Source organism: Helianthus annuus, chromosome 9, assembly GCF_002127325.2.
Source record: "Helianthus annuus cultivar XRQ/B chromosome 9, HanXRQr2.0-SUNRISE, whole genome shotgun sequence".
NCBI lineage: Eukaryota > Viridiplantae > Streptophyta > Magnoliopsida > Asterales > Asteraceae > Helianthus > Helianthus annuus.
The window spans coordinates 13,731,270-13,796,546 of record NC_035441.2 but is presented as its reverse complement, the minus strand read 5'-3'; the positions used below and the strand labels follow the sequence as shown (position 1 = coordinate 13,796,546).

The 65,277-nt window shown below is 38.4% G+C and overlaps 2 protein-coding genes and 1 pseudogene across 2 annotated transcripts; all 3 read left to right on the top strand.

The window, feature by feature from the left end:
* The first annotated feature begins 22,413 nt into the window (after positions 1–22,413).
* On the top strand, positions 22,414–24,309 carry LOC110880337 (L10-interacting MYB domain-containing protein-like). The gene is made up of 3 exons (XM_035977335.1): positions 22,414–22,861; positions 23,148–23,504; positions 23,872–24,309. Exons 2-3 carry the CDS (start codon positions 23,151–23,153, stop codon positions 23,884–23,886), a joined length of 369 nt encoding a protein of 122 aa, XP_035833228.1. The 5' UTR covers positions 22,414–22,861; positions 23,148–23,150; the 3' UTR covers positions 23,887–24,309.
* A 10,927-nt stretch (positions 24,310–35,236) lies between these two features.
* On the top strand, positions 35,237–39,452 carry LOC118481658 (annotated as a pseudogene).
* Positions 39,453–59,507: 20,055 nt separating this feature from the next.
* On the top strand, positions 59,508–61,947 carry LOC110877008 (TMV resistance protein N). The gene is made up of 4 exons (XM_035977334.1): positions 59,508–59,558; positions 59,683–60,781; positions 60,876–61,166; positions 61,259–61,947. Exons 1-4 carry the CDS (start codon positions 59,539–59,541, stop codon positions 61,922–61,924), a joined length of 2,076 nt encoding a protein of 691 aa, XP_035833227.1. The 5' UTR covers positions 59,508–59,538; the 3' UTR covers positions 61,925–61,947.
* Positions 61,948–65,277: the final 3,330 nt, after the last annotated feature.

Here is a 65,277-nt window from a genome sequence, read left to right as displayed (position 1 = left end):
AATCCAAAACTCTGACTAATAAGTATGCGTGAATTCCAATCATTGCACGGAATCAAAAGGATCAGAACAGTTACGTTTCTACAAGGTTACGTTTCAATGATCATTCCAAACCCTAGTTCATGATTTTCACAGTGCAAGATCATATCAATCAACCGATACTTAACAACAACAATCATCATAAGAACAATCTATCAAACATACAACTAATCATCATCATCAATAATTCAGAATCAAATCAAAATCACAGAAGTATCATATGAGAGCTAGGGTTTACAAGTGTTCTAATAATCATGAATTGATACAATCAAACAATCAATAAACAATAATCATTTACCTTGTGTTGATTCTAGAGAAAATGTGGAAATCGAAAGTGATGAATAGCTTGTCAATGATGATGTGATGATTGCCAGAGAAAACCAAAGAATGAAAGTACGTGCCTTGTTTCTTATGTGAGGTTTAGTGAATGATTTAGGGTTAAGTATTATTTATGTTTCACTAATGACTCTTTACACCCTCTATTGTTATATTTTACACAAGTACACCATCTCACAACAATTTCACAATTCCACCACCAAGTTCACATATTTGACAAGTCTTTCACAATTAACACATAACCATGCATAACCACACAATACACTTCATTGTATCAAAACGTTACAGTTCTATAGCCAATTACTTGTGCAATTAAACAACTAAACAATACATGAACGTGCAATAAATGCAAAATAGGAATCTTGAAAATTCGAGTTGTCACACCACAAGGTGCATTACCTAGCAATACCGAAACAAACCCAAAAGCGCAAGTTCATCTCATCACGCTACGAAACCGCACCGTGAGGCCTGCAGAAGCGCCACCGTCGACAGAAGAACCGGTACCCCCGCCTCTGCAGGAGAAGAACTCCCCTCCGTCACCAGAGCCTACCAAGGCTCCTCGAGTTCCGTACCCCGGTAGGTTAATTCTTCAAAAGACCAATGAGCAATTCGCAAAGTTCGAAAGTCTATTAAAACAATTGCATGTCAATATTCCTTTTTTTTATGTCCTAACCCAAATGCCCAAATACTCTAAATTCATGAGGGACTTCCTCACTCATAGAAAGAAAATTGAAACTTTGCAATTAGTTAACTTAGGCGAAGAATGCTCTGCCCTCGTACTCAATAAACTTCCCCAAAAGAAAATCGATCCCGGAAGCTTCACAATTCCGTGCTCAATCGGGGAGTCCCCCGTTCGTAATGCACTAGCCGACCTTGGGGCTAGCATTAACCTCATGCCCTCGTCAATGTTTAAAAGACTCGGCCTAGGAACAACGAGTCCTACAAAAATGAGCATACAACTTGCTGATCGATCCGTCAAATTCCCGCAAGGTGTCATCGAAAATGTCTTGGTAAAGGTAAGCAAATTCGTCTATCCAGCCGACTTTGTCATACTCGATATGGAGGAAGACACCGAGGTCCCCTTCATACTAGGGAGACCATTTCTTGCCACCGCACAAGCACTGGTAGATATGAATGACGGAACACTCACCTTGAGGTACGGGGATGATGAAGTAAAATTCGGAGTTGGGAAGAGAATAAAAGACGACGACCCGGTCAACTACATGAAGGTTATTGATTCAAGTTTGGATGCTGCTCTCCGACGGTGTAACATGGGACGCCAAGCATCCCACTCAGAAAACATATAACCTCACATTGGGTCTAGCCAAGGACCCTTATAAACGTGGCGCACCACGGAGGCATTCCGCGGAACTATCCTTAGTTTAGTTTAATATTTTAGTTTTAATTTGCAGGAATAAAACACACTCACGGTGGTAAAGGATGACAAAGGGAACGAGAAAAATGGCCCCATGTAGAAGAACAAGGCAACCCGACACAAAATTCTCCACTACAGAAGGCTCAACACGGGCCGTGTCCAACCAACACGGCCCCGTGCTGAACCCCCTGCAGAAAAATGCCCAGTTCAGGTAACTGGACACGGGCCGTGTTCACTAGACACGCCCCCGTGTCCAGGCTTCTGTCTCATTTCTTTAATTTATGTTACTGGCACCTGAACACGGGGCCGTGTCCGGTCCCCACGGGGCGTGTCCAGACTGCCAGTAACATAAATCTTTGCTTTTTAACACCACATTACACATCCAAACAACCTAAAAATATATTTTTGGGACACATTGAGGACAATGTGTAATTTAAGTGTGCGGGGGAAGCTAACACCTCGAAATTTTGCAAGTCCTAACAACAAGCCTTACACAAAACTCTATTGGAACCGCTAAACACCCCAAATTTTTTTTCAAAATTTTTCATTTTTACTTGTCTAAAGTTTAAGTTAGGAATCCTAAGATTAATAAGGTTATATTTTTATAAATTTTACAACCAAGAGCGTCGTGATAACAAGAACCAACATAAGAAAATTATGAAACGGCATAACAAGCTTAGTTAAAATTTGATTATATATGCTCGATCACATAAAAAACCATTCCCACAAAAGTGAGTTTTGAGCCTTTATTGAGCATACAAATTCACATCTTTAGACTAAATGCTCATTTTTCGTTTCTTGTGTGAATAGCCGCTTAGTTCTTACAACTCTAGAACTTGCCACGACGATTCATTCCCGGTCCTTACCAACTTAAACCCAAGTAAGTAAATGATGGAGGCATTAGGACTAACCATTTTTCTTTCTACACCATTATTTTTCAATTTTTTTACCACCTACCCAAAATCCCCCTAGTTAACCCCTTTGAGCCTAAACCTTTCATTTCTTTACCCTAAAACCCTTTTTACCCACCAAAAACCCTTTTTATTTTCACCCTTTATTTAGTAACAAGCTCGGTTTTTCGTAAGCTCGGTTTTTGTGTGACCAACAAAAAAAATAAAAAATTTGAATGATGAAGTTAAAAACAAACAAAGCTATGAAAACAAAAGCTTGTTGGGAGAAATACTTCAAAATTAAAAGTCACTAAAAACAAAGTGTTTTAAGAAAACCGACGCTTTTTACGCTTTTCGCCCTTTTACTAACCACTAACCCAACCACCCACCTTTAGCCCAAGCCTAACCCTTCACCCAAAAAGTCCTCTTGATATTTACAAAGGTATATAGTTAAAAAGGAGGAGGATTGATTGCTTGGCAAGCTTATGGTAGGAATAAGTTCCATGCCGCTCTCGAGTGATTCACTAAAAAAATACACCTTTGGCCGAGTGTTGAGTGATTTCTCCCGTGAGGTATGTGAACTTGTATATAAATGAAATTTTAAAAAGGCATGCTAAGCCTAAATAAGTAATTTCTCTTATGAAACGTTCTAAATAAATCATAACGAATAGGATTGTAAATAAATAAAAATAAAACCCAAAAAGATCTTGGATTCCCGACACTCTATGACAAGCCAAAAACCTTCTCTTCTACCCATTCCATTTGGGAGTGTAAGCCACATATTTAAAGAGTTTTGCTTGAGGACAAGCAAAAGTTCAAGTGTGGGGGTATTTGATGTGTGTAAAATGCAACATATAAATTACATCAAATGAGGCATAAAACTAACCCTTTTTAAGTACTAATGTTGGAAAAAGAGTGTTTTTGTCTTCCTTTTGTATTTTCAGGATGAAATGAGCTCAAATTCACAAAAGAAGCAAAAAGACAGCTAATTCTAACATAAATACAAGAAAAGGAACAAACGTGGATTGCCGGACCCCTCAACGGCATCCTCCCAAGCAGAGAAGAGAAGTCAGAAGACTGAACACGCCCCGTGCTCAGCCAGCACGGGGCCGTGCCCAAGAAGCAGCAGAAAAGACAAACCTATAGAAGCTTCTATTGCCCACCACGGGGCCGTGTCCAGTGAGCACGGGGGCGTGGCGAAAGTACAGCAGGCGCATTAATTGTAACTGCGAATTACAATTAATGAAGAGAGAGAGTGTCAGACGGGCACGGGGGCGTGTCCAGTGGACACGGGGCCGTGCCCAGCTTTCTGTTCAGCCTATAAATACGAGTGCTTGGTTTCATTTCAACTCATACCTTGGCACACCACCTCTCTCACACTTCATCCACCACCCACCACCACCATAACACCATCATCCACGACCATCATCCATTGTCCATCATAGAGTGTGTGAGTCATCTCGGGATCCAAGATTGATCGTAAGAGTTCTTGACAATCAAGGCCATGTTTGCCTAAGTCTCTTACATCACTTGGTGAAGACAAGTGTTTAGTATAATACTTTTTATTTTTAATCTTTTTCACTTTTATTTGGTTTTGTATTAATGACTTTAATAACTAGTTGCTTATGTTGAAGGTGATCTTTCCTTATCGTTTGTCCGTGGTGTCTTGGCATTATTTTTCTGTCTATATAAAATAAAAGATTTTCACCATTCATATCTTCACGGTCTATATGGAGGTATGTTGGCTACCTGGTCGGGGGTTAAGGGAACGGTTTGGTAAAGGTCTTGCCTTTGTTCAGCGTTTAGAGGTCCTGCAAGGGACCTGGGTCAAATTTAGTAGGATCTCCTTCAATACCCATAGGTATTGGATGGCGGGGATCCAAACTCTTTGACCCCCTCATAAGCTAACTACTATTAATATTATAACCCGGCTATTTAGGACTGTATCCCTGCTGACTCAGACTACTTAGCCGAGGGGTAACGTCACCGCCAAAAGCGGGGCCTACCACAATTTGCATTAATAACTTAATTCATTATCTTCCAATAATCCAACCCTTTAGGATTGTATCCTTGCTGACTCAAACTACTGGGTTGAGGGTAACGTCGCCTTCAAAAGAGGGGCCTACTACAATAACTAAGATAATCTCTTAAACAAGTGCAAAAGTGCGAAAATAATCAAAGGTTATACTAATACACGAGTCGGATCCAAGTGATTCATCTTGTCTATCTGTTTTTATTTTATTTTATTTTTCAGCATTTAGTTAGTTTTTGTTTTCTTAGTTTAAAAACCTTTTCTAACCTTTTTGATTTGATTAGACGTTGAGGATAAACCGGTACTAAAAGCTCTTGTGTCCTTGGACGACCTCGGTATCTTACCAACACTATACTACGTCCACAATGGGTGCACTTGCCCATATGTGTGTTTAGTGTTAGTAAATATCGTGTTTTATAAATTTAAAACTTGGCTAAAAGTGTAAAAAGGGCTTAAAATATACATCAAAAATATAACACACTTCACGCACATCAGCCCAGCCGATCGGACAAGCCAGCCGATCGACCAGGCCAGCCGATCGGCTAGCATATGGCCCCACACTTTAGCAATTTCATGAAGTCTAGTATTGAACGAAATGTTGTTTGATCGGACTACTGTCTGATTGAATTACTCTTCGGATCATGAGATACTATGCTTCAACACTTAATCGATTTTCAACCTGTTCGATGCATTGGAGTGCCGCCCGATCGAACATACCGTCCGATCAGGTGACACCCTGCTAAGGACTTGCTTACTGAAATACCTAACCAATCGGTTAAGCCGGCCGATCGAACGGTCCGTTTGATCGATCGACCTGAAAGATAAGGATACTTCAATGTTTTCAAATACTGCAACAAAAACCTCAAAAGGTCAAACCATAATACACAAACACATCCTACTCATAGGAAGAAACAATCCACTCGAACAGCCCATCCGATCAGACCTACTGACCGACCGGACAGGCTGTCCGAATGGACTAATAATCGAACGGACAAGCCGTCCGATCGGACCTACCGTCCGATCGACCAGACCGTCTGGCCTTCCACACTTGTTTCCATTTTACACGTTACTCATCGTTATACTATCGAACTATTCAGGCTAACCCTACTCTCAAGCGCTCCCTTCAATCCATCAACCGCTGTGAGTATACTCGAACCCTTTTTGCTTTAGCACTTTTGGGTGTTACATATGTTACTTATCTAAATCACAAACGAACACACTACTCAGTTACTTTAAACGCTAACCGTTCTGCATGTATTACATGACTAAATGAATGCTTGTTGTTATGTTTACACGTTGAATGTTGTCTACCTGCCTTAACGACGATAATACTATAGTTTGGACTCACCACCCGTTCACACGGGGGTTGTCAAGGACAATTACTTGCATGGATTACGGTGGTAATCATGTATTTCGAACTGTCTCGGACAGTCAACCCGCAGTCATTGCTATCGATAGATCCATGTCGATAATTAACATGCTTCGTTTTCCTCTGTGTACGTGCTGGTTATGCGTAAACTATTTCGAACTCTATATGCTATATCAAACTTTTATGCTTACCTTTACATTATAGGTATTGACTTTATTTTAACGTATGTGACAGGTGTTTAAGATGCTTAGCTGCTAGGAAGGCGAAGCTAGAATAAGAGTCTAGAGCATAGTTGTCTGTAGATCTTGCAGGACGAGTCTCTAGACAAAGATAAACAATATTTATATTTAAATCTGAGTTGTCGGAACAGAATATTTGACTAGTTGTTATCTGTAATAATTTGTTTTACTATTTAAGGTACGGTATGAGACGTATTATATAAATTGAATAGTAATGATAGTTGTTGTGGAGACTTCTGGACAATCTGTTTTGCTCAGTGCCATGCCCCGATGATTCCGCCATCGGTTGGGGTGTGACAGATTGGTATCAGAGCCATAACTATAGGGAATTAGGCTAGACACGACCTAGTCCGGGTCGCTGTCTTAGAGACCTAGACTATAGTTAGGAACCTACAGACCAAGTTTGCATGCTATGTTCTACTATTATTCGCTTATTCTACACTATCACTGCACTCAAATTTCCAACCAAAGACAAGTGACTAAGTCGGGATTAGGTGTGATAACCGCAAACTCTCGACTAAGTTGCTTGGTCAATACTGTTTTTATCAACTTATCAATTATTCCTTTATTATTTTCAATAACGAACGCTTGTTTAACAAGGAGAATTATACCAAATCAGGAGTGAAATCCATATTTTGTTGAATAATCTCCTCTATTTTAATAAAAACAAGGAAGAAGTTGCTAAGCTAGGGGTGAAACCCTAACCTTGACAACTTGTTCCGACCCTTATTTATCTCACCAAAAGTCGAATTGCTTTGGGTAGTCGAGGCAGAAACACGACCCCGAAAGTCGAAATGTGACGAAAAGTCTTTGAGAATAGTCGAATTGCTTTGGGTAGTCGATGTCTAATTGTCGCAGACAATCTATTTCTCGATTGTGTGTGTTTCGATTCTGAGCCTGCATCTACCGACTCTTGTAACTCGCTGATTTTATGTGGTTTATGTGTATTTATCTGCTTATGTGTTAAATTTTTGAAAAATTTTTCGATTTTGCTATCACTTCGATCGACACATCCGACTCGCATTGCTATTCTATCTCAAGACGATAACAAGTCGCTGCAAATCTAGACGATATTATGCTATGATATACGCTTATGCTACTCGATATGCTATTTGCGATCGCTATATTCGAACGACACGCGAACTTGGAAGGATAGGTTTCTGTATTCTGACTGCCTCTGTGATTAAATGCATATGTGTTTAAGTGCTTCTGTGATTCTGTGCCCTTCGTGCTTATGTGCTTCTGTAATTATGTGAGTTTTGTGCCTATGTGTTATGTGGTTTGTGCTTTATTATGTTCCTGAGCTTTAGTAAGTAGTAGACGTGTGAAGTGAGATTCGATTTGTTGTGTCTGAGACCTACGACGATGTCTATTGCAGACCATGTCATCATCTGGACACCGAACCCCTCTTACTCGCCAAGAAAAGAGAGACCGACGTCTTGCTGCTATCATCGCCAAACAAGTAGCAAAAGTTGTAAGCGACGTTTACGAAATGTTAGTAAGTCATATGAGGAGTCGGGAACCGCAGGTCCTCAAGATGCCACCAAGACTGTTTTCAGCTTCAAGCAGTTCAAGGCTTGTGGACCAAAAGAATTTACCGGGGTAGATGGCCCTATCGCTATGTTCCAATGGTTTGATTCGGTCGAAGTCACTCTGCGCCAAAGCGGCTGCCCTGAAAATCTCCGACCCTAAATGCGACCGGCGTCTTCCAGTCCTGAGCTCTAGACTGGTGAACGGCCGAACGAAACAAACGCGGGAATGATCCAACTTATGAGCTGACTTGGGAAGAGCTGAAAGCCATCATGATGGACGAATTCTGCCCTCCCCATGAACGCCAAAAGGAACATCAAGTAGAAGGATGAAGACAACGATGCCTTGACTGCTCGCTTTAAGCAGCTCAGCATTATCTGCCCCGACCAAGTCAAGACGCCAGACATGGCCATCAAGAAGTACTTTCGAGCTCTACCCAACTGTGATGCCAACTTTGTTCACGCCGCTAAGACATCATCAATTGAGGAGACTTACTTGCTTGCCATCGAGATCAACGACAAGCGGGTGAAATCTGGTGTCTGGGATAAGCCCTCCAAGTCTCTGCATCAAGCTACTACTGCACCAACCGCCGACACCACCACTGCTCAACCATTTAAGTCATCACGCTGAAAGAAGAAGCACAACAACAACAGCTACAGCAACAAGAACTGTGTTTTCACTACCACTGCTGCCCTTCTGCAAGCCGTACCGGCTCAGCAGCAGTCGTATCATCGCCCAGCACCAGTTACTCAAGCACCGCCAGCAAAGCGTGCGTACACAGGTCCCCACCTGCTCTGCCCGACATGCTCGTATCATCATCCGGTGGGTTTCGCCTGTCGTTTCTGCGCTCATTGCAATCTGTACGGTCATTTCACTGCGAACTGTCGCTATGGTCCCCGTAACACCGCAGCTCCTGCCACTACTCATCAAGCTCTACTCCGAGCCCCGCAAGGCCAACACGCAGCTCAAGCGCCCGCGATCAATGCTCGAGTATGCTTTGCATGTGGTGATCCTAACCACTTTGCAAACATGTGCCCAAACAGGGTTGTGAAGCAAGAGCCCCAGCAGCAGCAACAGCCTCAGTAGCAGCAACAAGCATCACGCGGCAGAACCTTCAACTTCAACGCTCGTCAAGTCCAGGCTGACAACGACGTGGTTAATGATACGTTCCTTGTGAATGGTATTTATGCATCGTGTTTGTTTGATACTGGAGCCGATAATTGCTTTGTGTCATTTGAATTCGAGAAGCTCCTTAGTCGTAAGCGCTCTTATCTCCCCTCGTCATTCGAAGTCGAAGTCGCTACTGGAAGAACTGTCGTTGTTAACTCTGTACTCCGTGATTGTACTCTCGAGCTCAACAATCACATCTTCCCAATCAACCTTATTCCGATGCAACTCGGAAGTTTTGACGTCATAGTAGGCATTGACTTTCTTCGCGAAAACCATGTTGAAGTTGTGTGCTTCAATAAAATGATTCGACTCTCGCTCGCAAATGGTGATCTACTATGTGTGTACGGTGAAACAGCTTCGAAAGGTCTCAAGCTCATGTCATGTGTCCAAGCTAGCAAGTATCTCCGCAAGGAATACAGCGCTTTCTTGGCCAACATTGTAGTAGCGGAGAAAGAAAAGAAAAAGAAGGCCGAAGTCAAAGACGTTCCAGTGGCTCGTGAATTTCCCCAGGTGTTCCCTGATGATCTTCCTGGACTACCGCCAAGTCGTGATATCGACTTTCGTATCGACCTCATTCCTGGAGCTAACCCTGTTGCCAAAGCCCCTTATCGACTCGCTCCATCCGAAATGCGGGAACTCTCAAACCAACTCCAGGAATTACTTGAAAAAGGTTTTATTTGCCCGAGAACCTCTCCTTGGGGCGTGCCAGTCCTTTTCGTTAAAAAGAAGGATGGGTCGTTTAGGATGTGCATCGATTATCGGGAGTTGAATAAGCTAACCATCAAGAACCGTTATCCCCTGCCTCGAATCGATGACTTGTTTGACCAACTGCAAGGTGCTATGCGTTTCTCGAAGATCGATCTACGTTCAGGCTATCATCAATTGCACATTCAGGAAGAAGAAATCCCCAAAACCGCTTTCCGTACTCGATACGGCCGCTATGAGTTCGTTGTTATGCCTTTTGGTTTAACTAACGCACCCGCGGTTTTCATGGGTCTGATGAATCGCGTGTGCAAGCCATTTCTAGACCGTTTCATCATCGTATTCATCGACGATGTCTTGATCTATTCCAGGTCGAAAGCCGAACACGCGTAACATCTACGTTTGGTTCTCGAGTTACTCCAGGGGAATCAACTCTATGCCAAGTTCTCCAAGTGCGAATTCTGGCTGGAGGAGGTTCAGTTTCTGGGTCACATCGTTAATAGTCAAGGTATACATGTCGATCCCGCGAAGATTGAAGCAGTTAAGAGTTGGATTACGCCTAAGAACCCGTCTGAAGTTCGTTCTTTTCTCGGACTAGCGGGCTATTATCGACGATTTATCGAAGGATTCTCTAAGATCGTTGTGCCGCTTACCGCTCTTACTCATAAAGACAAGCCTTTTGTTTAGGGAACCGAACAAGAGTCTGCCTTTCAAACCCTCAAGCATAGGCTTTGCAATGCTCATGTTCTCACATTGCCCGACGGAAACAACGACTTCATTGTCTATTGTGATGCTTCCAACCTTGGCCTTGGTTGTGTTCTCATGCAACGAGACAAGGTTATAGCTTACGTATCTCGTCAGCTCAAAATCCATGAGAAGAACTATATAACCCATGATCTCGAGCTAGGCGCGATTGTCTTTGCATTGAAGATTTGGCGACACTACCTGTATGGTACCAAGTGTACGATCTTCACCGATCACAGGAGTTTACCACACATCTTTAATCATAGAGAACTTAACATGCGTCAATGCTGATGGGTGGAACTTCTTAACGATTACGACTATGAGATTCGTTATCACCCAGGCAAGGCAAATGTCGTTGCTGACGCGCTCAGTAGACGGAGTTATATGCTCAGTATTCACAATACTCAAGCCCAGCACGACCTTGAAACCCTAATCCGCGAAGCCCACCATGCTTGCTTTAATGAACGAACCTTGAAGAAGGAGAGAATCTATCACGATGGAGCTCATCTTGTAAGCAAATCGAATGGGATCTTCTATTATCTGGATCGAATCTGGATCCCTAAGCGGACCGATTTTTTAAAGATTCTAATGGACGAAGCCCACAAATCCTGATATTCTATTCATCCCGGTGCTGATAAAATGAACCAGGACCTTCGCTACAAGTACTGGTGGCCGGGCATGAATAGGGATATCGCTCTCTATGTTAGAAGTTGTCTGACTTGTGCAAGAGTTAACGCTGAACACCAAAGACCTTCTGGCTTACTCGAACAACCACCAATCCCTATATGGAAGTGAGAGTATAGCTATGGATTTCATAGCCAAACTTCCGCCCACGCCATCAGGTCACGACAGTGTAGAACAATTAGCCTGAATCTAAACTGACGAGATCATTTGTAATCATCGTACGCCTTGTGACATCATCTCTGACCGTGATGCTAAGTTTACCTCGTGATTGTGGGAAACGTTTCAAGCAGATCTTGGTACGTCGCTTAACCTAAGTACCGCATTCCATCCTCAAACCGACGGACAGACTGAAAGAACGATCCGTAATTGGAATAAATACCTGTCGTTAGTCGAATTATCGTACAACAACAGTTATCATGCCAACATCCAAATGGCACCATTCGAGGCCTTATATGGAAGAAGATGTCGATCGCCTTCTATGGCACGAGATCGGTCATTCGCAACTAACCGGTCCCAAGTTACTACAAGAAACGACTGACAAAGTTCTCCAAATCCGAGACAACTTGTTGAAAGCTCGAAGTAGACAGAAAAGTTACGCCGATAGAAAACGCAAGCCCCTTGAATTTGACGTTGGCGATTGCGTACTCCTAAAGGTATCACCTTGGAAGGGTGTGGTCAGATTCGACAAGAAAGGGAAACTAGGGCCTCGATATGTTGGACCTTTTAAGATTCTGGAAAGGATCGGAAAAGTTGCCTACAAACTCGAACTACCGGAGGAACTTAGTAACGTCCACCCGACTTTCCATGTGTCAAACCTCCGAAAATACCTAGTTGATCATGATCTAATTGTACCTCTCGACGACCTTCAAATAAACGAAATGCTACACTTCTTAGAGAAGCCTGTCGAAATCATGGATCGCCAAACCAAGCAACTCAGACGCTCACGCATTCGTATCGTGCAAGTGCAATGGGAAGGCAAACGTGGTGCAAAGTTCACTTGGGAACTCAAAAGCAACATGAAGGCGAAGTACCCGCAGTTGTTCAAGTGAAAGTCTAGAGAGAGAAAGTTCTCGAACGTGATTCACGGTGTTGTGCAGTTTCCAGCCTAATTTCGGGACGAAATTCCCTAAACAAGGGGAGGATGTAACACCCCGTGTTTTCAAAAGTCAAAGTCAAAGTCAAGATTGACTTCTTTGACTGTAATTAGTCTAATTTGTGTTTTCTTTAGTTGTATTATGTGGAGTAAGTGTTATATAATCAAGTAATCGAATGCTCATCAATGCGAAACGCGATGCGACTCTGAATAGTAGGAAGTAACAATGCGATAAAGTCAATTAATCAATAATCAAGCTAATCAAATAATCATCGAACTCGAAACTCGAATTATGCGACTTTGGTGTTATTATACGTGAGTGTGCCCTATGTGTTACTTGTGCGTGTTTACTTTATGTTATGTGTGTGGTGATCAATCGAATCGAATCAAAACCGAAACTCAATCGAACTCAATCGAAATTGAATTATGATAATTGGTGGAGAAAAGATAGTGCGAGTTATAGACGCTTGTATGTTAGATATAGTAGTTGGGATTAAAAGTAATTTGAATAGGAAACTCTATCGTATTCGTAACGTCTTCAATCGAAATCGAAATATCAGAAATCGTCGCACCAAACACTCGAAACAGGCAGCTGAACGATTAGGCTCCCAGCCGATCGAATAGCCCAGCCGATCGGATAGGCTGTCCGATCGGGATACCTGGCCGATCGGCCAACGCTTTCCTCCTTTGGCAGCCTATAAATACCCCTGTCATTGTCATCTTTACCACTTTCGGAAAGCTTTGAACGACCAGCTCGTGCTCTCAACCTTTTTCTCAGATTTCTCTCAATTCCGGTAAGATTTCATCCTAAATCTTGTACTTTCTTGATCTATACACACTCCTACACCTTTCTATCTTTCAAATCTTGACTTTTAACCATAAAATCATCAAGATTCAAGTGTTCTAGGATGATGTCATCATGGTGTTCTTGAAGAACTTCATGTTTTGGCCTCAATCCACCAAGAATAACTTGGATCTAGCCGATTTCCACATAAACAAACAAAGATCTGTAATAGATCTAAACAACCACACGGTGTAAAGGATTGAAAGATGGATTTTCCAACTTTCTTTCAACTCTTTTACACTCAATTCCTTCAAACCGATAGAAATGAAGCTTGTGCCGACTCACTGATCATTCTAGTAGTTGTGCGGTTCAAGATTCGGATGCTCGAAAAGTCGCCTTCTTTGGGAACGGTTTTCGCGTTTGTTTTCCGACCATACACGCTTCACACATCTTATTCTCATGATGAATCTTTGGAACTCCTAAAACCATCCTGTTGATTTGCTCCAAGGTCTTGAAACTAGCATGCCCGACTCTCACATGCCATAACCACGAATCTTCACTGATTTTTGCCATAAGACAAATGGGAGTGCCCACTTTCAATTTCATCTTGTACAAACGCTTTTTCGAACGAGCCACTCGCATCAATAAGTTTCCACCACTATCAAACATCATTAGAAAATTATCTTTCATTCGAATTTCACATCTAAATTCGGTTACTTGACCCAAACTCATCACGTTACTCTGCAAATTTGGGATATAATAAATATCAGTTAAAAGCTTTTGTTCACCGGTTTTACATTCAAATAAAATCGACCATTTTCCTTTAATCGTCACACGCAAACCATCACCAAACTTCACGCTTCCAATGATTCGCTCGTTTAGCCCTGCAAAATAACTTAGGTTACCCGTCATGTGGTTGTTGGCTCCGTTATCAAGGTACCAAACATCTTTTTCGCTAGAATCGGCTTCAAATTTCTTTGGCAAAACATTTTCTTCGTTTAAAAAGATAGTTCATTAATCAGTCTTCATCATAAAAAATGTTCCATCAACCTCATTATTTCGATCGTCAGCTTGTGCCATGTTCGCCTCTGTCACACCCCAACCGATGGCGGAATCATCGGGGCGCGGCACTGAGCGAAACAGATTGTCCAGAAGTTTCCACAACAACTATTATTACAAATTCAGTTAAGTGATACATCCCATACCGCATCCCAAATAAATAAACAAGTTATCATAGATAACAACTAAACAAATAGTACTGTTTCGACAACTCAGATTTAATTTATTACAAACCAAATGTTTAAAATACTGCCCAGAGTCATTAAGACCCGTCTGGACAAGATCTACACACAGCTAATGCCATAGATGCTTGATCAGACAACTCCAACGGCTCCATGGCAATTGTTTATCTGCTTCTAGAGACCCCTAGGTAGGCTACGACCTACAACTGTTAGATGGGCTCTAAAGCTTTATTATTGCCTCGCTTTCCTAGCAAGCTAACACCTTAAACACCTGTCACATACGTTAAAATAAAGTCAATACATATAATGTAAAGGTGAACACACAATAATACAACTAAAGAAAACACAAATTAGACTAATAGTTTACGCATAACCAGGCACGTACACAGAGGAAAACGATGCATGTTAATTATCGACACGGGACCCTCGGTACCAACGACTGCGGATTGACTGTCTGAGACAGTTCGCAATACATGAATACCGTCGTAATCCATGCAAGTAATTGTCCTTAACAACCCCCGTGTGAACGGGTACAGAGTCCAAACTATAGTACTATGTTGCTAAGGCAGGTAGATAGCACTCCACGTGTAAACATAATAAACAACATACATTTAGTCAAATAGCACATGCAATCGGTTAGCGTTTAAATTAGTTTGTGTTTGAATGTGATTTGATAGATAACGTATGTAACACCCAAAAAGTGCTGAAAGCAAAAAGGGATCGAGTATACTCACAGTGATTTTGTTATGGATTGAAGGGGGCGCTGTGTAACAACTATCATTAAAATTAGTAATTAGAATAATGATTAGTCCATAAGGAAACCTTAATTGAGACACCCAAGTAATTCCGCACTAACCCTGAAATTTCCGGAATAATCGGAATCAGGATCAGGACCCCCAAAACTCAGGGGGGATAAACCCCAGTTAATAATTATCAACAAAAACGGTGTGTATAGCTGAAATTCGATTTTTGTTTGAATCATCAAGCCTATGCCACTGACTAGGCTAGTCTACAAGCTAGGCCGCACCTTTACGGACCGTAAGGGTTAGTCCTTACGGACCGTAAGCTTACCAGCTTGCCTTACGGACCGTAAGGGTTAGGTCATACGGTCCGTAAGCGACGCGAAATTCAGGCTATAAATAGCCGACTTTGGCACTTGAATTGTGAAGTTAAAACATCGAACTAATTCGTTCTGTACGTCGAGTTTATGCTTATATATCCCAAATTAAACACACACTATTCACGAAGTGCTGCCGCAAAATAGGGTAATTACTCGATCGCTATTACGATTCAGTTTCCGAGATCAATATATCCAAAGAATGTTTAAGTGTCGCCCACATTGGGTCATACTTTGTGGTTTATCGTTAATTCGATAAATGAGTTTAAGTATCGCACTTTGTCGTTCATTGTGAGAATTTGATCTCGTGAGATATCGTGACTGTTGTATTGATCACTAACCCTATTTTGTGTGCATTATTGTTGAAATTAGGTTAACAGGGCTAAAATCATATTCTGTCAGTACTAAATCTGCAATGTGAGTTATTCTTCTCTTATAAACTCTTTTCTCACAGTTTGTGAGTTATTCTTCTTTTATAAACTCTTTTCTCACGGTTTGTGAGTTATTCTTCTTTTATAAATTCTTTTCTCACAGTTTGTGAATTGTTAACTGTTTTACAATACTCCAAATTATTTTCAGAACTATAACTTACAGTGATTAAGTTTATGTAATCACCAAGTTACAGCCGGTATGTGGGGTATTGTGCACATTACTTGATAATCGACACCATTGGGGCAGCCATTGGGTGATATGACCATAATCACAGACACCATTGGACAGGTGGGCCAATGGGTCGAGTGGTAAAGTACTGTGGGTAGTTGGTTGATATCAGAGACATTGTAAAAGATCTTAACACTGTGAATTATAACAAATGTGTCCTTTTCAGCAACTAGAATAATTCACTCAGTATTTCCCCGCTGACAAAATCTTTTCCAAACATGTTTCAGGTGATCTACTGTAATTCAGGAAAAATGCAGGGGAAGCATTTCAAGCTTAAGATAGTGGCTCAGTATAAAATAAAGAAATGTGTTTTATCCAGAAAATCTTACTATTGTAAATTATCAGGGTTTTATCCCGAATTGTGAAATAAAATAATCGGGAAAAGTTTTTAGCTTAAACGATCCTGTAAATAAAATTTCCGCTGCTAAACTCACAATAAACACAGTACCGCAGGATTTCTGTCCCGCGGCTCCTGGAACGGGTCAAACCGGGTCGGGGGCCGTGACACGCTGAGAGTAGGTTAGCCTGAATGGTTCGATAGCATAACGATAAGTAACGCAGAAATGCAAACAATTGATATTGGATCGATTGGTCCGGTCAATCGGACGACAGGTTCGATCGAGCGGGCTGTTCGTTCGGCTTCAAAGTCCGTTTAAACTGTACCATTCGATCGGCTGGTAGGCTCGATCGGCTGGTCCTTTCGAGTGGATTGTTTCTTCCTTTAGGGAAGGAAGTGTTTGTGTATGATGGTTTGAACTTTTGAGGTTTTTGCAGCATTATCAGGACACATTGAAGTATCCTTACCTTTCAGGTCGGTCGATCGAACGGTCTATTCGATCGGTTAGCCCAACCGATTGGTTAGTCACTCAACATAGTCCCTTGGCAAGGTGTCACTCGATCGGGTGGCATGCTCGATCGGGTGGCACTCCAATGCTTTAAAGGTTTGAAGTATAGTATATCATGATCCGAAGAGTAATGTTTACCAATCGAGTGGTAGGTTCGATCGAACATCACTTCGTCAATACTACACTTCATGAAATTGTGGGTCCATGTGTTAGCCGATCGGCTGGCCCGGTCGATCGGCTGGGGAGTCCGTTCGGTTGGGTTGTTCATTCAAACAGCCTAACCGTTTGGCCAGCATTTCTGACCTGGTTAGCCTATCGTCTAACACTTGGCTGTTTTGTTTACTTTGGCACGATTTTGAGGTATTTTGACAGCGAGTTAAACCATAGAACATGGGTTCTTACTTGTCTCACTGGTTCGGACAGGAATCACCCAAGTCCGGCCAGTAAGCTGTTCGGAACGGTAGTTTAGTGTTCAATCGATATCGGGTTATCCTCGTAGTTAGAATCGGAACCTTGAACCATTTGATTGTTAGAATGATTCGAGAGTTGGTTCAAGCTCTGTCTCTACCGGTTTTAGAGTGTTGAGTGTAAAAGAGTTGAAAGATAATTGGTAAATCCGTCTTTCAATCTTTTCCACCGTGAAATGTTAAGATCTTTGATAGATTTTAGTTTGTTTATGTGGAAATCGGTTAGATCTAAGCTAATCATGGGTGAATGATGACAAAACATGATGTTCTTGAAGAACACCATGATGACACCACCCAAGAACACTTAGATCTTGGTGATTTCACGGTTAGAATCCAAGTTTTGAAAGATAGAAAGGTGTAGAATCATTAAATGAACAATAACGTACAAGATTTAGAGTGCAAAACTTACCGGATTGAAGAGAAATCTGAGAAATAGTGAAGAATAGGAGCTGGCCGGTCAGAACTTTCCAAAAGTGGAAATGAAGACAAGGACAACCCTATTTATAGGCTTCCAAAAGAGGAAAGGTGTGTCCGATCGGCTAGGGTGGCTGATCGAATGGGCTATCCGATCGAACAGCATGTTCAATCGGTTGGCCTGTTCGATCAGGTTGCCCTGTTCGATTGGCACAACCTTTTGAGCGTTTCGCGGCGATTTTCGATATTTCGATTTCGATGAACGATGATTTGAGTATGATAGAGTTCCTAATCAAATTACTTTTAATAGTTGGGATTATATCTAACATATAAGCATCCTGCTTTCACAATTCGGGTTCGATTTCGATTGAGTTCGATTACCTTTCGAGTTTCGATTTGATTCGATTGATTCACCACACATAACACGTAAAGTAAACATGCACAAGCAACACATAAGGCACACACACACGTATAAAAGTACCAAAATTCGCATAATTCGAGATTCGAGTTCGATGATTGATTCAATTAGCTTGGTTATTGATTGATTTACTTTATCGCATTGTTACTTCCTACCATTCAAAGTCGATTAACAATTCGCATTCGATTAACATTCGATTCATTTTGATTTAGACAACACTTACTCCACATAATACGAAAATTAAAATAGATTACTTACAATAAAAGGAGGGGTCAAACGTTGACTTTTATTGACTTGACATTTGGAAAACACGGGGTGTTACAGCCTCATTATTTTTAAATCGAACCGGACATCTTGAAACAAAGTGTCCATATTTGTCACACCGGTAACACTTTATTCCTGATAAATCACGCTTTTTATCCTTTGCTTTCCGTTGTCTCAAGTCTTATATTCTTCTTTTTGACCGTGGTTTTAGGTGTTATCCCGACCACAACCACGCCCTCGCGATGAGTGAGATCCTCGACCTCGACCCCTACTAGAACCACGTCCATGGTTAGAAGAAGATTCAGATTTAGAAAACATTAACTTGCCCGAATTGTCGTGTGTGTTATCTTCTTCTTTGATCCTCTCTTCATAAGCTTTTGGTCTACCAACCACATCTTCATACCCAACCATTTTCAAGTCTAAAACTTGTTCAAGCGAGGCCACAATGTGAATAAAATGCTTTGGCAGACTTGTAAGGAATTTCTTGACCATTTTTTGTTCTTCAATCTTTTCTCCTAGTGTGGCCGCCTTAGAAGCAATAGACGACAACTTTGAGGCATACTCATCAATTGTTCCGGTATCCCTCTTCTTCAAAAAATCGAATTCAGTTATTAAGGTTTTAAGTCTTGCTTCTTTCACACGTTCCGCACCGAGATTTCTTGACTGAATTGCTTCCCGCATCTCCTTTGCTGACTTCAAATTCCCGATCTGTAAAATTTGTTCCTCGGATATCGATTGAAACAAAAGAGCCTTCACCACGTTATTATTCTTCGCATCATCGGAACCCGGATCAATCGCATCCCAAACTCCATGAATCCTAAAAATAACTTCCATACGTATGCTCTAGATCGTGTAATTTGTTGAGGTTAACATCGAACACTGAAACGAACCTGGATTCATTTCTTTTACTGGAGCATTCGAACCTTCACCCACAACCATTGTTCGTTTCTTTCGTCGGCTATAGGTTTTAGTAGTTCCCGGTGAATCAATTTTATTAATACAACCCTTTTAACGCGGTTGTAATCGAGTTTCTTTTTCGATTCTTGTTGATAACGTCGTAAGAAATTGCTCCAGCAAGAACTCCTTAATTCGAAAGTTTGCTGGCAAAATATTAATCAGAGAATCGCTGGTAGTTACTCTCTGATTATAGATTGCTCGAACAGCTTTCACCCTAGATCAGTTAACCCCTTGTTCGCAGGTCACGATCTTACAGCAGCTGTCACATTTGTGCCTTTACGACCATCATACAAATAAGAATCCAATGAAATCTTGTGTTTCATTCTCGGGATTTGTATAATTACATATGATATTTACACATTTCAATCCTTCTACGATTTCAAACTCTCGAGAAGCTTTTCTAGAAGTTTTACGTAAACTATTACGCAAACATAATTAGTTTAACACAACGTACACTCCAGAACAGTGACATAAGCTAAACATACCCTAAATATCCTTTACATAACTCAGAAATAAGTTTTGAAGGGTTCGGTATAGCAAAAACAAGTTTCTTCGGTCACATGGACTATTTACGACAAACTACGAAAGTCTGCCGATTCCCGTAGCAACGTACACTCCAAAACAAGGTCATAAGCTAAACGTACCTAAATACCCTTAGCATAGCTTAGAAATAAAGTTTTGGAGGGTTCGGTATGTGACAATATACTTATTTGATCATAGGGACTAAAAGCGTCAAAACTACGAAACTTTGCCAATTCGAGAATATTATGCATTTAGACCATATATGCACACCCAAAAATTTTGTAATTATTAAAATATTGTATTTTAATGATTAGAATGCAAAAATATCCATCGTTACGCAATTTGGATCGTTTTCGTGTCCGTTCAAACGTTCGTCGTAATTAAGCGCAAAACGCGACCGTACGACCGTACGACCGAACGAACCGACATCCACAATATTTCCAAGCATATTTCAAGTCCCCTATGCTTCAACATCCTTGTAAAGCCTTAAAATTGGGTTACGGGGGTTAAATGCGTCGAAAAACAAGTTTGGAGTGCCAAATTCTGAAACATAACCTGAATTCTCTGGCCTAGGGCGAGAGACAAGCCGAATTCTCTCGCGGGGTGTGAGAGACATCAGAGACAGAAACTTGTTTTTCTTGCAAATCAACTTGCTGCACTTGTTTTGTTTGCAAACTTGTGGGCTCTTGTGTGATCACTAAGACTTCAATTCCTAGCCACACACTTGTTGTAATCCTATTCTTCCTTGGGCAATACACAATCCAGATGTCATGATCTTGTGGATTCAAGAACACTATAAATACCCACCTCCCTTTCACTTCCAACTTGTTCATTCATTCTTTTCTTCCTCATCTGCTCTACTTGGAAGCTACCGCATTATTGGAGGCTTCCTAACTGAGTTTTCTTCATCCTTTAACACAAGTGAGTGTTCTAACTAGTCTTGTTTATTTATTTTTAGCTATTTCAAGCTAAAAGTCAAACAGTGTTTGACTTTCGACTTTAACCATGAATTGGTCAAGTCAAAGTTCAATTGAACTTTGCAACGTGATAGTAATCACCATGGTTATAATCCTTAGCGATTATACCTACTGATTACCACGTTGACTAGTCAAAGTGACGAGTCAGGGTTTCGGTCAAAATGCACGATTATGTGCATTTTACGACAGAAATATTTTCGGGTATCAAAACACTTTGTTTGATATCAAATCAGTTTTCCAACTTAGTTAACACTACTAGAAAATAGGCCTAATGCAACTTTTTACAAGCAACCTTGTTACAAGCAACCTTTTTACAAGCAATCTTTTTTACAAGCAACCTTTTTCAGATGAGTTGCATTTGACTCTAATGCAACGTCATTGAACATAAAGGTTACTTTAGAAGATCTAATGCAACTTTTTTGATAAAAATTTGCAAAATTATATTACGTTTGCAACATTTTTATTAAAAAAGTTGCGAATTTACTAAAAATGCAACTTTTTTATTAAAAGGTTACAAATTTTATTGACATTTCCAACTTTTGTTAAAATGGTTGTATTACGAAAAATTTAACGCAACTCTTATTTTAAAAAAGGTTGAATTGTTGAAACTTAAATGTATCTATTATTTATAAGATTTCATCCAAATGTACACAGTATCAAGTAGATGAAAACGAAAAGTATTATGTTATATTATGTTTATTTATTTATTTCTAGTAATGTTAGTATTAGTCCTTATCAGCAATACTAATAATAATCCTTATGGTTAATATTAAAAAAAAAAAAAAAAAAAACTGGTCCAAAAAAACATGCAGAACGCTGATGTTGCTGTTTTCCCCGGTCCAAAACCCAGTCTAAAAAAATTGCAGCAACATTGCTGCTGCTGATTGCTTTTTCCGCAAAAAAGACTGTGTTTTTTTCTTTGGGTTTTCGCATAAAAAAAAAACCTGTGTTTTTTGAGGTTTTTTCTGCTAAAAAACTGCAGTTTTTTGGCCGAACCGGGTGCTGAAAAAGCCTGCACTTTTTGGCGTTTATTTGCTGAAAAAACATGCTGTTTTCTGGGGGGGTTTGCTGAAAAAACCTGCAGGTTTTTGGCGTTTATTTGTTGAAAAAACATCATGAGCTATGGTTATTGTTGGAGTTCATGATGCCCGATTTATTTGAAACAAAAGATGTTGACTTAAGAAAGCTTTTAAACGCGGATGACACAGAATTGATTACTCGGATGAAGTCAATGTTGGGCCCGTTTATTCTAAGACACTTGAAATCAAACGTTATGCAGTAGTTAGTTCCAAAGGTTCAAAGGGTATGCTAATTATTTACTATTCTCTATCTAATAAGGGGGTGTTTGGCATTCCTTATTTTCTCACAACTTATAACTTATTGACTTTTATAAGTTAATAAGTTGTTAAAAAAGTGTTTGGGAAATTGAAAAGGACTTTTAAAATGACTTTTATTTTACCCTTGAGAAGGAGCTTTGTGAGAAGTTATGATTCCTTACTTCTCAAGCCCTAAAAGGACTTTTGTGAACAAATTCCCCAAATGGCCCTCCATCATAACTTCTGCTTCATACGCTGCCTCCATCATCAATTACGGTCCTCACTTCTGCTTCATACGCTGCCTCATCCTCGGAGATACACGCTGAGCAATTACTCCCCTCGACAACTACTACACAGCAATTACTTCATCAATTACTCCAGACCTGTTCATACATCTGATCTCTGTTCATCCGCAAAAATAGTAAAATTCATTGTCGATGGAATGTTCTGTTCATCTGCGCCAATATCCTCATTCATCATTAATCTTCAATTTCTCCAACTACTCATATCTGTTCTTATTGATCTTCAATTACTCCCCCATCTACCACCCCCTATATCTACCAACAAACATCAAACAGCGTTGCGACATCAATAGTTGTTGTTTAATCAGTTATGCAATCTGTAGTTCTGTTGAATCACTTCTACGGACTCCATTCTATTCTGTTGTTAATCGCTCGAGGTATCTATGTTCTGTTTACTATCACTTAATTAGTTGATGTATGCTAGTAATTTGGGTCATTGGGTGTCTACAATTCTATTTTTTTTATGTTAGTCCATACATAGCTGCTGTTGCCATTTTCTTATGTTAAATTATATTAACTGTTGTTGCTATTTGGGTCATTGGGTGTCTACAATTCTACATAACTGAAATGTTTCTTATGTTTAAATTATATTAACTGCTGTTGCTATTTGGGTCATTTTTTAATCAGTTCTGCAAACTGTTTCCGTTTCTTATGTTTAATTAGTAAATGGATGAAATCGGCCAAAAAGTCGTTGGTTGTGAAACATCATCTAACAAGAATAAATCGAGATTATTGTGGGATGATTTTACGTTCAAGCAGTTTGTCGATGCATGCTTGCTTGAATATAGAAGAGGGAATAGACCTGGTACAAGCTTTAGTAAGGTCGGGTGGGCGAATATAATAAACACTATGTACGAGAAAACAGGGAAAACCTTTGAAAGAAAGCAAATAACAAACAAATGGGATAGCATGAAAAAAGAATGGAAGCTTTATGATCGCTTGATGAGGCTTGAAACTGGGATTGGTGGGACGAGAAGCTTCATCGATGCATCGCCCGAGTGGTGGGAAGAGAAAATAAAGGTATGTTCTATGAGCTTAACTAAGTGTAAAAGTTTTTATTAGTTACTATTGTGTAGCTTTTCATTGGTCTAATTTTTCATTGGTCTTAATTATTTACATATAATAAATTCGAAAAAGTTTTTCATGAGATTGCAAAAGTATACCACTGTAAAAGTTTTCATTGGTCTAATTTTTTTAATGAGATTGCAAAAGTATACCACTGTAAGTTGAGAGTTTTTTAGTGGTGATTTAATTGATCGTATGAGCTTAACTCAGTGTAAAAGTATACCATATGGGTTTAAAAAATCAAGAAGTTTTTGTACACTAGGCACAAAATTTAATATATATATTTTTTATATATGTATGACGTATTTGTGTTTTGTTATAGGTAGATCCCAACTAGGTGGGCATTATTGAGAGATATGCATGTTAATTACACATACGAGCACCAAGTGAGTATTGTGATAGCATCGATGGCGATCCATAACTTTGTCAAAAAGTGTGGTATGTTTGATGAAGCATTTAACACAGCCCAACAAGAATCTTACAATCCCCGTGGTACTAGTGATGAACTTCATGAAGAAGTTCCGTCTACAAATCGTACGGATGATGATGGTATGTTAATGGCAGCGATAAGAGATGCGATTGCTCAAGATGTAATGGAATCACGAAGAAGAACATAGTATGACATTAGTTTGTTATTCTTGTGCATTTTTTTTCGTGTTTTTTAGCAATCTGGATGTAATATTATTATGTTCTAATTAGGAAATTTTATACTATATGTAAACAAATTTTATCTTATATGTTTCATGAAGTTGTTTTTCAATATGCAAGAGAGAAAAAAAAATTAAATAAGCTAAACCAAACACATTTTAAAGGATGCCCTTTTTGGTCATTTTACATGAATAAGTTAAACCAAACACCTTTTAAAAAAACTACTTATTGACTTATTGGCTCATAAGCTAACCCAAACACTTTTTTAAAAAGTCCTTCTCAAAAAGTCATAAGTTAATAAGTCCTTCTCACAAAAAGTCCTTTTTAACTTAAATAAGCTAACCCAAACACCCCCTAAGAAGATTAAGTATGTTATTCTCCATCCACTAGAAGATAGTTTTCTATCATGATTCATGGAGAGCATAGTTAGTTTTCCAGTAAGCTGTATGAATGGTAAAATGTGAAAATGGTTAGTTTTGTTTGGTGTGTGCCCACATAGTTAGTTTTCCAACAATTTGTATGAATGGTAAAATGTGAAAATGGTTAGTTTTGTTTGGTGTGGGCCCACACAGGTTGGTTAACCTTGGAAGTTGCAACACATTGTGTTTATGTTTTTAATTATTTTATGATATTAGTGTGTGAAATATGGTCATAAAAGTTATATTATTTGAATAATGATTTTTGTATTTAAATAAAATTGACTTGGGACTTTGTGCTATTTTTAATTTGTTTCTATTAAGTTACGTTATATTTTATTTTGTTTTACTATTTTACCCGTTTATATCATCTAGTTTAGGGTGCAAGATGTATCAATATGATAATTAGCTAATGTTATACTTTTGAAACTCTTAAATATTATTCATTTTATGTTTTCACAATGGATCTTTGAATGATTGAAACTGAGATTACTTGTATAACATTTAGTTTTATGCTTATTGTATGAACTAAACTGTGTTTTTAAACTATGTAGGCAAGGATGCTCTTTTTTTGTCACTGAGAGAAAGAAGGTACAATTTGAATTGTTGTTGCTTCAGTTCAGCTTATGTTTTACAATTTTTAGAGCTCAAATTTGTGTTAAATTATATATTTACTATGTAATATTTATAATTTTTTTACATGTTGACACTAACGAATACATTTTTCCTATAGGACCCGTTACAACTAAAGCTCAACATTAGGTACAACGGCATCTATAAATTCATAAGTAACATATCCGACTCTCCGTAGATTATACTTTATTAATGTCAAATACTTCATGAATAATAGTATGACATAACTATTATTATGTCCATGTTTAGAGGCATACTGACAAATAAACGAAAGAGCATAGAAGAACTGCACGAGCACGACACTTTCAGATGTACTGCATAAGTTGCATGAAGCTGATATTGTGATTATACTTCTCCTTTATTTTATGAGAAAAATGCTCGGATAGTCCCTGTGGTTTCGCCTTTTTTCACCTATAGTCCCCAACTTTCTAAAATTACCTGAATAGTCCCTAAGTTTTCATTTTTTGTTCCCGGATAGTCCCTGGGTCTAACTTCAGTTTGTTTCCTCTGTTAAGAGGGTGTGAAATGACAAAAATACCCTTTCCTTAAAAGGCCAAACCATAGGGACTATCCGGGCATCTTCTTCAATTTTATTTATAAAACCCCACCACCACACTTCATCTTCAACCTCCACCCACCATCACCCTCCTCCACCCTCCACCATCACCGCCACTTCATCTTCAACCTCCACCCACCATCACCCTCCTCCACCCTCCACCCTCCACGCTCCACCATCACCGCCACCATTACCCACAAACAAAAACCCACCCAAAAAGTTTCAACCTTTAATATCAATCATGAGCGATTCACATCTAGTAGAACGTTTCGGAAAAATCTTGATGGTCCCAATCGTAGTATTTTCTGTAGCTGTAATCTCCATGTCCTTCATCCATCACTGCGCCAAGTGGTTCTGGCGCCACCGAGAAGCCGCCACCAACAACCCCCTGTCGCCGCCGCGGTGGCGACTTTACCGCCGGCTACCAGGAACAGCAGCAGTCCGGCGTCCACCGTGTCTCCACTCCCTATAAATCCCCACCCCCTCCCCCCTTCCCATTTCATCTCATTTCTAACCCTAACCCCAACTCACTCCCAAAAATTTCCATTTCATTTCATTTCAACTATATTTTTTTCACCTGAAATGAAATCAATAGGCAGTGTAGCCCTTCTTCACCCTCAGGATTCTCTCAACAACCATCCTGATAATCATCATCAATCTCACAGAAGATCCATCAAGAGACCAACACCAAGTAACAAAAAGATCAACAACCGACACACTGATTCGAACAACAGAAGCGAGTTTTTCGCTGGATCTGTGTTTGTTGACTCACCTCCACCCAGGTCTGTTCCCATTCCTGGTTTTTTCACCAAGAACATTGTTTCGGGTGTTAAGGATGATCCTACTACTCAACTACGGCGGATTCTTGGCTTGAATCTGTCGTAGAGTCGTCGGTTGTTATGTTAATTGATAGATGATGAAGTTCAGCTTTTGTTCAAAATTAGCTTTGACTTGTGTTCATAGCTTTTACTAGGTTGTAAATTTAGTTGTAGGTTTTTATGTTATGTAATTAGTTACTGTTATTAATTATGGTTTAAAGAGTGATTGTGGCGGTGATGGTGGAGGGTGGAGGAGGGTGATGGTGGGTGGAGGTTGAAGATGAAGTGTGGTGGTGGGGTTTTAAAATAAAAATGAAGAAGATGCCCGGATAGTCCCTATGGTTTGGCCTTTTAAGGAAAGGATATTTTTGTCATTTCACACCCTCTTAACAGAGAAAACAAACTACAGTTAGACCCAGGGACTATCCGGGAACAAAAAATGAAAACTTGGGGACTATTCAGGTAATTTTAGAAAGTTGGGGACTATAGATGAAAAAAGGCGAAACCACAGGGACTATCCGGGCATTTTTCTCTTATTTTATTGTAACTACTTTTTTTTCATTTATCATGCTTTACTTAATAAATATATATATATGTTTTTAGTACATGTAGAGAGCTAGCTACGTCACATGCTTAGATACATAGAAGTTGCTGATTACTGGTGTTGGTTTTGACTCTAACTCAGAATGTTGGAATAGATTTCACTCAAGTGATGGTGCACTAGCATGTCTAGACATGGGGTTGTTCAGACACCGCAGTAAGATAAGTTCAACTATGTTATGAGCTTATAACATCAGCATTGATCATTTTTAAATTCCTCATTAATATGAAATACTAGCGAGAATTATAGGTTTATAGTGATTTCTGTTTTACTTGCTAATATTGTCTTTATTAATCAACTTGCAGCATTATTGCTTGGTATTAACAGTTGTTGCTGAAAATGTGCAAAGAGACCGATACTTGTTGCTGAAAATGTGCAAGGAGACTTTCGAAGGGGCGAGTGGAATTATTGAAAGCAAACGTTGAAGCTGAGAAAACCAATTGTTGGAAATGTGCAAATAGATTGAAGTTCATGAAAGAACAAAAGGTTGAACTTGACGCTATATGAGAAGATATTGACAGCCAGCGACAAAACTTGGAAGCGAGTTATGAAGCAACTACCAACCGAAAATCAAGACAAGTGACACATTGTGTTAACAATATTGTTATTTGAGTCTGGACAAGTGTGTTCAAGTACACTATTTGACTATCAATGATCATTGTTTCGGTGCGATTGAATGCATATTAATTAATAGCAATTGAATTTACGTTATAAAGTTGCATTTGCTATAAAGAAAGGTTACCTTTTTCCTTTTAAAACTATGAGAATGGTTGCATTAAGTCTAGAAAAAAGTTGCATTTTTGTAACTTAACAATAATAAAAGTTGCATTTAAGTATACACAAAGTCGCATTTAAGTGTAGAAAAAGTTGTATTTTTGTGACTAAACTATAATAAAAGTTGCATTAAAATGTAAAAAGGTTGCATACTAAAAAGGTTGCATTTGATTAGTAAATGCAACACTTTCAAAAAAGGTTGCATTAGGTGTTGAAAAGGTTGCAATAGATCTAATGCAACTGCTTCTAATGCAGCCCAAGATAAACGGTTGCATCAGGCCTAATGCAACTTTTTCAAGGCCTAATGCAACTTTTTACCAGGGTTACAATAGGACTAGGCCTGATATTGCAACATTATTAAACATGTTAGGGCATATAAGACTTATTATAGGACTAGTTTGACCATCTGAATGCGTAGATACGCAAATGACACGTTAAAGTAGCGTAAACTACCTTAACATGTCGTAACGGGTCTAAAGCACTTAGTATTCATTCAAAATCAGAATGTAGACTTTCTTAAACCATTTCATATGAGTTCCAACACTCATTTGGTTTACAAGACCTCATTCAATTCGATTCCTCCGACTATGTACTGTTACTTTAACATAGTTACCCGATGTTAGGACATAGTGGGACACATACAAAGCTTTGTTATCTCACTTGATTCAATGACTCTATGCAATCCCAAGTGAGTACATAGTCCCCTCTTTTACATTTTGCAAATGTTTTGGGGTGATTCATATGTGCCTATTCATTATTTTCATGATTTCAAGCTATATGATTTACACGCGTAGTACATATCTTTTGACGAACTGAAACTGTTATATATGGCTTAAATACTGGTTTTCAAAGTTTGTAAGACTACTGTTGGTGCGTATTTATATACTTATATATTCATTAACAATGATCAAGCCGATTGGTAGTACGATATAGCGCTATATGACTTGACACCCCATTCCTGTTGTACGGAATGTCAGAAACCAAAGTTTAAACCAAATAGATTTTGCCTTCATGGTAAATCTATAGTCACCAAAGTGTAATTTGATACACTAGGTTTGAATGTATTGCAAAACACCACAATGTGCTTTTACAAATGTTTTCCAATTAAGCCATAAAAACTTATCTTTGGTGATATCCTAAACCAAAGTATATTTTGATATAGAGTTAAATGCTTGGTTGGTCCCTGTGGTTTGCAAAAAATTCATACTTGGTCCTAGTGGTTTACTCATTACACACGTGGTCCCAAAAGTTGTCAAAAATGAACTCGGTTGGTCCCCTAACTTAACCTCTGTTAAATTTCTTAGTTAACTATGTGTAAATGACTATATTACCCCTGAACAATTAAAAGAAATAAAGAAAATATATAAAGAAGACTCTATCTTCTTCAACCTCTAACACCACCGCCTCCTCCACCTTCATAACCCACCATAACCTGCAACTACCTCCACCACCACAGTATTCTTCCTCCTCCTCTTTCTCTCTGTTCTTCCCCAAAAAAATTCAATGGCAGCCATCCAATTCGCATCACCAGATCCCAAAAAAGCATTTACAATTTTGAATAGGTTGGATTTACAATATTTTACAAGTCGTAATCTCAATACTAACCTCGCACAAGTCCAAAGCTTCTCTCTCGGAGACACTTGCAGGTTGATCGGCGGGAGAAGCAAAGGCATAAGATCTCATCACTTTCTGATTCAGGGTAAACACTATTCCAATTAATCACCATCTGTCTGTTTCCGCTTTTTTCTGTTAACTTTGGATACCATTTTCTTAGATGTACTGCTGCATACATTTTATGTGAGTTTATGATTGTTTTACTCCAATCCAAATCCATCACGATTGCGGTTGTGAGGCTATTACAAGTTTGCTCGTAGATGAGGTCAAATTTCCCTCCACTTCTTCATCCTGTGAAAACAACAAGCTTTGAATTCACCATCCAATGTCCACACTGAGAATTACCCCCCCCCCCCTTTACAAATTCACCACCGCCAACACAAACCACACAATTTAAGCTTTTCCTTAAAACGCCCTTCATCAAATCAACAACCCACATCAGATTCACGCTCATACTCCTTATGGATCGAGCTGCTCTGTTCCCACACTCATTCAAACAACTTCCACGAAGCCATTGCGGTCTACATCGACAAGACAACAGCTGGTCACCATCCGGATAATTTGGGATCTGGAGATGGGGATTGGATGGATGCAGCTGCCATTGAAGATTTTTTGATTAAGTTAGAGAGAAAGGGGAGGAAGAAGCATACGGTGGTGGTGGAGGTAGTTGCAGGTTGTTGTGGGTTGTGAAGGTGGAGGAGGCGGTGGTGTTAAAAGTTGAAGAAGATTAGTCTTCTTTATATATTTTTTTTTATTTCTTTTAATTGTTCAGGGGTAATATAGTCATTTCACACATAGTTAACTGAGAAATTTAACACAGGTTACGTCAGGGGACCAACCGAGTTCATTTTTGACAACTTTTGGGACCACACGTGTAATTAGTAAACCACTAGGACCAAATATGAAATTTTTGCAAACCACAGGGATCAACCAAGCATTTAACTCTTTGATATATTGCCAAATCATAGTTTGATATGCTATTTAAACCAAAGTATAGTTTAATATACTACCAAATCACAATTTAAGTATATTTCGATATACTTCCAAAGCATAGTTTGATATGCTCCCAGTGTGATATTGTTTACTAAAGTATAGTTTGATATACTACCGACTCTGTTATTTCCTAAACCAAAGTATATGTGATATACTAGAAAAGCATAGTTTGATATGTTATTTCTAATACCAAAAACATAGTTTAATATGCTATTTTCAAGCCAAAGTATAGTTTGATATACTACCGATTATATAAATTCCAAAAACAAAGCATAGTTTAATATGCTATTTTCAAACCAAAGTATAGATTGATATACTACCGATGTTTTCATTCTTTAACCAAGGTATATTTTCGATATACTACCAAATCTATTACTTCATGAACTAAAGTCTATTTTGATATACTATCAATTCAACTATTTCAAAACTAAAATATATTTTGATATACTACTTATCCTATTATTTCAAAACCAAAGTATATATATCTCGTATATACTACAAACTTTTTTACCAAAACAAAGCATTTTGGAAACCGAACTTTTATCAAGGATTCATAGCTATTTTCATAAACATATAATATTTTCTTATGTTATCCAAAGCCATGAATCTAATTCACAAAACCTATGTTACTCAGAGGCATTTTTACGCTGACGTTTTATTTTCACATATGTTTCAGGTTCTATTATGTGACGATTGTTGACACATGCTACACGTAGGATGGACTCGTGGCTTAATGACTTTAAAACTTGAAAGACAATTGTTTGTGTTTATCTGGTTTGTATCAAAACAATGAGTCTATTAATGATATAAAACAAAACTTCAAATACCATGTGTTTGAAACAATGATTCTGTGACATGACTCCCCGATGTTTCCGTCGCGGTTTCTTGTATTACGCGATCGGGGTGTTACAGCAGCTTACTCCCTTTGATCGACAACCCCTTGTGCACAGGTCAGCCAATCCGATTACAAGTCCCGTGATCTATATAAACACCGCTCTAATTGGTACTAGATTAGTTGTTAATCGGAAGTTAAGAACAAGAATTGGCTAACACCCAATGTTTATTATCAAGGAAACTAACTCAAAACCTTGAAAATTACAATCCCTACCAATTAGATTGGTTATATAGCTAACCTAAACGCGTTAGACTATAACTAGGAAACCTATTAAGTAATTACATAATAATTATCTAAGCACACTTCCTAACCTAACACGTATAGGAACCTTAAATAATATTCACTAATTAATTAATAATATTGTTTATTACTTGTCTTGCACTTCAAGCAATCCTCCTTGCCATTCTTCACGCATGTAAGCCACAGATTAGTCTAGGAATTCCGAACATCAAAATGTGAAGTTTTTTTTCTTTTTTTTTTTTTTATCTTTTGTCCATGCCCTATGAAGACTCGTGCATTTTATTGACATGCGATGCAATGTAACCTTAGGTGGATAGAGTTTTGTATAGTGCAATATGCACTTAGACCCTCTGTAGTCGAACCAGATATGGTGCCGCTCTACACCGCCCCTTGGGGCGCCATATCACCGGATTCCGGGGACTCGCAAAATGTATAACGGGATGAAATTTGCGGGGATTCGAAAATATTACTGGTAATATTGTTTAATTAATGTTATTTTTTTTAACAACTAAAACCTTATATATATACCATTCACCTCATTATTATATATATATATATATAAATGAAGAAGTTTAATACAGTAGAAATTAAATCGTTTTGTGAGTGACTCACAAATAAATCACATCTAGCCACGTATGATACATAGAATATATATGATACTTTTGATGTATAAATGGCATGTATATTATACATTAAATATTGGATAACCTTCACATATTTTATTTATTTATTCATTTGTCAAATATCCCTGTTATATCAAAGATAAAGAAACTATGAATACAATATATACCTTATATATAAAAGATTAAAGAATATAGGAATACAATATTCCTTATATTAATTTGCAACCGTTACAATAGGATCGTTGAAAATAAAGTTCTATTTAAAAGAGAGTAATTTCTTTTGTATAGTTGTGACGAAATAAAGTGACTTTGAGAGAACAAAAATCTGTACCGTTATTGGTATTATTGGAACCGAGACCCGTATATGACTATTTCAAAGTAAATCAAAGTTTTCGATTGATGTAAAGCACGTGCTGATATCCATTTGGGTCGAGTATAATTGCAAAGCAAACCGATGTTGTCCGAACTACATTGATACCAATGTCGGGGTCATCTGTATTACTCGGATGCTACACCAAGTCATGGTATCGTAACTCACCGAGCCCATATCAATCGAAAGCCTGCGTAAAGCGCGGGATATCCCACTAGTTTTTTTTTAAAACCACTCTCTTCACAATCATTCTTTCACCCCATATTTCATAAAAAACCTCTAGATTTATATACCACTCTCTACATTGTATCCCTAAAACCGTAGTTTCGTTCCTCCTTAATCTAGCGGTGACTCGAATCAAATGAACACTCCTAACCAACCCGTCGCTCTGGTCCCCATCCGACCAACAGCCTATGCAATCGGGTTTGTCGAGTATAATCAAAACCAAACCGGATTCATGAACCTCTTGAACCAACCCCTCTCATGGGGTCCAAATCAATACGGTTAGAATCCAAACTACAACATGGGAAGTTTCGGCACGTCACAAGTTTCAATTAGTCACAAACGGAGACACAACCAGATGAGGAGGAGCCAGAGACACAACCGAACAAAACCAAACGCAACAAATTGGTGTCACATAAGAAGAAAGAAATAACCGAGACCCGAACGAGAAAAATTGTGCAACCATAGGATAATCAAGAGGAGTATGTGTTAACCTAAGATGGATCGACGTATCGGAGGATCCCAAAATTTGTAAGATTTTTAAAGACTTTTAATTTTTAATCCGACTTGAGGCAAGTGTTTTCAGAGATGAACCAACGCCTCCAAGACATACGCGACCTCGTGGCTTAACGTATGCAACCGAGAAGTGGTTGAACTTATGAAGGATAGACAATTTGAGAGAGACTTTGAGTTTTACTCGAAGCCGCACGACCACCTAACCGGAAAGACGTTGAAAATGGCTTTAGAAAGAACGACCATTATCGAAAAGAAATGTGGACTTTGAGTTTTATAATGTTTTTTAATTATATTGTAATGTTTTTTTAATTATTGTAGTTTTTTTTTAATTTAATAAAGTGTTAGTCGTTTTTTTATTTTATAAATTTAGATATTAATTTTTTTAATCGCTAATATTACTCTTACAAACTCCTATATTTACAAATAATCACCCTTACTTGGTCTTGAAAACAAGACCTCTCACTAAGAGACAAGAGCCTCTACCAAGTGAGCTAGCCTCACTTGACATTTAGAAATTAAATAAAAAATTTTAAAAAATAACAACTGGCTAATGATTGCTTAAACCCCCCCCCCCCACACACACACACACACCCCCCCCCAAGAAAAATGGTTGCTAGCGACGTGAAGGTCTCTCTCCCCTTAAAAAAATTTGGAGGAGCTTTGATTTGTCCTTTATAATTTTAAAATAAGGCTTCCACTATTCTCACACACTTAAACTCTTATTTTCACACCCCTACATATATACGGCTGGTACAGAGTTATACGGACCGTATAACTGATTGTTGCACAAAAAAAATGCCAGAGAATTTTTTTTGTCAATTTATACGGGCCGTATAACATTATACGACCCGTATAGGATGTTATACGACCCATATAATGTTATATGACTCAAAGCTTATATAATGCTATACAACGTATAATGTTATACGACCAGTATAGAATGTTATACGACCTAATATTTTCTCTATGTATACGAGTCCTATAACTTTACACAAGCCGTATAACATTATACGGCACAATATTTATCATGTCGGGCCGTATAACATACATGATGTGAAATTAAGATTTTGGGGTGTGTGATTATAAGAACCCTAAAATAAGCATGTCCCACACTTCGCTTCCTCTGGATTCTCTCTCTTGACCACATCTCTTTGTAATTTTAAAACAATCACATCGAACGGTTCAGACGCCTCTTGACCAGCTCCTACCTACTCTCTCAGATTGAGTTAAGGTAAAAGACAACCCAACTTTTGGCAATTAAATAAAGAGTCAACTCTCCTATGGGCGTGTTTGGCTTAGCTTATTTTCCACTTCTTCAAAAGGACTTTTGGAAAAAAAAAAAGTCAGGAAATCTTGACTTTTGTCCAAAACAAAGGACTTTTGCTTAGAATAAGGAAAGCCAAATACCAAAAAAAAAAGAACTTTTGCCCTAAAAAAGGACTTTTGCCTTCAAAATAAGGAAAGCAAAACATGCACTATATATTCTGCCAACCAGGTCTTAGCACTTATCTCCTATATATATTCTGCCCACCACGTCTTAGCACTCTATTTTGTATTTGATTCATTTGCAGTAAAATAATTATAGTCAACGGTGAAAGCGCGTAATCAATAATTTTGAAGAAGGGTTTGGTACAAGTCTTTATCTTTAAGTCAAATAGGAATATTTTATTTTTTCCAGCCCATTATAAAGGTTTTCCAAACAATTGTCTTTATTTATTAATCTCTTATATTATCAATTCATACACATTTGCTCTAAACTAACAAAGATATGGCTTCTACTTCAGCTTTATCTGTTCAAAAGAAGTTCAAGTATGATGTCTTTTTGAGTTTCCGGGGTGGAGACACCCGTAAGACCTTTGTTGATCATCTCTATGTTGCTCTTGTCAGTAAAGGCATTATCACTTACAAAGACGATGAAAAAATTGAGAAAGGGGAAAGGATCAGTGAGCAGCTCGACAGATCCATTCAAGATTCGAGATTTCACATAATTGTATTCTCCAAGAACTACGCATCTTCATCATGGTGCTTGGACGAGCTCGTAAAGATCATGGAGTGCGAGAAGATGAACGAGCACACCACTTACCCCATCTTCTACGATGTGGAACCTACTGAAGTGCGCCACCAAAGTGGGGCATTTGGGGAAGCCTTTGCAAAACTTGTTGCCAAGCATGAAAATAGTAGCTGGATGTTCTCCTTCTTTGAGTTGTTCACAAGGAAGAAGATGTCGGAAGATGTAGACGAGGTAACATATTTATCATTGCATTTGTAGTTGTTCACTGAAATGAGATATGTTTTAAAGGATAGAAGAAGTTTCTTGATTTGTTAACATTTGCACCTTGCCAAACAGGAAAAGGAAGAGGATGTTAAAAGATGGAGGTATGCTCTAAATGAAGCAACAGGCCTGGCTGGAATGGAATTGAAGAACACTTTTAATGGGTATTCTTCACTTTTGTTTCTTTATAGTCAGTCTATGCTTAATAGCATGTCCGGCCCAGGAGGTGGGCGGGGAGGACTACCGGTCAGGGCCCGACATTTTGAGGGGCATGTTTTTTTATGAAAAAACCCTGATATGTGTATGTAAAATATTTTTTTAATAGGGTACACCCATACAAACACCAACAAAGATCCCCTTACAAAACTATTCTTATGGTTTAAATTAGTTATTAACACTTTTAGCATTAGGTTTAGACCTTTAGTGAGTCAATACCCAATTTCATTAAGTTAATAGGACATCAGGGCGGCCCTACCCTTTAGAGAGGGGTGATGGCCGCCCACCTTGATTTTTTTAATGTTAAGTGAAAATCTCGATTTGACTCCCATGATTGTTAAGAGAAGAATAGTTGGAGCAAATGGTGATTGAAAAAGAAAAGAAAGAGAAAAAAAGGAAAACAATGTTCACCGGAAAAACATTTCCAAAAGGGATGCAAACTTGCAATATATAACATACTCCCTTAATCCTATTAAAAGTCTCCTATTTTGAATTTTCAAGTCTTTATTAGTAAACTTTGACCTTAGATAATTTTATTTGTGTTAGATAATAGTTGATGAAAGTTATATGATTTGAATGTGTTTTACAAGTGTTTTTATCGGGTTAATTTTCATCAAGTTTTATATAACACAAAAAATATATAACTAAAGTCAAAGTTTATAAATAAAGACTTTGAAAATTCAAAATAAGACACATTTAATGGGACGGATGTAGTATATAACAATTTAGAAACCTCTTTTCACTCTAGCCAATGTCAATGTGAAATTTTTATTTGGTTTTTCTTTTGGTAAATTGCAATTTTAGTCCACGAGTTTTTTCCAAATTGTTATTTTAATCCAAATAGTTTTTTTTTCTTCTCTGGATCTCTGGCGTTTCCTTTTTTTCTTTGTCATTTTGATCACATTGCCTAACTTAGTTTTAAACCAGGTTATAATCATTGGTATTTTTGGCATTAAATTATTATCAGGCTTATAAATTATGTTGTAAACTACCCCTGATTACACTACACAACAGTTATACCAAAAATACCCCTGTTTATAACCAAATTTGTAGACTGAGTTAAGCAATGTGATCAAAATGGCAAGAAAATAGAAAAGCCAGGGATCCAAAGGAGTAAAAAACATATTTGGACTAAAATAACAATTTATATCAAACTTCAGGGACTAAAATGACAATTTACACTTTTCTTTTTGTTTGTTTTCTTCTTTGTGTTTGTGTTTGTATTTTTGTATCTCTTAATTTTAATAACTTTGTAAAATATTGTTTTAATATTCTTGAGTTTTACATGCTTATATTTATGTATGCTTATATTTATGTACGTGGGTTAAGTATAATATGCTTACATGTCTATTCAGCTATTCTAATGTCAATTTGACTATTTTATTTATTTATTTATTTTTCTTTTCTTTTTGTTTGTTTTTTTCTTTGTGTTTGTGTTTGTGTTTGTCTTTTTGTATCTCTTAATTTTAGTATCGGCACTTACACTATTCAACTTTTTAATAACTTTGTAAAATGTTATTTTGATACTCTTAAGTTTTACATGCTTATATTTATGTACGTGGGTTAAGTATAATAACCTCACGTGCATATTTTTATGTGCGATTTTGGTTGGTCTACGTTATGACATAATTTTTTACGTTTGTAGTAGACGATATAAATTTGAGTTACTTTACGTTTGGAAGCCGTCAAAATGCGCGGCACCATTCTTTAACTCAAAATAACACTATTTTCTTATGTGATTATCTTTAGGTACGTTTTGGTATAAATCCAAGTTAGTTTACGTTTCAACGTAACTTTTTATCGCTATTAACTTAGATCAAATATATTACGTTTTTGTGCTTATTTATATGTGCGTTTTCAGTTGGTTTAAGTTTTGACGTAAATTTTCTTCAGAAACGAGTCGTTCAAACATTTAACAGTATATATTTGAGTTACTTTAAGTTTCAACACCATCGCAACGCCGACGGATCAAAATTATTCTAGTTACAAACATTTTAGGGCAATTCTTTCATTATTATATATATCAATTCATATCGTTGCTTTGCGCCAGTGTACTCTTTGCCTTTTGACTTTGGCCACAGAATTTTTGTTAGTTCACTTCCGGCGCCTATTCAAATCAACCAGCACCACCACTTCCCTTACAAACACCAGCACCGCCTTCCACCACCCTCTCTCCCCAACCAACCTCCCCACGGCCTAATCGTCCGCAACTACTGCCACGATGTCCTCATCAAAAACAACGCCGTTCTCGCCGAAACCCTAGGCGGCGCCGCTGCCTTCATCTCCGCCGTCCTCGACGGCCTCCCCCTCCCCTTCACTTACGTCACCAAAGCCGGCTCCGATTTTGCCTACACCACCACTGTCAATCACCCCCCAATCACCGCCGGAAAAACTGCCGTATTCCACGCGTATTTTGACTCTGATCCAACCGAGGAAGAGTTGTTGTGTGGTGGTGACAGGTGGAGAGGAGGGGTGTACGGTGTATTGGAAGGATGGGGAGGTGAGGATACCGGCTTTTTCCTCGGTTCAGGTTGATCCGACTGGGGCTGGGGATAGTTTTTTGGGTAGCTTGGTTGCAGGTTTAGTCGAGGGATTGGCCGTTCCTGATGCGGCTGTGCTTGGAAACTTTTTTGGGTCCTTGACGGTTGAGCAGACCGGGTTGCCGGATTTTGATGTGAGGTTAATGCAGGTTGGTTTTTGGTTGCATTGCATTGGGTTCTAAGATTCATAGTAGTTGTCCATCATTATGAATAAAAACAATAATGTGAATAGAATTAAACGAGGTTTAGAAGTTTTTTTAATGATGATTTGGTAGTTGAAATGCAATCTTTATTAGACATAGTTTAATTATATATCTTGATTTCAAAAGACGCGCTTCATGCACATCTTCGTTTATAAGCAGCAAAAAGGATGAGTAGCCGAGTTGGTTATAAATGATTTACTAGATAAAAGAACTGAAATAAAAGAGATAAGCACCTCATGGTTAAAACCAAGATATGTATATGGACGACACTCATATAGACAAATACTCGGTAGGCGTTTGCTCATAGAAAGTAATAACCTTGCGTGACGTGACAATGTTATAGACAAATACAGTGGAGCCTTTGTTCGTAGAAGGTTATAACGTTTTCCGGCTGACGTGACATGCCGTGTCAGTGTTATCTATAATAGCAATGCTCTAAGAAATTGTCAACTATGATAAATGTGAAATTACCATCTAACCTTGCATTTGCAAGAATCTTAACCAACACCACCATTGTAGGGTGAACTGGTAAATATAACCTTGCATTAGCACCATACCACTAGGTCATGGGTAATTTGTAAAATTACTAGACCATCCTTTCTTTAAACTTGTAAAAATATGATTTTGAATTTCAACTTGCAATATAAAATCTCTTTAAGAACCTACTTTTAAACGTCTATGATCTTAATGATGTTACAATCAAAGGTATTGCAAAATTTTCCATCTTTTAAATCTTATATTTATTTGCACATAACTCTATCGTCATTTCCCTCTTGCTTCTTGCAGAAAGTCAAGGACGAGGTGCACGTGAGGAAAATGCAGCGTGATGGACATGATGACGAATCAAGGTTTACAAAAACGAGCGGTCATGAACAATTTATTGCATCGCTAGTATATATTAATTCATAACATCTCAATGAACAGTTTCTACAGTTCCGGTTTCTCTGCTTTTGTAACCTATATCTGCCAGTCGTTTCTTTGCTCTCTGCTTAAGGTACACATTACTACAGTAGAGATGTCTTTTAAGGTACACAAGCTTAAACATGGGCTTCCTTTGGTTTGTAGTTAGGTTGGTGTTTATTTTTTAATTCTAATTGTCAATGCACATTCTAGGGTCAAATTTCTCTACTTGTAAAACTTTAACAAAGCTATCATACGGTTCCTAGACTTTCGTCGTCACACGTTTTAAATATGCTTGATCTACCGCGCAACGCGCGGTTGGGGAACAACTAGTTATTATAAATATCAAACAACATCACTAGTTTGCGGCAGTCATGTTTTGTGTATTTTAGGTTTTTGACACTTTAGTTTCTTCCTTTCAACTTTACTGAACTACCGATTCTTAGGTTCTTGACACTTTCGTTTGTTTCTTTCAACTTTAGTGAACTACAACTTTTTATAAAGAAGAATGCACCACACGAATTATCAGTTAATTTGAAATACGTACTAAAACTAAAGTAACTTTTTCTGTAACCCAACTTATCACTTTTTACTAGACCTGGCAAATGGGTCGGGTTGGGTTGGGTCGGGTCATGGGTCAAAACGGGTTCGGGTCAAAATGGGTTTGGGTCAAAACGGGTCAATTAAAAAAAGGGTTGTTTTGGTTCGGGTCGAAACGGGTTCGGGTCGAAACGGGTTCGGGTCAAAACGAGTTCGGGTCGGAACGGGTTTGGGTCGGAACGGGTTTCGGGTCAGAACGGGTTTCGGGTCAGAACGGGTTTCGGGTCGGGTTAGGTTAGTTAAAAAATGTTTTTTAAGAGATTGTACATCAAGGGGCAATTTTGTCGGGTTAAAACGGGTCCGGGTTGGTTCGGGTTGAGAATGGGTTCGGGTCGGGACGGGTTCGGGTCAAAAAAGTGCATGAGCTGTTTAAACAGGTCCGGGTTGGTTCGGGTTGAGAATGAAAATCGCAGCATCAAAGAGTGCCAAAGCCTCAGCAAGTCTCCCATTTTTATAATCTTCGTTACCCAAGATCTTCAACTGCTCTGGATCCATTCGTGTAATAAGAAGTTGGATTTACTGGTTTCCTAGACATTTTTATCAGATCACAAGCCCAGCTCATCTTTTACGAATAATTCTTTTTTTTTTTGTGAAAATCTTTCGAACTCGACTAACAACCTGCAACTTTTATTCAATTTTCTTATTCCTCTAAAGAACAACTAACTTATTTAATCTTTCTTCCTGGTCATACACTACATCGTCTACACTTTCAAACACTCTAACATATAAGTACATATGAATGCTTTACAGATCTGAACAACAACCGCTGCTTAAAACAGATCTGGAACTTCAATTCAAATCTCAAACATACATATCTGAATAAATCTCAAATTTTAACCAAATCACTGAAGAAAATAAAGTGAAACGTTGAAACGGTAGGTGTCGAAACGGTTCGCGTCGTAACGGTTCGATTCGATACGGTTCGCGTCGAAACGGTTCGCGTCGAAACGGTTCAATTCGAAACGGTACGGGTCGAAACGATTCGAGTCGAAACGGTATGCGTCGAAACGGTTCGCATCGAAACGGTTCGGTTCGAAACGGTTCGATTCGAAACGGTTCGATTCGAAACAGTACGGGTCGAAACGGCACTGGTTGAAACGGTACGGGTCGAAACAGCTCGCGTCGAAACGGTTCGATTCGAAACGGTACGAAACTCGTCCCGACCAGAAACTCGTCTCGTGCGGAAACTCGTGTCAACTCGTGTCGGCACAAAACCCGTTGCGATTCGAAAGCCTTCCCGTGCAGAAACCCGTGTCGGCCCGAAACCCAACCCGAACCGACCCCGTTCCGGTCCAAAACCTGTGTCGCGCCGAAACCCGTCTCGGCCAGAAACTCAATTTGAACTGAACCCGTTCCAATCCAAAACCCGTTCGTGCCGTAACTTGTCTCGTGCGGATACTTGTGCCGGCTCGAAACCCATTCCGACCCGAAACTTTCCCAATTTCTTTAAGACAATAACCCACATCGACCCATTTATTTAATGTTATCGACCCGCTTTGACCCGAAAATAACAAGATGGAATTTCAAGTGACCCATTGTGACCCATTTAGTTAAAATATCTTACCCATACCAACCCATATAATTTTAAAAGCAACCCAAATTGACCCATTTGAAAGGTTTTGGGTCAAGATTGCCCCCTCTACTTTTTACATTTAGCTTAGTTAACAAATGTGTGTTTACATATGCATACATCTAATTACGTATATATTAACGTATATATTAATTTTTAAATGAAATGAATAGTGATACATCCACATACACCATACTTTTATATAACGTATATATTAATTTTTAAATGAAATGAATAGTGATACATCCACATACACCATACTTTTATATGATTTTTAACCTATATATTAATTTTTAAATGAAATAAATAGTGATACACCCACATACACCATACTTTTATATGATTTTGATGAGAGATGAGATAGGAGAGAGAGTCACATATGTGTCATTTTCAATATTTACAGACAAGAGTGTCGGCGGCAATAGTTGTTCCCTTTATTGGGGGACATGGACGGCAAGGGAACAGTGTCAGGCAGCTGTCTGGAACTCCACTATGACCTAATTAATTAATGATTTTATCTCCGTTTTAAAATTACGATTTTGTCATTGGTTCAAAATTACGTATTTGCCCCCAGTTCAAAATAACGCTTTTGCTCACAGCAAAATTCTTAATTTTGCCCTCGGTTCAAATTTACGGTTTTTCCGTTTAAAACAGTTTTGCCATTAGTTCCAAACGGGGGAATAGTGTCAGGCAGCTGCCTGGAACTCCCCCATTAGACCAACCGGTTTATTATTTTATGCTAACTTTAAAATTACGTTTTTGCCACCAGTTTAAAATTAGAATTTCGCCCTCAGTTCAAATTTACGGTTTTGCCCCGTTTAAAATTACAGTTTTGCCATTAGTTTCAAACTGGGGAATAGTGCTAGGCAGCTGCCTCACACTCCCCCTTTGGACCAACCATTTTATTATTTTATGCTAACTTTGAAATTACGTTTTTGCCACCAGTTTAAAATTACGTTTTCGACCCCAACTCAAAATAAAATTATGCTTTTGCCCTCTTCTCAAAATTACGAATTTGCCCTCGGTTCAAAATTACGATTTTGCCCACAACCCAAATTTACGTTTCAAGTAGCTGCCTAACACTCGCTCATTAGTCCTGACAAATCACCGTTTTGCCCTGAGCTCAAAATTACGATCTTGTCATCGTTTTAGTTTTTTTTTCTAGCAAAACTATGTGACTTTTCTTTAATTGGTTGAGAATTATTCGACTATCGCCCTGCAATGCGGACGGGGCATCAACTAGTATATATCAAAATCACTAGTTTGCATCAGCCATGTTTTGTGTATTTTAGGTTTTTGGCACTTTAGTTTCTTCCCTTCAACTTTACTGAACTACCGATTCTTAGGTTTTTGAGACTTTGTTTGTTTCTTTCAACTTTAGTGAACTACAACTTTTTACAAAGAAGAAAGCACCACACGAATTATCAGTTAATTTGAAATACCTAACAATAATAAAGTAATTTTTTCTTTAACCAACTTATCACTTTTTACATTTTATAATTTAGTTTAATAAATGTGTGTTTACATATGCATACATCTAATATATATATATATATATATATATATATATATATATATATATATATATTTCAAATGAGAATAAATTTTTTGTAAGAAGAAACAAAAAGAATTTTCAAGCAATAAGAATGCTTCATTTTACTTACTTAATATTTGCATTTAATTTTAATGTAAGAGTATATTTGTAAATTTACATAGATCATTAATTTCTAGTTTTCCTATTTAATAGCTCACTACATTAAATTTATAACTTATTTTCAATATATATATATATATATATATATATATATATATATATATATATATTTAAAATAGAGTGTAGGACAAATTACTAGGTTTGTAGGATAATTTGCGAATTGTTTAGGGAAAATTTAAATATATGTAGGATAATTTTCGAAATATGTATGATAACTTTTTATGTGTGTAGTAAAAAAAATAGTATAGAAAATAATAGTCCTTATGAGCAATTAATTATTTAAAGATAGTAATGAATGAGATGAAAAAATAATATATAATATTTTACAATTGTACCATTTGTTCATTTGGTTCTTAATTAAATTTTCTTCTCAAATGAACCTCCCCATATATATATACGTTCGGGATTTAGAGAAAACGGTAGAAAGTGTGAGAACGGTGAGAACGCTTATGGATCGTCCGACCAAAACAATCTATGAACTAGATTAGCGCTGTGGCGTTTTCTTAAAAAACATTAATTTTATTATGTGGACGCGCTTCATTAATGGTAAAAGGCTCTTTTGACTTCTACACACAAAACATCATCTCATAAAATAAAACACCAAATCAAAAATCACACACCATTCTAAGTAAAAACATCATTAGATATAAAACGCCAAACTTAATTATAGTAAAATCCCGCTTAAAAAAAACCGCCAAAAAAATCTTATATACACAACATCTCAGACCTTCAATAAAAAACACACACAAAAACCCAAACGCCATATTTAATACCAAAAAACCCAAACATCAAATATCTTCTAACCCAAAAATGTTTTTTGAAATTAAGTTTGGTTGTCTGTAAGATTTCGCTCAATGAAATGGACAAAATCCTTAAGTGAGGATGTTGTCCATTTCATTGAGTAAAATCTTATTGACTTATCCTCAACTTCCATCCAATTTATAACGCCAAAACATTCAAAAACATTATTGACGTTTGTTGTCAATAAAGTTTAGCTGTATGGGGTGGACAACATTGTCAGTTATCTTTCTTAACCGAGGATTAACAATGTTGTTCATCTCATACAGCAAAACATTATTGATTGAAGCATGATCAAATTTTGAGGTTTAAGGTGCTTTTATTTGGTGGCGTTCTTTTTATCGGTAAAACACCAAAAAAGTTAAAAAATCAAACATCGTTCATTGGATAATTCAAGATTGTTGGCTGAAGGCTCTAAACTCAATAACATTTTGCTGCATGAGATGGAGAAATCTTCAAGAAAAAACATGCTGATGTCAGACTTTATTCTTCCAAACGGTGACAAAAAAACTACTTGCAAAACAAAAAAACAAAATGAATCTTATGAAAGTCGAACCAGCCAGTTAAGATATTCAAAAAAGAAGAAAGAGACTGGTGATAGTGAAGATTTGGAATATCAATTGTTTATATATTCTTTTTTTTCCTTTTTCAGTTGATTGTTATATAATAAAAATGATATATATAATAAAAACGCAAAAACAGCCAAAATGCTTGTTTAAATGCTATCATCCCGTAAAACGCCCCCAAAAACTCCCAAACTATAATAAAATTACTTTGATAAAGTATTATAAAAAACCCAAAAAATAAAAAAAATAAAAAGCAAACCTGAAAATGTAACTAGAAACAGTAGTTACAAAACAATAAAAATGAAGAGACGGAAAATTTATTATATTAGAATCTAAAACGCCAAACTTGAAAGACGGGATGTGTTACAGACTTCAGAGAGAAAAACTTATCAAAAACAATAATTACAAACAGTAACTGAAACGACGAATACTTTAGTATAATAATGCATTGCGTAACCTACGCCGCCAAAAGAAATCCTATAAAATAATAACTCTCAGCAACTACCATTTACTCAAAAAAAAAAAAAAAAAACGCTAAAATGCTACTAAATACCAATGACTGCAAAACGCCAAAAAATCAAAGATGGCTAATATGCTATCTTGGATATTCAGTATTGTTCTTCGTGAAACCTCACTGAATGGATTGTTTGCTGAGAGGAGTAACTCAGAAAGATTTTGCTGCACGAGATGGACAATCCTACAAGAAAAAAGATACTGATGACAATCGGATGTCATTTTGTGTTGTTTGTTCTTGAATAAGACTTTGATGAGTAAAATAGATCAATGACACTGAAGAGTGCCATGATTATAAATGTCACACCCCCAAAATCCACACGCGGAGTATCACCGCTTGGGAGCGTGACTGACCAGGATCAAGCCACCAATCATATTGAACATGTAATTAATATTAAGTAAAATAAATGTAAACCATCCATTCAATACGATAGGTGTTCAAAACATAACCATAGTTTTAAAGTGTAGCGGAAGCATAGTAAATAAACCAACAGTAGTTAATAGTTTTAAATGTCATAGTAGTTCAACGTAGAGACCACGATCCTTGCCCACAACGACCCGCTTCTCCAATGCAAGCTCCAAGTACCTAACGATCTGCAAGGCATGTAACAGAATGATCAACAAACTAGTTGAGCGAGTTCACAGTAAGTAAATGCGTAACAGTAAATAACGGGTGGCTCTACAGGGCCAATAGTAAGTTATACAGGTGGGGGCTTCCCATGTTATGTGACCACTAGACTATTCGTATTATCCCTGTTCTTCGTCCGAGAACAGAAGCGCGTATGGGGTGTACGTGGGTTTCACGTACGTATCCTTCACAACCGAGGATAGAAGTAAGTAATGCGTACACGTAGGTTTTACGTGCGTATCCTTTGTACCGAGGATAGTAATTGGCATGTGACCACGTAGGTGTTATCCAACCTACGGAACCACGTAGGTGTTATCCCAACCTACGGAACCGTCCTGACATCCGAGGACAATGATAGGTGATAGTCTAGGAAAAGCATATATACGTTCTTAGTCAATGATAACCTTTAACCCATTCCCATGACCCGGGAATCCCATGCCTTAGTAGGAGTGTGAACTCACCTTGGTTTGCTCGGTATGCTAGGTTATGCACTCACAAGTAATTAATCAAGTCCTATTGTATGCACGTATAACAAATCAGTTCATGTTCACGATGATACGCATGCAATTTAATGTTCACATAACAGTCAGTTTGCATATCGGCACAGCACGTATTATTTCACATTAAATCATTAGCTAGTGTGCACGAATACAAATGTTAACGTTCATCACCAAGCATAGCATGCCAAATAAATCAAGCACATATTCCATCATTCAAAGTATGTTCATAATCCCTAATATCTTTCGATCCAACTGTTATCTTTCGACACATTAGTGATCTTTCGACACACAGTTATCACAGTTATCATTCGGACCGAATGTTATGTTTCGAACCAATGTCATCTTTCGGTCAATGCTATCCTTCGGTCAACACTACTATGGTTCGGTCAAAGCTATCCTTCGGTCTCAACAACTATGTTTCGACTAGCAAGTATCTTTCGGTAATTATCAGTTACATTTACTCAAAGTTTCCAAGTTTATCCGTGATTATCAATCAACACAAATTCCAGTATTCGGTTACAATCACATAGCAGTTTCCAATTAACACCAACCCACAAATCAATTAACCCAATTATCGACTAAACGTGGTATTTTATTAAGAACCCTTATAAACCCTAACAACATTCTTGTCGATTCACATGATCATTACACTTAGATATGATCATCCAATTTAACATAACAACATAATCGAACCGGCTCCAATCCACTATCATGCAAATTCTATTAGAACAACATCAAAACTTCAAGTATAGACAACCAATCGTACTAACTGAACCGTTCGGATAATCACATACATGATCGATTAAACAGATTTACATCATACAAACAATATATTGCAAGACAAGTGATTAATCATGAAATCAAAGCATCATAAACAACATCACACACTAACCGGAAATCTGGATTACGGAATGAAATCCTTCGAACAGAGAATGGGTCTGCTATGCCGTCACACACACACAATAGAACTAGGGTTTTTGAAACTAACTGTCGACTTACATGCATTCACGTTTAAAAATCGTTTCACAGGAATGGGCCAAGCCCATTAGAAAGACTGGGCCGAAAGATGTCGAAGGATATGTTTCGTGATCCTTCGAACAGTATGTCACGTTTCGTGATCTAGACTAAGTGTTTTAATAATAATTCTAATATTATTTTCTACCACAACAAGTAATCACATATAGGCAACATGACAATACGTTTCATTAAAACACAACGCGTACAATTTCAAGTCCACAATCCAAACAACTAAACAGTCAAAGTCAACACGCATTTAATGCGAAAGTGAAAGTCAGAAACTCGAGTTGTCACATTATCCCCAACTTAAAAGAAATTTCGTCCCGAAATTTGGTACGCACTCACTGAGGAAGCTAGGTAAGTTACATCGTTCACTGGTTTTCCTGGGGTGTCACATCATCCCCCCGTTGATTTGGAATTTCGTCCCGAAATTCAGTAGTAGTAGCTTCAGCCTCAGAAGTGGATGCATTGGTTTCGAATAGCTGGGGGTAATTTTCTTTCATCTGGTCTTCGCGTTCCCAGGTATACTCTGGGCCACGCTGGGAGTTCCAACGAACTCGAACAAGAGGGATTCTCTTGTGTTTGAGGACCTTAACATCCCGGTCCGTGATTTCAACTGGTTCCTCGACGAACTGCAACCGCTCGTCGATAGTGAGTTCCTTAAAAGGAACTATAAGGGTCTCATCTGATAGGCATTTCTTCAGATTCGACACGTGAAATACATTGTGAACTGCACCGAGTTCAGCTGGTAGATTTAATCTGTAGGCTACTTTGCCAATCTTTTCTAAGATTTCGAATGGTCCGACGTACCGCGGATTCAGTTTGCCTCGTTTACCAAATCGAACCACACCCTTCCAGGGTGAAACTTTCAATAAAACCCGGTCCCCGACCTCAAATTCCAATGGCTTTCTACGCTTGTCCGCGTAGGCTTTCTGACGGTCGCGTGCTGCCGCCATGCGTTGTCGTATCTGTGCTATCTTTTCTGTGGCGTCCACAACAATCTCTGGACCCGTAATTTGACTATCCCCCACCTCTGCCCAACAGAGAGGTGACCGGCATTTACGTCCGTACAATGCCTCGAATGGAGCGGCTTGAATGCTGGTATGATAGCTGTTATTGTATGAAAACTCCACTAAAGGGAGGTGCTTTTCCCAGCCGTTGCCGAAATCGATGACACACGCTCGAAGCATGTCTTCTAGAGTTTGGATAGTTCGCTCAGACTGCCCATCCGTCTGAGGATGATATGCTGTGCTCATGTCTAAACGTGAGCCGAAGGATTTGTGCATCGCTTGCCAAAGCTCTGACGTGAATCGTGCATCGCGATCCGAAATAATAGAGGTGGGCACTCCGTGCCTCGAAACAACTTCTTTCAAGTAGATGTCTGCTAGGGTAGAAAACTTGTCCGTTTCTTTGATAGCCAAGAAGTGAGCAGACTTTGTGAGTCGATCAACGATCACCCAAATAGTGTCATTCCCACGCTGGGATCTAGGTAGGCCTGTAACAAAATCCATGGAAATTTCTTCCCATTTCCATTGAGGTATCTTGGGCTGTTGAAGTAGGCCTGCTGGTTTCTGATATTCAACCTTGACTCTCGCACAGGTTAAGCATTTTTCCAACGTACGTAGCGATGTGAGCCTTCATACTAGGCCACCAATAAGTAGTACTGATGTCGTGGTACATTTTATCCGATCCTGGATGTACCGAATAGCGAGACTTGTGAGCTTCATCCATTACAAGTTCGCGTAAACCGCCATAAAGTGGGACCCAAATACGCCCCGTTACATAGTAGGCGCCGTCTTCCTTTTGTTCCATGCGTTGCCTTGAGCCGCGTAAGGCTTCAGCTTTGACGTTTTCGGGTTTCAGTGCTTCTAACTGAGCAGTTCGTATCTGTGCAGGAAGACTGGACTGAATCGTAAGCTGTAGCGCTCGCACGCGCTTAGGTAGAGTGTCTTTTCGGCTAAGGGCATCAGCCACAACATTGGCCTTGCCTGGATGATACTTGATGGCGCATTCATAGTCGTTTAGAAGTTCAACCCATCTCCGTTGACGCATATTCAAATCCTTTTGCTTAAGAATATGCTCGAGACTCCTGTGATCGGTGTAAATCGTGCACCTGGTACCGTACAGGTAGTGTCGCCATATCTTAAGCGCAAAAACAACGGCTCCCAGCTCTAAATCGTGCGTCGTGTAGTTCCGTTCATGAACCTTGAGTTGCCGCGAAGCGTAGGCAATAACTTTATCCCGCTGCATCAATACACAACCAAGCCCCTGTATCGATGCGTCACAATAAACCACGAAGTCATCCGTGCCCTCTGGCAATGAAAGAATAGGTGCGCTGCAAAGCCTATCCTTTAAGTACTGAAAAGCGGTCTCTTGCGTATTACCCCATCTGTAAACGACACCTTTCTGTGTTAGCATAGTAAGTGGTTGCGCGATCTTTGAGAAGTCTTTAATAAATCGCCTGTAGTAACCCGCCAAACCCAAGAATTGGCGTATTTCTGTCGGTGTACGTGGTGCTGGCCAGTTTCTGATCGAATCAACCTTGGACGGATCGACATGAATCCCATCCTTGTTCACCACATGGCCTAAGAAGTGGACTTCACGAAGCCAGAAGTCGCATTTTGAAAACTTTGCGTACAATTGCTCTTTTCGGAGAAGTTCCAAGATAAGACGTAAGTGCTGCTCGTGCTCCTCCTGACTCTTGGAGTAAATCAAAATGTCGTCGATGAAAACGATAACAAACTTATCAAGATAAGGTTTGCACACCCTGTTCATAAGATCCATGAAGACTGCAGGCGCGTTCGTAAGCCCGAATGGCATGACAAGAAACTCGTAATGACCGTAGCGAGTTCTGAAAGCGGTTTTGGAGACGTCCTCATCCCGGACTCTCAGCTGATGATACCCTGACCTTAAATCAATCTTGGAATAGTAACACGACCCTTGCAACTGGTCGAATAGGTCATCTATGCGCGGAAGAGGATAACGGTTCTTCACCGTCACCTTATTGAGTTCGCGGTAGTCGATGCACATCCTGAACGTACCGTCTTTCTTCTTCACAAATAACACTGTAGCTCCCCAAGGCGAAGAGCTTGGACGAATAAAGCCCTTTTCCAAGAGCTCTTGTAGCTGCTTCGACAGTTCTTCCAGTTCGGTTGGAGCTAAACGATACGGTGCGCGGGCTATTGGTGCTGCTCCAGGAGCTAACTCAATCTGAAACTCGACTTGACGATGAGGAGGTAAACCAGGTAAATCTTCAGGAAACACTTGAGGAAAATCACGCACAACTGGTATATCCTCCAGCTTCTTTTCCTTTGCTGATGCGTCAGTGACAAGTGCCAGAATGGCAGTATGTCCCTTTCGTAAACATTTCTGCGCCTTTAAGAAAGAGATGATGCCAACCACAGCACCACTCTTGTCACCTTGTACTTCGAGAGGTTCTTGACTGGAGCGAGGAATACGAATAACTTTTTCTTTGCATAAGATCTCCGCGTGATGTTGGGATAACCAATCCATACCGATGACGACGTCGAAACTACCCAAAACTATGGGTATGAGATCAATCGAGAAAGTCTGACCCGCTAGAACAATACTACAACCCTTGACTACCTGTGCGGCTTCTACACTTTTACCATTGGCTAGTTCTACGACGTGTTTGGTGTCTAGGGGTGTTGGTGTACGTTTTAATAATTTACTCATTTTCAATGACATATAGCTTGTATCAGCACCCGAATCAAATAAGACAGTAACATAAATATCGTCGAGAAGAAACTTACCCATAACCACATTGGGATCATTCACTGCATCTCCTCGACCCAACACAAAAGCACGACCCCGAGCTTCGTTGCCATTGTTGTTGTTGTTTCCCCCGTTGTTGTTGTTATTGTTCCCGTTGCCCTGATTGTTGTTGTTGTTCTGGTTCCTGTTTAGCTGAGGGCAGTGTCTCTTGATGTGACCTTCAGCACCACAATTATAGCACCCCTTGTTGCCCTGTTGCCGATTCTGCTGTGCCGGTGGCTGCTGCTGATCCTGATTCGCAGGACGAGGGCTTCTACAGTCTTTGGCCTCGTGACCCATCTTGAGGCATCTTTGACAACGACCCTTGTTACACTGACCGTTGTGGTGTTTGTTGCAGTTGTTGCACTTTGGGAGATTTCCTCGATACCCTCCCTGTCTGTGGCTGCCTGAGGAGTGCTGACTTGGACTCTGGTAACTGTCTGTCTTTCGCTGTTGAGCTTGCGACTGCACTGAAGCTGATCCCTTGCTAGAATCCCCATCCCATTTTCTCTTACTTTCACTGGGAGTAGCAAGTGTAGTAGAAGCAGTAGCGGTAGCAGTAGCACTGATACGCTTAGGCAGTTTATTCTGATCCACTGCCTGATCGGTGATGCGATGAGCGAGACGCTGGATTTCCTGGATGTTGTTGAGGTTAGCCGAGGTAACATGGCTCTGTATTTCTGGTGCCAAACCTTTGAGGTACAACTCAATACGCTTGTATGGAGGGTCCACCATAGTTGGACATAACACAGCCAACTCATTTGATCTCTTGGTGTAAGCTTCGATTTCCGAACCAACCATTTTCAAGTTATACAACTCGTCCTCCAACTTGTGAATGTCTTCTCTAGTGCAGTATTCCCTCTTGATCAGTTCTTTGAAATCATTCCAGGGTGTGGCGTTAGCAGCTGCCAACCCTAAGATCTGCACTTGTGCGTTCCACCAAGTGAGCGCAATCCCTTCAAGTGTGCCTGTGGCGAACTTCACCCTGCGAGCCTCAGGGCATTCACACATTTCGAAAACCGACTCGAGCTTTTCAAACCAGTGGAGGAGTCCAACTGCTCCCTCCGTGCCACTGAACGAGCTAGGACGACAATCCATGAAATTCTTGAAGGTGCACCCAGGTTGTTGCTGAGCGGGTTGACCTATTGTGTACGAATAGGGCAAAGTTAAGTACGAGAATTAATGTAGGATCTAAAGATCCTAGTGTCTATACTGCAGGGTATACTACCTGCTTGGGCGGCTGCAACTGCCGCAGCAACGAGAGCCTCTAGCTGGGCTTGAGTCATGTTAATTCGTGCGGCCATTGATCTTCGCATCAAAGGCAACATAAGTGAGAAAGGTTCGCGAATAGTGCGATGACAGAAGAGTGTTAGCACATAAGTATTCTCATGCAATGACAAGTTGTGAGCAAGGTAATGTAAGCATACTACGAGCAAAGTTCTATGCAAATTCTAGCAATGTAGGCAATAAACATAAACCTTATTACCTAGGAAGTTGAGTCTTGCACGTGGAGCGAAGCGTCGTTGTGGATCGTTGAGAGCACTGTTCTGGTTATAGTCTGGTTTTAATAAAAACGTTTTTCCATATTAAAACCAAGTTCTCTATAACCAATGGCTCTGATACCAATCTGTCACACCCCCAAAATCCACACGCGGAGTATCACCGCTTGGGAGCGTGACTGACCAGGATCAAGCCACCAATCATATTGAACATGTAATTAATATTAAGTAAAATAAATGTAAACCATCCATTCAATACGATAGGTGTTCAAAACATAACCATAGTTTTAAAGTGTAGCGGAAGCATAGTAAATAAACCAACAGTAGTTAATAGTTTTAAATGTCATAATAGTTCAACGTAGAGACCACGATCCTTGCCCACAACGACCCGCTTCTCCAGTGCAAGCTCCAAGTACCTAACGATCTGCAAGGCATGTAACAGAATGATCAACAAACTAGTTGAGCGAGTTCACAGTAAGTAAATGCGTAACAGTAAATAACGGGTGGCTCTACAGGGCCAATAGTAAGTTATACAGGTGGGGGCTTCCCATGTTATGTGACCACTAGACTATTCGTATTATCCCTGTTCTTCGTCCGAGAACAGAAGCGCGTATGGGGTGTACGTGGGTTTCACGTACGTATCCTTCACAACCGAGGATAGAAGTAAGTAATGCGTACACGTAGGTTTTACGTGCGTATCCTTTGTACCGAGGATAGTAATTGGCATGTGACCACGTAGGTGTTATCCAACCTACGGAACCACGTAGGTGTTATCCCAACCTACGGAACCGTCCTGACATCCGAGGATAATGATAGGTGATAGTCTAGGAAAAGCATATATACGTTCTTAGTCAATGATAACCTTTAACCCATTCCCATGACCCGGGAATCCCATGCCTTAGTAGGAGTGTGAACTCACCTTGGTTTGCTCGGTATGCTAGGTTATGCACTCACAAGTAATTAATCAAGTCCTATTGTATGCACGTATAACAAATCAGTTCATGTTCACGATGATACGCATGCAATTTAATGTTCACATAACAGTCAGTTTGCATATCGGCACAGCACGTATTATTTCACATTAAATCATTAGCTAGTGTGCACGAATACAAATGTTAACGTTCATCACCAAGCATAGCATGCCAAATAAATCAAGCACATATTCCATCATTCAAAGTATGTTCATAATCCCTAATATCTTTCGATCCAACTGTTATCTTTCGACACATTAGTGATCTTTCGACACACAGTTATCACAGTTATCATTCGGACCGAATGTTATGTTTCGAACCAATGTCATCTTTCGGTCAATGCTATCCTTCGGTCAACACTACTATGGTTCGGTCAAAGCTATCCTTCGGTCTCAACAACTATGTTTCGACTAGCAAGTATCTTTCGGTAATTATCAGTTACATTTACTCAAAGTTTCCAAGTTTATCCGTGATTATCAATCAACACAAATTCCAGTATTCGGTTACAATCACATAGCAGTTTCCAATTAACACCAACCCACAAATCAATTAACCCAATTATCGACTAAACGTGGTATTTTATTAAGAACCCTTATAAACCCTAACAACATTCTTGTCGATTCACATGATCATTACACTTAGATATGATCATCCAATTTAACATAACAACATAATCGAACCGGCTCCAATCCACTATCATGCAAATTCTATTAGAACAACATCAAAACTTCAAGTATAGACAACCAATCGTACTAACTGAACCGTTCGGATAATCACATACATGATCGATTAAACAGATTTACATCATACAAACAATATATTGCAAGACAAGTGATTAATCATGAAATCAAAGCATCATAAACAACATCACACACTAACCGGAAATCTGGATTACGGAATGAAATCCTTCGAACAGAGAATGGGTCTGCTATGCCGTCACACACACACAATAGAACTAGGGTTTTTGAAACTAACTGTCGACTTACATGCATTCACGTTTATAAATCGTTTCACAGGAATGGGCCAAGCCCATTAGAAAGACTGGGCCGAAAGATGTCGAAGGATATGTTTCGTGATCCTTCGAACAGTATGTCACGTTTCGTGATCTAGACTAAGTGTTTTAATAATAATTCTAATATTATTTTCTACCACAGCAAGTAATCACATATAGGCAACATGACAATACGTTTCATTAAAACACAACGCGTACAATTTCAAGTCCACAATCCAAACAACTAAACAGTCAAAGTCAACACGCATTTAATGCGAAAGTGAAAGTCAGAAACTCGAGTTGTCACAATAAAGATGAAGATGACGATGAAGGAAAACAAAAAAACCCACCTACACGACATAGATCTATGAACCCAAACATCCACAAAAAGCCACTTCAACAGACGAGCAGGCAAAATAATCAAACCGATGGGTTTGTTAAGTTTTACATAAAACACCATATAATTGGTGAAAGATCTTGTACTATTAAAGAAGAGAGAGACTGATGACAGTGAAGATTGTGAAGAGATATCCGATTATGATTTTTAATTTATTTTCTTCGCTTCTATTTTTTCCCTGTGGTTATGATATAATCTTACAATTGTAAAACGAAAAGTTACCACAAACGCCAAAATGTATATAAAAATAATAGAACAATGGGCCATCTTGTTTAAAACGCCTTGAAAAAACGCCATTCAGATAGATTCCTGACCACCCTAGGGTTCCAATGGCATGCGATTTGAAAAACGCCATAAACGCCAAAATCTTAATACGATGAAACCATTAAACGCCATTAATTATTGAATTTGGTTAACGCCAAAAATCTTAAACCACAAAAAATAAAACAAATATTGGGAAAAGCGGAACTGGAAAACAAGAAGATAAAAGGACAAAAAAGCCCCCCCGCCCTTCTATAAGCCGCATGACACGTGTTGGGCCAGGATGCGTTCTCACCGTTCTCACACTTTTGAGCGTTTTCTCCTGAACCCGTCTATATATATATATATATATATATATATATATGAACAACCTTGAGTTGTGAGAACTATGAGACCTAGTCCATCCAAAAGGTTTTTTCGATTTTTGTTTCTCAAAAGTCATAAAAAATCATTTGTTTCAGCAAAAAAAATTAAAAAAATAACGCATACCCACATTTACATGAGGCATAAATAAATATTTATATGCGTACAAAATTTGCACATGCGCGTAAAAAAAAAAACTTGTATGAGTCAAAACTACCGACTCGACAATATTTTTTTACGCCTTATTTAAATGTGGGTTTGCGGCATTTTTTTTTTTTTGTTGAAAAAAGTGATCTTTTATGACTTTTGAGAAAACAAAATCGGAAAAAACCTTTTGTATGACCTAGTTCTCACAACTTAATGTGGTTCTCATTTTAACCCATCTGTATATATATATATAATAGGGAGCCGCTAGAATGAAAACCACCTCGAGTTGTAAGAACCGCGAGAACTACACCCCACGGAGCGTCGTTCGCCGCGATTTTTTTTTACAAGTAGATGTGTGCATTATAAACACGGCCGTAAAAAATCACGGCGAACGGCGCTCCGTGGGGTGTAGTTTTTTACACCTCAAGTTTGATGAAAAAAAATAAAAAAGAAAAAAAATTAAAAAACACCAAACTTGAGGTGTAAAAAACTACACCTCACGGAGCGCCGTTCGCCGTGATTTTTTACGGCCGTGTTTATAATGCACACATCTACTTGTAAAAAAAAAAAATCGCGGCGAACGGCGCTCTGTGGGGTGTAGTTCTCGCGGTTCTTACAACTCGGGATGATTTTCATTCTAGCAGCCCCCATATAATATATATATATATATATATATAAATTGTACAATATATTTTTTCTCTCTCTCTCTCTCTATATATATATATATATTAGGTTCATTTGTGAACGAGTAAACTTAGTGATCTAATCTTGTTCCTTAATATTTTTTAAATTAAAAGAGTAAGATTGACATTAGACAAATAATTTTAATTAAAATTGTTTGATTTTTTAATCTCTCTCTCTCTCTCTCTCTCTCTCTCTCTCTCTCTCTCTCTCTCTCTCTCTCTCTCTCTCTCTCTCTCTCTCTCTCTCTCTCTCTCTCTCTCTCTTAAGTATTTCCCTATTATTTTAATTGTAGGAAATTGAAACACTATTTTTTTAAATAAATTATTATGTTCTTTTTAAAATTAAATATAAAACTTAATTAGATTATGTTTTTTAACATATATGTATACAGGTTAGTATATACAAGACTTATACACTTATGTATTATTACATCTTCTTCCCACGTGTCGGTATAAACCAGATTTATACACTTGTGTATTATTCAAGTAAATAGTTTATACAGGTCGGTATATACATATTGTTTCCACTATACATCTTTTCATCAAACATTAATCTAATACTTATATGTATAGAGAATGTAATTAAATATTTTTAATCGTGTTTTAGATGGAACAATATTTGATAATGTTTGTATTTTTTTTAATTATCAAATATTAAGTTAGGTAATTTGTGAGAGAAAAAAATATGGAGAATAAAATTAAATATTTTTTTAATTGGAAAGAGAAATCACGAGAGAGTAGAAAATCAATTAATTAAATGAAAAGAGAAAAATACAATTATACACTTGTGTCTGTTAAAATACATGTAAGTTACAAAAGATATTTATAATCTTGACACTAAAGAAAAAATCTATATCTACAAAATCAATGGTTAGGATATGTTCATTTTGTTGACAAATACATCATAGTTCACTCATGAACCTTACCCTATATACATAGGGCTCGGTTCAAATGAGAACCACCACGAGTTGTGAGAACCGGGAGTACTTTTTTTCCCTCGCGAGTTGGGCCAATTTTTTTTTTTTTTTTTTTTTTGCACAAACTTTGATGAAAATATTATAAACACATTTGTAAAAAAGAATAAAAAAATTTGTCGAGTCGGTATTTTTGACTGATGCAAGTTTTTTTACGCGTTGGCGTAAATTTTGTACGAATATAAATATTTTTTACGCCTCATTTAAATAATACACGCATCTACGTTTATGAAAAAAAAATTTGGTCCACCTCGCCCCGTACGGTATAGTTCTCACGGTTCTTACAACTCGAGGTGGTTCTCATTCTAGCAGTCCCCTATAATATATATATATATATATATATATATATATATATATATATATATATATATATAGGGGATCGCTAGAATGAAAACCACCTCGAGTTGTAAGAACCGCGAGAACTACACCCCACGGAGGGGCGTTCGCCGCGATTTTTTTTTTACAAGTAGATGTGTGCATTATAAACACGGCCGTAAAAAATCACGGCGAACGCCCCTCCGTGGGGTGTAGTTTTTTACACCTCAAGTTTGGTGTTTTTTAATTTTTTTTCTTTTTTCTTTTTTTTCACCAAACTTAAGGTGTAAAAAACTACACCCCACGGAGGGGCGTTCGCCGTGATTTTTACGGCCGTGTTTATAATGCACACATCTACTTGTAAAAAAAATCGCGGCGAACGCCCCTCCGTGGGGTGTAGTTCTCGCGGTTCTTACAACTCGAGGTGGTTTTCATTCTAGCGATATATATATATATATATATATATATATATGGTTCATTTGTGAACAATTTTTGACAGTGAACTGAGTGAACTAATCTTGCCTCTTGATCATTTGTTAGATTAAAAGGGTAATATTGACATTAGCTAAGTACTTTTAAGAAACTTGCGCGTTGCGGCGACGGCGACCACTTACAGCACGATACTCGTTTTCTGTTAGTTTAATAATCATGTTGTGATATATTGTATAGTACTTAAGTTAGTTTTTTTATTCGGTACAACTCAATAAAGTTAACTTACCAATCCACACGTGCTACATCCGGCGTGTGTTTATTCTTATCTAAATCCAAATTTTAAAAATTAATAGACATACATTTTTGTCAAATAATATAAAGAATAGTCCCTTTTCACCGGTTACCGACCATATGAAATTCACCCAAACAAAATAAAGCAAAAATACAGGAAAAGACGTTAAAAAATAAAGGCCATGGGGTATGGGGCTTGGGTTAGGGTGTGGGTTGGCTGAAAACGCCCAAGCCGCCACCCCGGGGGCTTGGGTTGGGACGTGGCCCCATTGGGGCGGGCTAGTAAGTGACATGGCAGCCTCTCAATGGCCAAACCAAACTCATGCCTCCAACCCAAGCCCCCAACCCAAGCCCCACCATATCCCATGGGTGTGGGTTTGAGTGGTGGGGGCTCTCATTCCACGTGTCAACAAATGCCCCAACCTAAGCCCCAACATACCCTATGGTCTAATATCAAATGAGCATCAAGTCTAAAAAGCACCAATTTTATATCCTAAACCTGAAGTATATGAAGCAGTAGGTACAAGAAATATGATTCCATTAATCATAAGTCTTGCAGACCTCAATTACCTCAGCTATATTGTTTGCCCACCATTCTTCATCATGCACATCATAGGTTTCTTGTGTATCTTTCTTTGTCACTGGTAATGGAGGATTTGTTTCAGGTATCTTCTCCGCATTCACTTCTACATTTACTGTAGGAGATGTGGGCACTAAAGAAATTAAAATTGGTATGTTACATGTGCTTTTATCAAAACCAACAATGTTATAAATATATATAGACAGAGAGTATAGATACCTGATACAACTTTTTTGCCCTGTCTCTTACATGTTTTTTTTGTCTGGTGTCCTACTTGTCGTTTATATGTCTTTTTCGTGTCGTTCATAATAGATTTGTACCTTACCAAAGACACAAATGAATAACTATGTAAACCATGAAGAACACTTTTAATGGGTAAATTCTTCATCTTAAATTCTTTAGTTTTGTTTCTTTCCAACATATATTTAGTGGGGACATTCATATTATCTCATCTTTCATGTTAGATTATGAGTAATATAATTAATTTTTTTACGTATAGGCATGAAGCTATAATTATCCAACAAATTGTTCAAGACATTTCACTAAAGCTACGTTTCATTAACTTGAGCGTTGATGGGAAGTTAGTAGGCATGGAAACCCGGGTAAAGAATGTAGTTTCATCTTTAGAAACTGGCTCTGATGATATTCGCATTATAGGGATCAAGGGGATAGGAGGTGGTGGGAAGACCACTTTGGCGAGAGCTATTTTTGATCATATATCCATTTGGTTTGAAGGTAAAAGCTTTGTTGAGAATGTCAGAGAAGTTTCCAAGTGCTCTGGTTTGAAGGAATTGCAAAAACAGATACTTTTAGATGTGTTAAATGATCAAAGCATTGTAGAAAGTGTTTCTGATGGAAAAAATAGGATGAAAAAATTCATGCGTGGTAAAAAGGTGCTTGTAGTTCTAGATGACGTCGATCATATAAACCAGCTTGAGGCGTTAGCAGGTGATATTACTTGGTTTAAGCCAGGAAGTAGAATCATCATCACAACAAGAGATGAGCAAGTGTTGGTAGCTCATGGAGTTCATAGTTACAATATTCATGATGTCAGTCTGCTATCACATGAGGAAGCAATTTGCCTCTTTAGTAGGTATGCACTTATGAGGGTGATTCCAAATCAAGGGTATGAAGAGCTATCAAGAAAAGTTGTAAATTATGCTGCCGGTCTTCCCTTAACAATCAAAGTTTTGGGTTCACATCTTTGCGGTAGAAGTGAACGTGAATGGGAAGATGCCTTAGAAAGACTAAAAACAATTCCGTTGAAGGAAACTTTGGAGATACTAGAACTAAGCTACAATGGTCTAGAGAATGATCAGAAAGAAATATTCCTAGATGTTGTATGCCTACTGAAAGGTGAAATGAAAGACGAAGCAATCAGAATACTTGAAAGCTGTGGGTTTAGGGCTCATATTGGTTTAAGCGTACTTGAGCAGAAATCTTTGATAACTATATCTAGTACTGATGGTTTACGCTTCCATGACCACATTGAAGAGATGGGTTGGAATATTGTTCGTCGTTTGCACCCTCATGAGCCTAGCAGACATAACCGATTATGGATTAAAGAGGAAATTGAAGATATATTGGTTAATGAATTGGTAAGGTTTAGTTTAATATGAAAGGCAAAAAACTAGGAACATTTTGATCAATTATGACAAAAGTTTCATATAATCTTTTTTTGTTTATTTATAGGGTACTAAAGCAACAAGAAGTATAAAACTGAAGAATACGGATCTAAATGTAGCAATTATTGTGGAAGGTCTTAAACATATGAAGAAACTCAGGTTTCTTTCCTTGAGTCCTAGATACGGAAAATGGAATGTTGATGGAAATAGCGAATACTTACCAGATGCTTTACAGTCTCTAGATTGGCGTGGATACCCTTTTCGGTCTTTACCCAAAATGTTTCGAGCAAATAAGCTCGTTAACCTTGAAATGGTTGCAAGCAATATATTTGAGCTGTGGGAAGAAGGAGAAAGAAAGGTATATTAACGGTTAATCCGTTGTTTTGAATAATGCATTACGATGTCATATTTTGTCATTAGAATGATATTCGTTTTTTTTTCTTTCGATAGGTTCTTAAGAAGATCAGATTTATTGACCTTACATGTTCAAAGTTGAGAACCTTTGACCTTAGTATGACTCCACATCTCGAGACGTTAAATCTACAAGGATGTTACGGCCTTTTCGAACTTCAGATGCCAGTTGAATGTCCAAAGCTCAAATTTCTTAACCTATGTGGCTCTAAGGTGATGAAGTTTAACATTAGTCTAGCTCCGAGTCTCGAGACCTTAGTTCTTCATGGATGTAAAGAATTTGAAGAACTCTGCTCGCCCGTTGAATGTCCGAACCTCAAAACCCTCGATCTTTTTATGACTAAGTTAAGAAACCTTACCCTCGGGATGACTCCAAATCTTGAGGATTTAAATCTTAGAGAATGCTATGAGTTTGTAGAACTCTGCTTGCCCGTTGAATGTCCCAAACTCAAATCCCTCAATCTTAGTGTTTCTAGGGTGACTAACCTTAACCTTGAAATGACTCCACATCTTGAGACGTTAGATCTTTCCGAATGTAACTATTTCGTAAAACTTCACTTGCCTGTTCAATGTCAGAAGCTCAAATCCCTCGATCTAACCGGCTCTAAGGTGAGTAAGCTCAACCTCGGGATGACTCCACATCTCGAGACGTTAGATCTTTCTAGATGTAAGGAATTTGCTGTTAGAAGAATAATTATAAGCTAGATCATTATTATTATTTTATTTATTTTACTAACATAAGTTATATGTGACGGTTACTGTCACTAATGTCCGTATATATACATATGTAATACACATTTGATGTTTATCAATTCATTCAATATATGAACATAATTCTCTGCGTTCTTCAAACCCTAATATCAGATTTCCAACATAGTGGTATCAGAGCCACATCGATCAAATCTGTTTAAATCAAATCAAATCACCGATGAATTCGATGCAAGGAATACAAACGCAGATTCCAAAGTTCACTGGACAGAATTATTATCACTGGAACATTCAAATCAAAGTTCTGTTCGAATCACAAGATTTGTGGGGTGTTATTGAAGAAGGAATTCGCGAATTGGGTTCAAATCCCACGGAAGAGGCAACCGCCGTATACAAAGATGCAGTAAAAAAAGACAAGCGAGCACTGCATATTTTATTTCAATCAGTAGGGGACACTATCTTCGAAAGGATTGCTCTTGCAAAATCATCAAAGGAAGCATGGAGTATCTTACGAAAATCCTATCAGGGCGAAAATCGGGTAAAATCTGTTAAACTTCAATCCCTTCGTTATGAATTCGATGCACTTAATATGAAGGAAGGAGAATCTGTTGAAGATTACTTCAACAGAATAATTATTGTTGTTAATAAATTAAGGATGAACGAAGAAACAATTAGTGAACAACGAATAGTAGAGAAAATTCTACGAAGTTTAACTCGAAATTTCGAGTCGGTTGTAATCACTGTTGAAGAAACAAAAGATCTTGATAGTATTTCGACTGAGGAATTAATGGGAATCCTTCAATCTCATGAATTGAGATTGAAGAGATATGAAGATGCTCCAACCGAGCATGCGTTTCAATTACAAAACTCAAGTAATGAAAGATATGGGCAATCGAGAAGTGAAACAGGAGGAAAGGGAAGAAGTAAATATAGAGGCCGAAACTGGAGTTCGGTTAAATGTTATAACTGTCAAAGAATGGGTCACACAGCGAAATTTTGTCAAAGAAAAGAAGAAAATGACAAGTCGGACAATGTTTTAATACACAAAGATGAAGATGTCATAGATCAAGATGACACAATGTTTATGATATTTAATATGGAAGAGACGGTCAAAGAGGATTGTTGGTACTTGGATAGTGGTTGTAGCAACCACATGACAGGTAATCGAGATCTGTTTGTTAAATTAGATGAGTCAGTACATCGAGAAGTCAGAACCGGAGATGATAAACGTTTAGATGTGCTTGGAAGTGGAGAAGTATCGATAAGAATTAAGGAGCATACACGGAAAATACCGAACGTATTTTATGTCAAAGGATTAAAACATAATCTATTGAGTATAGGCCAACTTATACAAAAAGGTTATACGGTATTTTTCAAGAAAGATCGATGCATTATTAAGGACACTAAGAATGATGTTATCGGAGATGTTAAGATGACTAGCAACAAGATGTTTCCGCTGCAGTTAGGCAATGATCTGAACCTTGCATTATCAATGACTACCAAAGAGACTTCAAGTTTATGGCACAAAAGATATGCTCATGTTAACATGGATACACTAGTTAGCATGAAAAATAAAGAATCTGTGCTTGGGCTGCCGAAAATGACTAAGGATGAAAATGTATGTGAGGGATGCATCTCCGGTAAACAAGCGAGAAAGTCGTTCTCAAAGAGAGTTACATGGAAAGCTAGTAAGCCTTTAGAGTTGGTTCACTCTGACATATGCGGTCCTATGCGGACAGAATCCATAGGAGGATGTAAGTACTTTATCACTTTCATCGACGATTATTCAAGGAAAACGTGGGTGTTCTTTCTAAAATACAAATCAGAAGCGTTAAATTTCTTCAAGACTTTCAAGGCTTTAAATGAAAGACAATCTGGTTATTTAATCAAGACACTGAGAACGGATCGAGGAGGAGAATACTGTAGTAAGTCTTTCCAAGAATACTTGAGGACATGTGGAATACGTCATCAATTAACAAACAGTTATACACCCCAGCAGAATGGGGTGGCAGAAAGAAAAAATAGGACGTTAATGGAACTTAGCAGGAGTATGATGAATGTCAAACAACTACCGAACAATTACTGGGCAGAAGCAATAGCGTGTGCAACTTACATTCTAAATCGCACAGTTACCAAAACAAGACCCAATGTGACACCGTATGAAGCATGGAATGGTAGAAAGCCAAATGTAGAACATCTTAAGGTGTTTGGAAGCCTAGCTTACGCTCATGTTCCTAAACAATATCGAGGTAAGTTAGATGAAAAGACCGAAAGAACAATATTCGTTGGTTATAGTGAACAAAGTAAAGGATATAAATTATACAACCCACTAACTAAGAAGATGATTATAAGTCGAGATGTGGTGTTTGATGAAAGCAAGCAATGGGTCATAAATACAGAAAATGCAGGGACTCCTTTCATAATATCTGATACATACGAATCTCAGATTCATGGAAATGAAATACCAGATATCATACAAGTCGAGCAATCATCGGATGGCTTTCCCGTAAACAATGAGCAATCACTGCAAGAAACAGAAACTCCATCTCAAGATATCAGTGATGAACAGCAGGTTGAAACTGGACATGAACCAGAATTTACCAGTCAACAGCAGAATAACACAGCTTCATCGACATCTAATCATCAACAGGAGAACCACTCATCTTCATCAGATTCTGAAAATGAAGTTATCCGAACTAAAACCTTACGTAATGTATATCGAGGGACGAGGAAACTCACTGAGGCAGAAGTTCAGCAAAAGTATAAAGAGAACCAAGTGGTCGACTTTGTTTTATATGCTAGTTCTGATCCCACAACATTTGAAGAAGCTAGTAAGGATTCAAAATGGCAAGAAGCAATGGACAGAGAGATAGAATCTATACAAAAGAATCAAACATGGGAACTTGTGGATCCACCAGGAAAACAAAAACCGATAGGTGTTAAGTGGATTTACAAGACAAAATATGATGAGAAGGGGAATGTAGACAAATACAAGGCCAGGTTGGTTGTAAAAGGGTATAAACAAAAATACGGGATAGATTATCAAGAAGTTTTTGCTCCCGTAATTAGATTTGAGACGGTTCGACTGGTATTGGCTCTAGCAGCTCAACATGAGTGGCATCTACATCAAATGGACGTGAAAACGGCTTTCCTAAATGGCAATCTGGATGAACAGGTCTATATAGAACAACCTCAAGGCTACATCAAAAAAGGAGAAGAGAAAAAGGTATGTTTTCTCAAGCGAGCACTATATGGTTTAAAACAAGCTCCTAGGGCTTGGTACAGTCGAATAGATACATACTTCATCAAGAACATGTTTAAAAAATGTATCTATGAACACACTCTCTACA

Coding starts and splice junctions, on each gene's coding strand:
- LOC110877008 (XM_035977334.1), top strand. CDS start 59,539: ATGAAGAACACTTTTAATGG. Junction 59,559..59,682: donor ATGAAGAACACTTTTAATGG/GTAAATTCTTCA, acceptor TTTTACGTATAG/GCATGAAGCTATAATTATCC. Junction 61,167..61,258: donor GGGAAGAAGGAGAAAGAAAG/GTATATTAACGG, acceptor TTCTTTCGATAG/GTTCTTAAGAAGATCAGATT.
- LOC110880337 (XM_035977335.1), top strand. CDS start 23,151: ATGGATGAAATCGGCCAAAAAGTCGTTGGTTGTGAAACATCATCTAAC.